The sequence below is a fragment of the Rattus norvegicus genome, assembly GCF_036323735.1.
Source record: "Rattus norvegicus strain BN/NHsdMcwi chromosome Y unlocalized genomic scaffold, GRCr8 chrY_unlocalized_1, whole genome shotgun sequence".
Lineage (NCBI taxonomy): Eukaryota > Metazoa > Chordata > Mammalia > Rodentia > Muridae > Rattus > Rattus norvegicus.
This window is the reverse complement of record NW_026947367.1, coordinates 73540-145628: the sequence shown is the minus strand read 5'-3', so window position 1 is coordinate 145628 and position 72089 is coordinate 73540. Positions and strand designations below refer to the sequence as shown.

Genomic DNA, 72089 nt, shown 5'->3' with positions numbered 1-72089 from the left:
GGTTCCATTGTTTTTGGAGCATAGATATTTATGATTTCGAGTTTATCATGGTGGATTTTTCCTTTGATGAATATAAAGTGTCCTTCCTAATGCTTTTTGATGACTTTTGGTTGAAAGTCAATTTTATATAATATTATAATGGCTACTCCAGCTTGCTTCTTCAGATCATTTGCTTGAAAAGTTTTTTTTCCAGCATTTTACTCTGAGGTAGTGTCTGTCTTTGTCTCTGAAGTGTGTTTCCTCTAGTGCAAAACGCTGGGTCCTCATTACATAACCAGTGTGTCAATCTGTGTATATTTAGTGGGGAATTGAGTCCACTGTTGTTGAGAGATATTAAGGAATAGCGATGGTCACTTTATATTATTTTCACAATTGGAAGTTAGTTAATGTTTGTGTGCTTCCCTTCTCTTTATTTTGTTGTGAAAAGATTAATTTCTTGCTTTATCTATGATTTTACTTTCCTCCTTGTTTTGGGGTTTGCCAGTTAGTGTCCTTTGTAGGACTGGATTTGTAAAATATATTGTGTAAATTTTGTTTTGTCATAGAATATCTTGGTGTCTCCATCTATGTTAATTGATATTTTTGCTGGATACAGTGGTCTGGGATGGCATTTTTGTTCTCTTAGTGTCTGTATGACATCTATCCAGGATCTTCTGGCTTTCATAGTATCTGGTGAGAATTTTGGTTTAATTCTGATAGGTTTGCATTTATATGTTACTAGACCTTTTCCCGTACTGCTCTTAATATTTTTATTTGTTTTTCAATTTTGGTGTTTTGACTATTATGTGATGGGATGATTTCCTTTTCTGGTCCAATCTATTTGGAGTTCTGTAGGCTTTGTGTTTGTTTATGGGCATCTCTTCATTTAGATTAGGGAAGTTTTATTCTATAATTTTGATGAAAATATTACTGTCCCTTGATGTTGACAGTCTTCACTCTCTTCTATACCTGTTAAGCTTAGGTTTGATCTTCTCATTGTGTCCTGGATATCCTTTATGTTTGGGCTCACTGCTTTTCCATTTTCCATTATCTCTGACAGTTGTCTCAATGATTACTATGGAATATTCTGCTCCTTAGATGATATCTTCTATCTCCTTTATCCTGTTGGTGATTCTCACATATATGACTCCCAGTACCTCTCCTAGGTTTTCCATTTCCTGGGTTGTCTTCCTTGTGCTTTCTTTTTTGTTTATATTTCCATTTTTAACTCCTGGATGGCTTTGTTTATTTTCTTCTCCTGTTTTGCTGTTTTTCCAGTAGTTCTTTCAGGTAGTTTTGAGTTCCCTCTTTCAGGGATTCTACTTGTTTACTTCTGTATTTTCTGTTGTCCTGTATTTTCTTAAGGGAGTTACTTATGACCTTCTTAACACCCTCCATTGTCATGATAAAATGTGAATTTAAATCTAGATCTTGCTTTTCTGGTGTGTTTAGATATCCAGTATTTGATTTGATGGGAGAATTGGGTTCTGTTGAGCCCAAGTAGTCTTGATTTCTGTTGTTTGTTTCCTGTGCTTTCCTCTGGCCATCAGGTTGTCTCTGGAGTTAGCTTGCTTGCTCTTTCTGACAGTGGCTTGACTGTCCTGTAGGCTCCTGTGTCAGGGCTGCTGTAGACCTGTTTTCCTGTTTTCTTTTCCCAGTTAAGGGAACAGAGTTTTCTGCTCTCAGGCATGTAGTTGCTCCTGTCCACTGACTTTCAGCTGTCCCTGTGGGCAGGAACCAGATGGTACTTCCCATACTTCTCCTAGGTACCTCTGTGGGGGGAGGGTGCACAGATGGTACAAGGTGTTTTCCTCTTGAGTCAGGAATTTGGGCAGAGAGTAGTCTCCTCTGGTTTCCCAGGAGTGTCTACTTCTCTGAAGGTCTAGTTTCCCCACGCTCAGGATTTGGGTACAAGGAGCTTTTTGACCAGTTCTGTTCAGATCCAGGCACAGTCTGGAACATGGTGCTCCTGTAGCTTTATTCCTCCTATATTCCTATGTCCAGAGGAACTATGCAGTTTTGTCTAAGACCAGAGATGTGGGCAATGGGGGGTAGAAGTGGCAGTCTCTGTGCCTTGTACACTCAGTATTGCCCACACTCCTGGGTGATCAGCTCTCTCTCCCTCAGTGTCTAGGTGCAGGGAGCTCTAGGTCGGGAATAGCGAGGTTCAGGAACCAGCTAGAAACTGATAGTGCCTGGTCCCAGAGGAGTTCTGCCTTTGCATGTCCTGAGTCCTCCAGTCAGGTCACATCCAGCAGAAAAGTTGGATTCACCTCTTTTCTCAGGCCTTAAGGCGATCGTTGTGCTCACTTTCACCTTTCCATGAAAGCTGCAACCAGAAATATCCTGTCCCTTCTGCTGCTAGGTCCCTATGCACAGGAGGACCAGATGGAGGTAGGTGTTTTTTTTTTTCCTGAGTCAGGAACGTGACCAGAGTTCTCATGGGTGTCAACCACTCTGACGTCTAAAACTTCCCCATCCCACATGAGATTAGGGTGTAGTTTGGACCAGTTTAGATCCAGGTGCAGTTTGGACTGCAGGGCTCCTGCAGCTTGACTGTTCCTATATTCATGTGCCCAGAGGCCCTACGCAGTTTCCTCTTGTGGTAGGGATGTGGGCACAGGTGGGAAGATGTGGCAGTCTTTCCCTCACTGAGGTCCCAGTATTGCCCATTCTTCTGGGTGTGCAGCTCTCTGTCCCACAGAGTTTTCAAAGGAGTTTCAAATGTTCGTTCCCTATACTACAGGTCTCTAATATTGACAAATTTTCCTCCAAATCGTTAGTGAAGACACCTCTGGTCAAGGGGAGGTACAAAATGCCCCATCAGACAAAGAGGGCTGCAAAAGTTCTTATCATAAAGGTAGTATCAGTGATTTCTCATATTCCACAAATGTATTAAGTCCTGCCCCATCTCCACACAAGACTTTAAAACCTTTGCCAGCTTCCAAAGCAGGGCAGAGAGCTATGTCCACTCACAAAAACAGTCAAAGATCTGCCCCATTTCCACCAACGTGTCTTATGATATCTGCTTCATTTAAATTCGTTTGAAACCTGATTCTGCTGACAAAGAGGATGTCAGAACTTCCCTATAAAACCACGAGGACCTTCAAAGTCCTCCACTATTAAAATATGAGCTTAAATCATCACTTACAGTCCAAGGGAAACAAAATACAGTCACATCTCCAAGTGAACCTCATAACACACATAATTGCCAAAGCAGAGGTAAAATTTTCTGCATGTACACCATTAGATTAAGGACCATTAAGAGTTTCAGAAGGGACTCTTGAGAGTTCCCCACCCATTCAAGATTTGTTAGAAAATTCTGAGTCCACCCAAGGGACTCTTGTGCCTTCTGCAGATATAAAATGTGATCTACCACCCTCAACATCTCCCCCAGTACTTCCAATGTTTCTATACAACAGAGAATTATTCAAATACCTTCTTCCACTGAAAAGGACCCTCCTGAGTTGTCATCAGGCCCAAATGAGCCAAGATTTTCATAACACAATGTCAATGATCCATGTAGACTCCATAATTATACAATGTTCAGAGAAGATAAAACATCCCCAACCTCCTCAGGCGACTCTAGGTCATTCTGCCCTGAAAGGAGATGCTACAAAATTTTCCATATATACATCAGAGATGCTAGAATTTTCCAAAACTGAGCAGGATTCTCTGAGTAGTACTCTATCTCATAAAGAGACTGTGGGACAAGAAACTTCTCCAAAAGAAGTTCTACCCATAGCCTCAGCTTTAGAAATAACTTGTGGATGTGACACATGTACAAAAGATGTTCTAGGACATATTCTGTCTGTAGAGAAGGTTGTGGATCCAACCATATGTGAACGTGGAGTAGGGGAACATGATATGCAAACACCAGTGTCTGTACCATCCTCGACATCTAAGGAAAGGGATGCCTTGGATTCTGTTTTTGCAAAAGAATGCTTATGACCTCCACAAACTTCATAGGATGCTGCAGGAACTTCCTTATCTCCTCAAGATCAGACACCTTCCCCAACTACAGAAGAAGCTACACACTCTTTCTAATATGCACAAAGAGGTTCCAGGCCTTCTTTATACCCACAAGTGGACCCAGAACACCTACCAAATACCTCAAAGACTCTGCATTTTACCTCATCTTCTGAAGGGGCCTTGGAACCTGTTTTGCCTATCAAGCATTCAAGGGAACCTGACACTTTTATATGAAAGTCTGTTTCCAATTCTCCAGCAGAAGAAATTTTTCCTGGAACTTCCACAATTACACAACAATATCTCGAAACATCCTTATCTGCTCGTGAGGTTCTCAGATCTCTCAATATGTCCATGATCCTCTAGGAGAGGTCACATCTTCAGAGGTAGTTTCATACCTAACCCCATTCCGACGTCACAGTCAGGATTTCCACACATATAAATGGTACATTAAGACCTTCCTCATCTGAGAAGGATGTCTTAGGATCTACTGCATCTGAACAGCATTCTTTATAACTATCCCCATCTACCCAAGTACATTTATTTCACATGTCTACTCTGGGGAGAAACAGTCACTTTCTCCCTCTACCAAAGTGTACCACAGGCATCCAGTTTCTAAAAACAAAGGGTTAAGATTTGATCTTTCTGATGGAGTCTTTTGAAACTTCTCCTGTAAGGAAGACAGTTTCAATCTTCCCCCTCCTGCCAAAAGGAATCTTGTGCCATCTTCTGCTGCCTAAGAGACACCAAAAGCTACCAATACTCCCCAGGTGAGTCCCTCACCTTCTCCATCTGTTCAAAGGGCCTTTGACTTTTCCAAACTGACGAAGGAATTGCGGAAAGTTGCCAATCCCTACAAGGCAATGCCGGACATTCCATCTTGTCAAAAGATGCTCAAGTAACTCCTCTTTCTGCCAAAAAGGTGTGTTCACCGTGTGCCCTAGGGTTTCAGGATATTTCTTCACCCCTCTGTAGGGCTCCAGAAAGTGTTCTCCAGGCTCAAAGTGATTTGTCATTGTGCAAATTAGACTTCAAATATACAAAAGCTTTTTTTTTTATTTCCAAAGGTCTGAGGGAAAGTCCACAACGAAAAATATCATTTAGACGTTGTGCCATTAGCCCAAGTATATTAGAAAAATTCCATGTCTTCTATACATCTAAAAATCAATCTGACTCTAGCACTCTTCCTGGGAAACATTTACCATCAGCCATACAATCCCCAGGACCATCAAAATCTAAAAAGGGATATCTCGAAACTTTACCATATGCGAAAATATCTTAAGGATGTTCAGCATCTTCTCCAAGAGCTCGGTTCACCCTGAGAACAAAAAAACTAAAGCCATCTTCCCATGGTGTTTTCCGAAGAACCACATATTTCTTCTTTTCTTTTATACCAAGACAGAAGGCCAGGTTCCTTCTCCCCATCTCTGATCTCTTCATCCTATTTGTTCTCCCTCCCAGATGGCTCTTTACTCTGAATTAGAGGCCAATTAGTAAACCATAGATATATGGAAGGAATATCTGAGAGGCAGTTGCTGTCAAACAACACTTGTAATGTCACAGTAGAAGCTAGGGCTCTCCAGGATACAAGAGATATTTCATGGAGGGACTAATGATGATGTCACTGAGAATTGCCATAGCCTACCTCTAAAAAGATTTCCTTACATTGACCAGACTTGGAGGTGCCCTTTCCAGGAGTGTCTCCTGTAATACCGTAGAAACCTCTACAGGCTACATCTCTCTAAAGCTAGAGTCTTTTCCCTGTTTCATTAGTGATTATATGATCTGAATGAAGAAAGATAGTCAGGGGCTTTCCAAGGGTAGAAAAGATCTAAGAATATGGAAGGAAGGAAATTCTTCTGGAGATTAATTTCATTCCCAGGTCTAATTCTCTGACATAAAGTTCAATTCCCTAGGTTTTCTCTTTTTCCCAGGTGCCAGTATTTTCCCTACAGAATTTTAATTGACTGAATATTGTGCTACATTTTCTAATTGTAAATTCATTAACAGGGGACACTATATAGGTTTCTGCATGTGTACTCAAAAATTTCATTTTTCCAATTCATTTTTTGCAATTAATTTGGCAACAAATGGGGACCAGCTATACAGTGAGTATAAGAGTGGAAATATTGTGTACCTACTTCAAATGATCAACTCCCAAGTCCTTATTTTATCCATAAATTACTAGACATCAGTAAAGCAAAGGACAACATGGACTATAGAATATGGTTCTGAAGTTCTATTAGATAACAGTTCTCTAATATCTAACGTCCTGAGTTCCCAGGGAAAGGCTTTGAGGGTTTTGGATGTTTTAACATGATTCTTTCTCAGGCCAAACATCAGTTTCTGGGTGATGGGCAGCGAGAGGAATGGCTTGAGTTCCAGTGAAACCTCAACTTCAATAGGTTATAAGAATAGGATGGAGTCTATTTGGCATTGTCATGTAAGGATCCTATATTCTAGACCCAGTTACGCAGAATCCATGCAAATATTCCATCAAAATTCATAGTTTTAGGAGCCAACAAAAGTAAATATTAATGTATGCATATATATACATATACATATATATACATATGTATGCATATATATATATACATATACATATATATATACATATATATACATATATATGATATAGATATAGATAGATATAGATATAGATATATCAGGCACCAAACCTAGATAAGATTGTTGAAGCTAAGAAGAGAGTGCTGCCAGGAACTGGATACAGATCTTTCATGAGAGACACAGCTAGAGCATGTCAAATACAGAAGTGAATGATAGTGGCAAACCAGTGACCTGAAAACAGGTCTCTGGTTGGTAGATTTTGAGAAACGATTACAAGAGCTGAAGGGGCTTTTAGGCTGATAAGAAAAACAAAGCCAACGAACCACAGTTTTCTGGTACTATAGGAATACTCACAGATTGTACATGGATAGACCTATGGCTCCAACTGCGTATGTAGCAGAAAATGGCATTGTTGGGCACCAATAGATGGAGATGCCCTTGGTTCTCCCTAGTTTTTTCTGCTAGTTGAAGGGAATGTCCAGACACAGTAAGGGGGGTTTTATAATAAGGATAAGGGGATCGGTTAGAAATCTTATGGACAAGAAACTGGGAAAGAAAATAACATTTGAAATATAAATATAGGAATATCCAATTAAAAAAGCTATAAAATTTGTGAAAAATAAAACAAAGGAAATAAAGAAAAGAAAATTGGCACCTCACCAGACCTATTGAATAAGAAATCTAAAGAATCCCTTTCAGGGAATTTTAGTCAGAATAATACTGGTGGAAAGACTGAGATGATGAAATCCAAATTTGAAGCACTTCTCTTTCCAAGATATCAGTCTCAGATACAAACTGCAGTACAGGAAATCAAATCATGAAGGAATTCAAACTGAGCTGAGGACAGAGTACTTATCTTTCCCTTCTTCCTTAGCACCTTTCTATTCTGGGAAAAAGAGTCAAAGCCATAAGCTCTCAGGAAAACAACTGGGCACTTTCCAAAACCTGGCTTTTAGAAAAACAAAATTAATGATATAAACTCTCTGACTTCCGGGAACTATAACAAGCAGGGATGTCCAGATGTTTCTGGGAGTCCCTCAACTCTTTATTCCCATATGTTGACGGCTCAGATAACGGCTATCTCTTCAGCAAACTCACTCAAGCCCTAACCAGGACTCAGTAAGCTTTCCAATGGACCAAGTATTTCTTCATTTTTATAAAAATACAGAAGACCAGCTTCCTTCTCTCCATCTCTGATCCCTGTATCATCTTTCTTCTCCCTCCCAAATGGCTGTTTGCTCTGAATTAAAGGCCAAATATTAAACCCTAGATGTACTGCGGGAATATCTGAGAGGCAGTTGCTGTCAGTACAACAGTAGGAACAACCCAGAAGAAGCTAGGGCTTTCCAGAATTTTTCAGGCAGGGCATAATGATAATGTCACTGAGAACTGCCATGTACTACCTGCTAAATAGCTTTCCTTACATTGACCAGTTTCGAGGGTGTCCTTCACAGGAGTGTCTCCTGTAACACATTGGAAAACATTACGTTCTACATCTCTCTAAAGTTATGTTCTTCTCTTTCTTATATTAGTGGTTACCTGTTATGAATGGAGAAATTTAGTCAAGATCCAGGCATGGGTAAAAAAGGTCTAGGAACATGGAGTGCAGCAGAATCTTCTTGATAATAATTTTATTCCCAGGTCCATTCCTGTACATACACTTCAATTTCCTAGGTTTTCTCTGTTTCTCAAAGGCAAGTAATTTCCTTACAGAGCTTCAATTGAATGAATATTGTATTAATTTTTTTCTACATTACTTGAGAGGGGACATTTTATATATATTCCTGAATGTGTACTCAAAAATGCTGTTTTCCAATTCAATTTTTTGCAATGATATAGGCAAAAAAGGGGCCACAGCTATAGAGTAAATATAAAAGTGTAAATATTGTGTACCTTCTTCAAAACTCCCATATTCTCATTTTATCCAAAAATTACAAGACATCATTAAAGTAAAGGACAGCATGAACTATAGAATGTGGTTCTCTAGTCCCATTAGATATCAGTTCTCTAATACCTACCTTCCAGTGTTCCAAGGAAGAGATTTGAGGGGTTTGGACCTTTTAACATGATTCTTTCTTCAGGCGAAAATAAGATTCAGGAGGATGTGCAGGATTAGGAATGCCTTGAGGTCCAGTGAAACCTCAGCTTCATTAGGTTTATAAGAACAGGAGAGATTCTATTTGGCACTGTCATTTGTGGATTCCACATTCTTGACCTTGTTTCCCAAAATACATGTTAAAATTCTATCTATCCTCATAGCTGTGGGTAACACACACACACACACACACACACACACACACACACACTATATATATATATATATATATATATATATATATATATATATATAGAGAGAGAGAGAGAGAGAGAGAGAGAGAAACATATCAGCCCCCAAAACTAGACAAGATTAATGAAGTTTATAATTGCACGATTAGAAGAAACAGATACAAGTCTTTCCTGAGAGACACAGCTAGAGTATGTCAAATACAGAAGTGAATGGTAGTGGCAAACCAGTGAACTGAAAACAGATCTCTTATTGGTAGATTTTGAGAAAGAATGACAAGAGCTGAAGGAGCTTTCAATCCGATAAGAAAAACAATGCCAACGAACCAGTTCCCTGGTACTATACGAATATTCAAAGATTGTACATAGATAGACCTATGGCTACAGCTGCATATGTAGCAGAGAATGGACTTGTTGGGCACCAAAGGAAGGACATGCCCTTGGTCTAAACTAGGTTTTATTACCAATATAAGGGAATGTCAAAGGGCAGTAAGGGGGATTATACAAGAAAGGTAAACGGACAGGTTAGGGATCTTATGGGCAGGAAACTGGGAAAGGCAAAAATATTTGAAATGAAAATATGGAAAAATCAAATTAAAAAAGCAAAACCATTGCTAAAAAATAAAATAAAAATTAAATAAGTTAAAAATAAGAAAACACCCAGCTAATCACACATATTGACTGAGAAATCTAAAGGGTCACTATCAGGCAAAGGGAGTCAGAGTAATTCTAGGGAAAAGAATGATATGATGGACTAGAAACACATCTCCTCCCAAATACCAGTATCAGGCACAAACTGCAATATAGCTTTCCAAATAATAGAGGATTTTACTCTGAGGTGAGGACACCATACTTGTCTTTCACTTCTTCCTTAGGACCTTTTTCTTCTGGGCCAAAAATAAAAGCCATGAGCTCTAAGGAAAAGAACAGTGTTCTTCCAAACACCTGGCCTTTGAAATAAAGTTATTAATGATATAAACTGTATGACTTACAAGAACAACTAGAAGCAGGGAAGTCCAGATGCTGTTGACAGGCTCTGAGCTCCTGATCCCATGTACCTAATCAAATCCTACCAAGGACTGTGAGATTTATAGGGTCGACATATTTCTTCCTTTTTAATATACCAAGACAGAAGGCCATCTTCGAACTCCCCATCTCTGAAATTTTCATTCTCTTTGTTCTCACTCCCTAATTGATATTTCCTCTGAACTAGAGTTCGATTAGTAAACCCTATAGGTACTGAAGTCATTCCTGAGAGGCATTTGCAGACACGAAAACACTTGTGACATCACAGGAGAAGCTAGGGATCTCCAGGATACAAGAGATATTTCATGGAGGGACTAATGATGATGTCTCTGAGAACTGTCATGGCCTACCTGCAAACAGCTTTCCTTACATTGACCAGTTTCGAGAGTGCCTTTTCCGGTATGACTCCTGTGACACAGGAGAAACCTTTAGGTACTCCATCTATGTAAAGCTAGAGACTTCTCTTTGCTTCAAGAGAGGCTACATGCTCTAAAAGAGAAAGTAAGTAAAGCACTTGGCATGAGTAGAAAAGATCTAGGAACATACACTTCAATTTACTAGGTTATCTCTGTTTCCGAAAGGTCAGTATTTTCCCTACAGACCTTTAATTGATTGAATATTGCATTTCATTTTCGTATTGTACTTTCCTTTATAGGAGACTATATATATATATATATATATATATATATATATATATATATTCCTGATTGTGTATTCAAAAATTCTGTTTTGCAATTCCAGTGTTTGCAATGAATTAGCAACAAAGCGTGCCCTGCTATAGAATGAATATAAAAGTGTAAATATTGTGTACCTAATTCAAATGATAAACTCCCAAATCCTTAATTTATCCAAAATTTATGAGACATCAATAAAGCAAAGAACATCATGGAGTATAGAATGCGGATCTCTAGTCGTATTAGATATCAGTTCTATAATATTTACCTTCTGGTGTTCCCAAGGCCATATTTAAGGATTTTGTAGGTTTTACCATGATTCTTTCTTCTGGCCAAACACAAGAATCAGGAGGATGGGCAGGAAGAGGACTGGGTTGATGTACAGAGAGACTTAAACTTCAATAGATTCACAATAACGGGAGCGAGTCTGATTGGCATTTGCCTTTGGTGATTTTACATTTTTGACCTAGTTGCACAGAATCCATCCTAAAATTCCACATAACCACATAGCTGTAAATAGCCACTAAATATATACATATACATATATAGATATGCATATACATATACATATGCATATATAGATATAGATATACATATAGATATACATATAGATATAGACATAGGTAGATAGACATAGAGGTAGAAATAGATAGATAGATAGATAGATAGATAGATAGATAGATAGATAGATAGATAGATAGATCTGCCACAAAACTACATAAGATTGATGATGCTAAGAAGTGCATGCTGCCAGGAAACGGATATGGATCTTTCCTGAGCGAACCAGGTAGAGCATGCCGATTACAGAAGTGAGATGTTTTTGGCAAACCACTGGAATGCAAACGAACCTCAGGTTAGTAAATTTGGAGAAAGGATTACCAGGATTGAATGGGCTTTCAAGCCCATAAGAACCACAATGCAAATGACCTATAGCTTTCTGGTACTAAACCAATATTCAAAGACTGTACATGGACACAACTATGGCTCCAACTGCATATGTAGCAGAGAATGGCCTTGTTGGACCTCAATGGGAGGAGATGCTCTTAGGCCTAGCAAAGGTTGAACCCCCAGTGTAGGGGAATGTCAAGGGGTTCTGGGAAAGGGAGTGGTTAGTGAGGGGGAATACCTATATAGAAGAACTGTTGGGGGAAGGGATAGGTGTCTTATGACTGGAAAGCTGGGAACGGGAGTGGTTAGTGAGGGGGAATACCTATATAGAAGAACTGTTGGGGGAAGGGATAGGTGTCTTATGACTGGAAAGCTGGGAAAGTGAATAATATTTGAAATGTAAACAAAAATATCCAATTTTTATAAAAGGAAAATTAAAAGTTTAATAAGGTGATGTGCCAAAGTGAAGAACCTCAATTCCACTTGAGATCGAGAAGAAATGAACGACAGAAGTGAAAAGTGAGGGACCTGGGTAAGAAAGGAGACAGGAAGTGAAAGAGGGGAACATGGTCAGGTATTGGTGAGGAGTAGGACAGTAGCCCTGAGGGCCAGTAGAATGAATGGAAACAGGCAACCTCAGGAGCTAAAATGTTGGAGGTAGGGACTGGCTCTAGAATATTCCAGAGAACTGAGAGGTAAGAGACTATCAGGACATAGTGAAATGTCCAGGAGTGGGTAGACGGAACTTGTAGAGACTATCTCCATGAGGAAGAGAGAGCACCAAGTGAGGGATAAGGTTGCCATCCACAAATCAAAACTCTGAGCCATATTTGCTGCTGTCTATAAGAACTTCAGGGACAAGACAGGGGAAGAACCTGAGTAAAAGAAATTCCAGTGAGCCGCCATATCTGGGAACCTGATTAAGTAGAGGCCCCCAAGGTCTGACACTATTATTCATGCTTTGTCATGTTCACAAAATGGACCTGACATGACTGCCTTCTGAAAGACCCAACACCCAGCTTAAAGAGTCAGATGCAGACAATTACACTCAGGCAATGAACAGAAGCTTCTAAGCCCTGTGGTCGAACTAGGGGAAAGTGGAAGAAGTTGAGGAGGGGAGAAACCCTGCAGGAGGACCAGCAGTGTTAACTGAACAAGACGCCAGTGTTTTTTTAAGACACTAAGATATCAATGCGGCATCATGCACAAGCTAGTATGAGGCCTCTAAGCCTGGAGTGTTGGTTCTAGACACAACAACAGAAAATGCACTTAACCATCAAGAGACTTGAGTCCCCAGAGAGTGGAGAGGTCTGGTAGACTAGGGGTGCAGTGGGAGACAGCTTCATTAAGATGGGCATGAGGGGAGTAGCTAAGGGATGTAGAACAGTAAGAGTATGGGCTTGGAGAGGGATGAAATCTGGATTGTAAAATTCTATTAAATAAAATTTAAAAAAAGAAAATATAAACTAAAATAAACACTTTCTTCCCCAACTTTCCTGTTTTCCCTTTTGGTCCTGGTATTTCACAACAGTAATAGAAACTCTGGCTATGACATGGTATTATGAACAAATGTGTGCAAATGATAATTAGAGAAGGAAAACATCTCTGTGGACTCAAGTTGCTTGATCTGATTCAAAATTCCTTATTCATACGTAGCAACAAATAGGGAATTTCTAAGACTAAATTTATTATCATGACATAGTGAACACTTTTTAATCCAACCCTTATGGGATCTGTGATATCCAGAAACAAATCAAGAGACTGGGAATATTAAAAGGGAAGAATCTTGTTTAAACATTCATGGAAGAAATGAAATTCATATCTATATATCCATATTCTCTTTTATTCCTTCCAAAGTAATAATAGATTAATTAATAAGACTCTATATCTAGAGAGAAAGTTTGAATTTAATGTGAACTTAACTCCAAAGATATTACTATTTGTATAGGAGTATTTTGTTTACTACATTTATTATAAAAAGTATTTGTGTAAGAGTGTCAATTGGAATTGCTTGGAAAAGTTTCTATAGCTTGCAGATGTAGTTTATATCATTGTTTCTTCTACATCTACTGATCGAAATGACAATACTTAGATTAATTTTGAAACACATGGTTAAAATTCCAATAACCAAACGAAACGATTATTGAAGAACCGCAACAATTATCTTTCTCACTACCTATGGATTTTGTACATTGGTATTGGCATTTGGAAAAAGAAAGCAAAATTCATTTTTGAATATCACAAATTAACATAAGTACTTTAGGAAAAAGTCATTCTACTCTTTTTTTCTCTCATTTTTTATCCCCCTCCCCCCTCCCCTAAATAAGGGTGTTCCGGTCCCAATCCTCCCCCCATTTCTGCCCTCCCACCAACAATCATGTTCACTGGGGGTTTAGTCTGAGCAGGACCCGGGGCTTCCCCTTCCACTGGTGCTCTTACTAGGATATTCATTTTTACCTATGAGGTCAGAGTCCAGGGTCTTTAGGTAGTGGATTAGTCCCTGGAAGCTCTGGTTGCTTGGCATTGTTGTACATATGGGGTCTCGAGCCCCTTCAAGCTCTTCCAGTTCTTTCTCTAGTTCCTTCAACGGGGGTCCTATTCTCAGTTCAGTGATTTGCTGCTGGCATGCACATCTGTATTTGATGTATTCTGGCTGTATCTCTCAGGAGAGATCTACATCCGGCTCCTGTCAGCCTGCACTTCTTTGCTTCATCCATCTTGTCTAATTGGATGGCTGAATATGTATGGCCACATGTGGGGCAGATTCTAAATGGGTGTTCCTTCAGTCTCTGTTTTAATCTTTGCCTCTCTATTTCCTGAAAAGTGTATTCTTGTTCCACTTTTAAAGAAGAAGTGAAGCATTCACATTTTGATCATCCGTCTTCTGTTTCATTTGTCTAGGCATCTAGGGTAATTCAAGTATTTGGGCTAATAGCCACTTATCAATCAGTGCATACCATGTGTGTTTTTTTGTGATTAGGTTACCTCACTCAGGATGATATTTTCTAATTCCAACCATTTGATTCGAATTTCATAAAGAAATTGTTTTTCATAGCGGAGTAATATTTCATTGTGTAGATGTACCATATTTTCTGTATCCTTTCCTCTGTTGAAGGGTATCAGGGTTCTTTCCACCTTCTGGCTATTATAAATAAGGCTGTGATGAACATAGTGGAGCACGTGTCTTTTTTATATGTTGGGGCATCTTTTAGGCATATGCCCAAGAGAGGTATAGGTGGATCCTCAGGCAGTCCAATTTCCTGAGGAACCCCCAGACGGATTTTCAGAATGGTTGTACCAGTCTGCAATCCCACCAACAATGAAGGAGTTTTCCTCTTTCTCCGCATCCTTGCCAGCATCTGCTGTCACCTGTGTTTTTGATCTTAGCCTTTCTCACTGGTCTGAGGTGAAATATCAGGGTTGTTTTGATTTGCATTTCCCTTATGACTTAAGATGTTGAACATTTCTTTAGGTGTTTCTCACCCATTCGGCATTCCTCAGCTGTGAATTATTTGTTTAGCTCTGAACCCATTTTTTAATAGGGTTATTTGTCGCCCTGAAGTCTAACTTCTTGAGTTCTTTGTATATTTTGGATATAAGACCTCTTTCTGTTGTAGGAATGGTAAAGATCTTTTCCCAATCAGTTGGTTGCCATTTTGTCATAACCACAGTGTCCTTTCCCTTACAGAAGCTTTGCAGTTTTATGATATCCCATTTGTCGATTCTTGATCTTAGAGCATAAGCCACTGGTGTTTTGTTCAGGAATTTTGTTCCAGTGCCCATGTGTTCCAGATGATTCCCTAGTTTTTTTCTTTTAGTTTGAGTGTATCTGGTTTGAAGTGGAGGTCCTTGATCCGCTTGGACTTATCCTTTGTACAGGGTGATAAACATGGATAGATATGCATTCTTCTACATGTTGACCTTCAGGTGAACCAGCACCATTTGCTGAAAATGCTATCTTTTTTGCATTTGATGGTTTTGTCTCCTTTTTCAAAAATCAAGTGCCCAGAGGTGTGTAGGTTCATTTCTGGGTCATCAATTCTGTTCCATTGGTCTATTTTTCTGTCTCTGTACCAATACCATGCAGTTTTTATCACTATTACTCTGTAATACTGCTTGAGTTCAGGGATCGTGATTCCCCCTGAAGTCCTTTTATTGTTGAGAATAGTTTTAGCTATCCTGGGTTTTTTGTTATTCCAGATGAATTTGCAAATTGTTCTGTCTAACTCTTTGAAGAATTGGATTGGAATTTTGATGGGGATTGCATTGAATCTGTAGATTGCTTTTGGTAGAATGGCCATTTTTACTATATTAATCCTGCCAATCCATGAGCATGGAAGATCTTTCCATCTTCTGAGGTCTTCTTCAATTTCTTTCTTCAGAGTCTTGAAGTTCTTATTGTACAAATCTTTTACTTGCTTGGTTAAAGTCACACCGAGGTACTTTATATTATTTGGGTCTATTATGAAGGGTGTCGTTTCCCTAATTTCTTTCTCAGCTTTTTTCTCTTTTGTGTAGAGGAAGGCTACTGATTTATTTGAGTAAATTTCATACCCAGCCACTTTGCTGAAGTTGTCTATCAGCTTTAGTAGTTCTCTGGTGAAATTTTGGGATCACTTAAATATACTATCATATCTTCTGCAAATAGTTATATTTTGACTTCTTTTTTCCAAACTGTATCCCCTTGACCTCCTTTTGTTGTCTGATTGCTCTGGCTAGAACTTCGAGAACTATATTGAATAAGTAGGGAGAGAGTGGGCAGCCTTGTCTAGTCCCTGATTTTAGTGGGATTGCTTCAAGTTTCTCTCCATTTAGTTTAATTTTAGCAACTGGTTTGCTGTATATGACTTTTACCATGTTTAGGTATGGGCCTTGAATTCCTATTCTTTCCAGGACTTTTATCATGAAGGGGTGTTGAATTGTGTCAAATGCGTTCTCAGCACCTAATGAAATGATCATGTGGTTTTGTTCTGTCAGTTTCTTTATATAATGGTCACGTCGATGGTTTTCCATATATTAAACCATCCCTGCATGCCTGGGATGAAACCTACTTGATCATGGTGGATGATTGTTTTTATGTGCTCTTGGATTCGGTTTGCCAGAATTTTATTGAGTATTTTTCCGTCGATATTCATAAGGGAATTTGGTCTGAAGTTCTCTTTCTTTGTTGGGTCCTTGTGTGGTTTAGGTATAAGAGTAATTGTGGCTTCATAGAAGGAATTCGGTAGTGCTCCATCTTTTTCAATTTTGTGGAATAGTTTGGATAATATTGGTATGAGGTCTTCTATGAAGGTTTGATAGAATTCTGCACTAAACCTCTCTGGACCTGGAATCTTTTTGGTTGGAAGACGTTTAATGACTGCTTCTATTTCCTTAGGAGTTATGGGGTTGTTTAACTAGTTTATCTGTTCCTGATCTACCTTCGTTACCTGATATCTGTCTAGTAAATTGTCCATTTCCTGCAGATTTTCAAGTTTTGTTGAATATAGACTTTTATAGAAAGATCTTATGATTTTTTGAATTTCCTCTGAATCTGTAGTTGTGTCTCCCTTTTCATTTCTGATTTTGTTAATTTGGACACACACTCTGTGTCCTCTCATTCGTCTGGCTAATGGTTTATCTATGTTATTGATTTTCTCAAAGAATCAACTTTTGGTTCTTTTGATTCTTTCTATGATCCTTTTTGTTTCTATTTGGTTGATTTCAGCTCTGACTTTTATTATTTCCTGCCTTCTACTCCTCCTGGTTGTATTTGGTTCTTTTTGTTCTAGAGTTTTAGGTGTGTTGTCAAGCAGGTGACATATGCTCTTTCCTCTTTCGTTCTGCAGGCACTTAGCGCTATGAGTCATTCTACTCTTACTGAAGGATGTATTTATTAAATGCAAAATTAGTTTTAACAGAACTTAAAAGGACAGTTTTGTTTTATTTTTTTAACTGTCCTATAAGAAATAAACTGTAGTTTGGTCATTTTGCTTATTAATGTACCAAGGAGTAATAATGTAAGGATATAATTCTGTGACATAGAAATTTTGCATACACAATAGCCATCCCATCAAATCATTCTTGTTATATTTGATTTTGCATTCCATTGCAATTCAAAATAAGTATCTTATATTTTCTGGCACTTTAGCAATAGGGTATTCTCATTTCTCAAATAACATGCTTTTACATTTTTATCTCAAAATATTTAGAAACAAATTAGGAAAAATAAATGTACTACAGAGTTTCCTTTATGCCTGTACTTAATATCAAAATATATCCTGTAAATTTTAGCTAATTTTGCAGTTCCATTCACCATGATACATTAGATTTATTCTGGCTCTACATGTTTGACAGATTCAGCCGCACAAAAATGGTTGTCGTTATCACAGAACAGACAAAAATGTTGGCAACTAAGAAGGTTGCAATAAAAAACAGTCAATTAGAATTAAAGGGGTAAATAATGAAGAAGATCAATGCATGCTGGCTGGAAAACAGTACCGACCAACAAAACTGCACACGTATGAGCTTTAAATTTTAAGTAAAATATATTGTATGGAAATATGAACCCGTTCTAAAATGATAATCCTTATATCCTATTAGAATATCTAAAATATTTATATTATTCTTTTGAATGTATAAGGTTATTTTAAGTTTTATAGTGAGTCTTTTCTTAGAGGCACTTGTCTCTTTACATTCTTGTTTGCTTTACGATTAGAGAGTGGAGAGCCTGGATTCCATCCCTCCACTATACCACAGCACTTTTAACAATTTTTAAATGAATTCATTTCCTAATTTTATACTAAGTGTGAAAGTCATACACACAGATAGTACTGCTTCATATAAAGAATTATATTCATAGTATTGCATTCAATCAATTAATAACTTTATATTTTCACAGTTTAAAAGGATGTTTGTATGTGTCTGAAAATACATGGAAGATACCTGTATCCCAACACTGACCCAATACTCTCTATTGCTGTCTTATCCCATAAAAACCTTTTTGAGAGTATATCAAGCTATGTTGAAAAATATGCCAATGATTCTTCAACCAATAAATCTAATAAAAACAGCTGTCTATTTTTCTTTCCAATGATTCTGTGTGTTCATATAAGAAAATGGAACTATTATTTCAATTGCATTTCTCTAAAAACATGAAATACTACAGTCTGCTGACCCTTGCCTTTCATATATAACAAAGATTCTTGAATCTTTTAAGTTAAACCAGCATCTAGAAGCTCTCTCATTTCTTTGAGGTAAGTCTCCTGCTCCTTTCTCACTCATTTCCTTCTTTTCTTATTGGATATTGTCTGTATTTACATTTCAAATGTTATACCCTTTCCTGTTTCCCCTCTCTCCCATCGACCCTTTCCATGTTTCTGTGAGTTTTCTACGATTACTGCCTGCCCACTCACACCTCAACACTCTGGCATTCCCTACACTAGAGAAACCAGACTTCATAGGACCAAGTCCTTTCATCCTATTCATTCCAGAAAATGCCATGCTCTTCTATATATGAGGCTGAAGCCATGGATACCTCCATGTGTACTCTTTGATTGGTATTTAATCCCTCACTTCCTTCTTCATTCACTGGACAAAAGCTTATTATGATTCACTGCTGTCAGTGCTGTCCTTGCAGTAGGGAAAACAATGGTCAGTGATCCTGGACCTCAGTAAGCTGAATGTTCAGACAAATGCATGAACACATGTAACCAGAGCTTGGTTCCCACTAAAAAAAAGCATGCAAATATTTTCCAAATGTTGTGTAATGAACACTTGCCGTGGGGTTCAATGCTGTTTCAAAATACTATTGCCAGTATTACTTGGTGGCCATCTCCATGAGTGAGTGGGTCATCATTTATTTGAGATTATTTATTTAGTGTTGACTATTGAGAGCCTCAGACAAATTTCTTCCAGCAGATCTTTACACACACGCATGGTTCCTTATTTGTTTTTTGTTTTCTTTGGTTTGGTTTTGTATCAATATATATAGAGCACAAAACTTAGCACTCTATCATTTTTGTACAGTACTCAGCATCTCTGGTGTGTGCCTGTCACACCCTCTCTGACCCAGATCTTTTTGAATTTATGGAGCTGAGATGCCATGCATTTTACACATAGTAACCATCTTCCTTCTCTCTCCTCCCAGACCCCAAATCTCCTGCTTCTTACCACTGTTGATAAATACTTTATATACACTGATATATGCAGGACCAGAAAATACCTGTCTTTTTTGCTATTAACTTGGCATCCTCAGGCTCCTTCCATGCAGCATATGTCAAATGCCTGAGTTATATTACACCCCAAGGAGAGCCTAAAGCTGATAACTCTACAAACTAAAACTTTATTTTTTTCCAAATATCACTATTTGTTGATGACTCTTAAAATCTTTAACCTCCCTGTAGCCCTCCAGGCACCAGCGTAAAAGAAAGGATGGGGGCATTGTGGAGTGGGGGTGGTGTCCCTCTTTAGAAAGGTTCATTGGAGCAACTCCCATCTGTGTTCTCTGGAAACCAGAATTTCAGTTCTCAAGTTGGAATAGGCAGCTTGTTCCATTAGCAAACATTTCATGAATACACTAGTAGTTCTGGTCTGTAGACTTGTCATAACAAACAGGAAAGAGCAGCAGTGGCACAATCTAGTATAACAGCCAGGCTTCTGTCAGTAACCTGGACAGAGAGACATTCTATGTTGTGGTTCTCTCAGGGAATTGAAGATCAACAGAGACTCAAGATGCAAAAACATTGTTCCTGCTGCTTTATTTGTTTGTCATAGTCTGTATTGCCAGATTTCCCTTGGAAATATATAAGGTGTTTGAAACGTTTGCTGCTACAAATATATTACTGTTGCTGAGTAATCCTGTACATCATTTTCTCCTCAGAGGGATAGAGACTATTCCAATCCTTTATAGCTATTGCCACTAATGGTGAAATGGGTAATCCAATATGTGATCAGAGGAGATGCTTTGACCATGTTTCCAAAATAAGAAGTTTAAAAACCTGTGAGCTTTAATGGTACTGCAAACTCTTAAAACCACCTCAATAGCAGTTACTTATTCTTACTCTTGTATGTAATAAAATAAAGTTAGTTAAAAAAAGGTGAAAACAAGGTGTTTTTGAAAGTGTAAGCCTGATGGTGCCTTTGATCAAAATGATAATTATCAAAACTCTGATTTCAAGCAAGTTTATAAACTAATGTTTGCAAGATGTGAAGCGCCTATTTTATTATTCCTATTATGTTTGGCTAAAGGCACATGGCATCTAGTTGTAGGGATAAGGAATCACTTATTTTTGGAGAAAGTGTATGAGTGAGTTAGAGAAGTAAAGGACATCATTTCAATCCCCAAGTACATAGAAGTCGGATTGGTAGAACCATCATCATGTTAAACAAGCAGAAATGAGTACTAAGACAGAGCCATTTAGCAATAACATCATTTTTCTCTTATTTGGCTAAACCATATACATCATGCCTAGGGAAATTCTTTTAAAGCAAGGATTTTGCTTTTTAAAAGCATGTATGTATGTATGTATGTATGTATGTATGTATGTATGTATGTGTATGTCTATATGTGTATGAGTACATAAGGACATATGTTTATATCTTGTACATATATTTATATTTGTATATGTATATATGTATATATTTGTATATATGTGTATGTGGCCACATGTATATATGTGTGTGTGTCTGTGTGTATGTATATATATATATGTTTATATATGTGTGTACATATATATATGTGTCTGTACGTGTATATATGTAACATACAAATGCACTCTATTTTCTAATTTTATGAAACAATTCTGATGTATACATTAGTACTCAAGAATTTTAAAAGCTGCTTTATAAATTTTGATTCAGGTTAAATTTCAGTTCAGAAAACAGATTCAATAAAGATAATTAATTTTTATGCTATCAAATTTCTCAACTATTTCATAAAAACACAAATATTTACTTTAGTTATGTGACTGTATACGTTTTAGCATGAAACATAACTAATTAGCTTTTCCAGCATGTGATATAATTAGAGGATAATACTAGACCTATGTGAGGGAGAAAATATATCAAAGTACTGCAATATGTGATAGATCAGAGTGATAGATAGATAGATACATACATACATACATACATTCATACATACATTCATACATACATACATACATGCATATTTACACTGATTAAAGATCACAGATGATATTGTCTACTTTCCTGTCCATCTCCGCTAACCTCTACCCCTCACCTTTTATAGTGATTGTCCCCTCCACATTGATATCCCCTTACTTAATGTCCCAGACAAATAAATATCCAAACTTTTAAAATTGGTTAGAGTGCTAAACCAAGAATTCTCAACTGAGGTACCTCAATAGCTGAGAAAAACATCAAGAAATGTTCAACATCCATACTTATCTGAAAAAGGCAAATCAAAATGAACCAGAGATTCTACATTACACCAATCTCAATGACTAAGATAAAAAACTGATGCAGTAGCAGAGTAAGCTAGGATGTAGACAAATGGAACACTCCCTCACTGCTGGTGTTATTAGTACCTGTAGAGCCACTTTGGATATCAATATGGACGTTCAGAGAAAATTGCAAATAGCTTTACCTGAAGACACAGCTTTACCACTCACTTCAACACATATACTCAACCTTGATCCACATACAAAAAGGACATGAGGTTGAACAGGTTCACAACAGCCTTACTTACAATAGTCGAATGCTGGGCGCAAGCGTGATTTACCTCAACTCCACTGAGGAATAAATAGAGAAAGTGTGCTATATTTAAACAAAGGAACACTACTAAGGTATTAAAAATGAGGACACCAAGAACTTTGTAGGCAAAGGGATGGTGCTGGAAATTAGTGAAGTAACAGAGATCAAAAAGGACATAACATGGGATGAACTTAGTGACAAATGGATGTTAGCCTTAAAGCTCAGAACTCCCATTATTGAGAGCATTTATCACATGAAAGGTAACATGTTACGAGGCCAGATTGCGAATCCTTGCAAACAACTTAGAATGGAGAACAAAATAATCATGGAAGGCAGAGGGACGGAGGGACTTATTTAGAGGTAGAGAATGATGGACAAAGTGGGGGGAGTTGCAACAATGAAAAGAGACAGGAGAGAATTCCAGAGGAAAAGTGTAATAAATGACAACAAACATCAGTGGTTGGTGGTGAACTTGGGTTTCCCCAGGAAAGTCCCAGGTGCCAGGGATGCAAGAGGTTCTGATAAACCTAATGGGATGATGGTAGTTGAAATACCAAGCAGCAAAGAGATAGAACCATTAGAGACTGCCTCCTGTAGCTAGACATGCCCACCAGTGAAGGAATGGTGCTTCCCACACAATTCAAAATCTTTATCCTATATACATCCAAGGTCTAAAAAAAGACAAATACAAAAACAGAGCAAAAACTGAAGGAAAGGCCCTTCAGAGACACACCACCATAAGAAACATTTCTTCCACAGACTCTAAATCCTTGCCCTATTCCTGATTTCAAATGTGCTTACAGATAAGACCCTAATATGTTTGCCCTCTGAGGGGCTCTGCCATCACCTGACTGTGACAGATGCAGAAACACCTAAGCATTTGACAGCACCTGACAGCCACAAAAGAAGAGTTAGTGGAATGCCTTAAGTATCTGGAGGGGATTGCAACCCAATTTGAAGAATAACAGTATCAACTAAATATAACCTTCAGACCCTCAGGAAATTTTCCACATCCTAGAGTATGCTTTGCCCAGTCGAAGACTTCTGCTACACAAATAGCAGAGTACATGGTGAAGACAACTGCCTCATCTGCCATATGTGTGAAGGGAGGCAATTGGTCCTGTGGAGACTTCATATCCCAGAGAAGGGGATGTTAGAGGACTAAAGCGGAAGTGCGCATGTAGATGGGGAGCACCATATTAGAAAAATGAGGAACAGAATAGCTTAGGCGATTCAAGAAAGAAAGACCAGTTTGGGAAATGACATTTGAAATGTAAGAAAATAAATAGATTATTTTACATATATAATGTATATAATTAATATTTTTTAACAGCAGAGATATTCCCATCTGTCTCCTTAAGGACTGTATATTTCACTATCTGTACTATAGCTTTATTGAAAGTTGAAATCCATAAGTACTGTGAGTTTCTTATTATTGAAATTTCACATAGAAACACCCAATCAATGTTTTATCTTCTGTCCTTATAGCTTTAAATCTTTAGTTTGACAAAAAACATAATTAAATAAAAAAATAGTTTTTATTTCTGTTGCATATGGTTTTCATTCAATGCCTCAAACGTCTCCCAATTTAACTGTACATCTCTACATTCCATCCATTGTCATACTCTTCCCACTCTCTTCACATTTGACATTCCTGTTCCTGACAGTGTTCCTCTGCAATCCATAAGTACATTTGTACATCACAAAGTGAGGATAGTCTGGACCACATCCCTTGACTTTTACACTAAACTAATCAAACTGATACAGTGTGGAGAATTAATATTCAGATTAAAGTGAAAATATATCCCATTTTTCTCTTAGGTCCAGATTATCTCATCTATGATGACTTTCACATGATCCATTCATTATCCTGAAAATTACATGCTTTCCTTTTCCAATCTGTAAAAGCACCACATTTTCTTTATGCATTCATTTGTTAAAAAACAACGTGAATATTTCTAAATATTCAAGAGTCTCTATACTAGCATGAATCAACATTTGGATATATTTTCCTCGCGTTATATCTTTAGGTGCATACATTTCCATGTTTCTGAAGAAACATCATACTGATTTCCAAAGTTGATGTTGAAGTTTGCATTCCCACCAGAAGAATATCAATGTTCCCCTCTCCCCATAACACAGCAAACATAAGTTGACTCATGTGTTATAAAACTAAAATTTCTGAAAGGGAGTAAAAAAATCTCAGAATAATTTTGATTTGCATTTCTGTATTGTATAAGGATGATAAATATTTCACTTTCGATTCTTAGTCACTTGAGTTTCTTCACTTTTGAATATTTTGCTTAGACATGTAGCCAAATTTAATTATGTTTTCTTGATATATAGTGTTTTAGTTTTTTCTATTATTATTATTTATAGAAGCCTGCTTTTGAACATGTACATGGAAATAATGCTTACTATTTTTCAAAATAGCCACTTTAAACTTATTAAGATCAAATTACATAATGCACATATTCAACTCACAGAATTGGCAGATCTGTTTTAACCAAGCGAAATCATAAGGTCGCTTCATGAAGTATCCCTATATAATAAAATATTTTCTATGTACATAACATTGAGGAATAGAGTTCATATATTTTATTCTTTGAGAATTTCCGCCAATGAATTTTGATGATAATCTTTCCATTTATTTTACCCACTCACTCTATTTCTTTGAATCCTAAATTTGTATATCTTCTACATTAAAGTACTGATTAATAACTCTATTATAAACCCTTACAAATAATTTTTCAACCCTCCAACTGAAGATACTTACTGTCCATAGTATGTCAGTTATGTACAGCAGTTTTTAGGCCTTTTCACTGCATTCTTGACTGTTGACTGGCTTGAAGCTTTGCAGGAAACCACAGCTGCTATGTGACATGAGGGCAGCACCTCTTGTATCAAGAAGACGCTTTATGTCTGATCCCATCCACAATTTTGGGGACCTATAGTCTCTTTGCATCTTGTTTCAGGATGGCTTTTTAGCCTTGGGGAAGGGGTATAGCATGTATATCCAACTCATCATGGCTGAAATCAATAAAATGTAGACAAATGTAGACAATATAATGAATGAAAGGAAGGGGTCACTCTTGGAAAGTATTAACAGGATCGTCATAACCTCTGGCCATGTTAGGTAATGAAAGGTTTGAATTAATAAAATGAAAGAGAAAATCGGAAACATGGAGAAAACACAGATTATTTATATTTACAGTCCAAAATCTAGAATTTTTTTAAAGCATTCGGATTTACTGTGGGGAGCGGGTATAGCGGCAATCCCAAAATGGAGCCCGGGACTGCTGCCGCGTCTCATTAATAGAACCTGAAATTAAGCCATTCCCCATCGTGAGAGCTGCGCAGGCACACCATGACGATATATCAGGCCATGTGACGTGGACCTAGGAATGGAGGTCACGCAGACTGGACGGTTGAAGTGGTTGAGGGAGGATATAAGGGAGTGGGCTCGGGGGCTGGATGGAGGCATTGTTCCTGCTTGCAGACAAAAGGGTTCCTGAAAAAACTGCTTTGAGAAGAATGTGTGGTGTCTCTCCTTTCCTGCTGGTCGGGATTGGAAGTGACAGTAAATACTAGATGTATTTATATACCAATATTAAATCAGCTCATTTTGCATAATTTAAAAAGCTCTATACTAAACAATTACAAAGAATCAGGTTTTTAATTTCTCCCACCTGAAATATCATAGGACCACATGTATTCAGTTGAAAAGAAATGAATATACATTTAAATAGCATTTAAAGTGTCTAAGACTATTCAATAAAGTAGACAAAAGGATTGAATACATTAAAATTGTATTTTGAATCTATTATTATCTAACAATGACAGACAAAATAAGGAGAGAGAATGAGACATGGGGACAATGAGGCAAAAGTGAAGGTAATGAGAGAGGGAGAAAGAGTTACAAACGACTGACACAAAGAGAGGAAGAGAGAGAATTACACACTTATTTACACATATACACACATATTCTCAATAAAATACTTGTGAACAGATTCAAGTCAACATTAAAAATAATCTTCTACCAGATAAGCTTTCTTCAAATCCCAACATAAAAGTTTGATTCGTCCTGGGGAAGCTGTAGATATGGAGGATATAGTTCAACATAATAAAGGCAAGGTACAAGAAGCCCAGCACAAGCATCGTGCTAAAGAGAGAAAAATTCAAAGCAGTTCCACTACAAGCAGGAAGAAGACAAGAATATACACTGGTTTCACAACTATGTATTACAGTATGTGTAATTTTAGCTAGAGCAATATGACAACCGAAGAAGATCCAGGGAATACAAATGAAAAATGAAGAAATGAAAATGTTCTCATTTGCAGATGTCATGATACCATTTTAAAAACTCTAAAAATGTGTCAGTCTCTTAAGACTGAAAAATACGGTCATAAAAGCAGAATATCATACGAACACACAACATTCCTTAGCCTCCTTTATGCCAATCCAAACCATACTGTGAGGAAATATGGGTGAAATTCCCCTCACAATACTCTGAAAATATAAAAAAAAATATTGTGGATGAAAGTATTTAAAATGCAAAGACCACTATGAATTAGCTAGACGTGATCCTGAATAGAGACAATTTTTCTTTAAAAGATTAAGTTTCTTAAAGTTGAAAATGCATTCATGAAATAGTAGAATTCAAAGTGAACACTCAAAACACGTTATCTTTTTGTTTTCCAATTTCAAACTATGGGCGAGTCATCAGGGAAATATTCCACTTATACACTCTTAAAATATATATCAAATACCATGAATTCGCATTGTTAGAAAGAACACTCTGAGTTAGAAGACATATGAAGTAACCATGATACATCCAGATTATACATAAGAACGTTCTAGCTGATGTTCTGAAGGACCTTAAAGCCTTGAATGAACCAAATCTTTTATAGTTTTAAGGATAACTAGATAGTATAATAATGTCAATTTTTGATTCATTAATAAAGTTAATGCAATAAATATTGATTAGAATATTTTACTACAACAAATCACCCACTTTTATGAAAATCAAAAATTTGACTATACTATTTCTATGGGACATAAGATAACTTAAAATGACAAAGTGCTAACATGTTTAGGGAGATAATTTTAAAGAGAAAAAATGTGGGAGGAAAAATATGAGATTAAAAGTAAGTTACATACACAGTGTGATTTTGTTGGCAGAGTGAATATGTCAAAAGTTTGGAGTGACTTGGATTTATTTATTAATTTAAAAGGGTAGGTTACATGCCAGCAGGAGGATGGACTATCGGATCAGATCTCAAGAAAATGCCAAATGTTCCAGTTAGTACGACTATGTTATAGTAAACATAAAAATGCCAGTGTGGGAAATTGAAGGTTTAATTCACCTCACAAGTTCCAGTTCATAATCAATGGAATCCAAGAAAAGAACACAAGGCAGCAGCATGAAAATAAAGAGGAACTCTGCTTACTAATCTGCTCAGCTACCTTTTCTCTGTAACCTCCTCAGCTTACTAGTGCTGTTACCATCCACAGTGGGCTAAGTCACCTTACATAAACTAACCATCAAGAAAATGCAAAATACTGATGCCCGCAAGCCATTCTTATGGAGTCAGTTGCTCAATAATGCATCATTTAGACAGTCACAATAAGCAATCACAGCAAGCCATAAAAGCAAAATAGAAAACTTAGCCAATGAAAGATAAGAGTACCCCTTCATGAATGGAATTTGAGGTCAAAAGTGAAGTTCTATGTGAGGAAGAACTTAGAAGGAATTATGCCAGAAATCACACTTTATTTAAAATAAAAAGTGAAAAAAAGACAAAGCCACAATTAAAATATTGTTATGTTTGACACTTTGAAACCTCTTCTGGATTGCAGGGTAGAGTCAGGACTTGGTTTTTGGCTGGCAGCACAATTGATAGTCCAGTATTTTGGTGGAGGATTTTCCATCAGAAGCCTTAGCTTTACCACAGAGGCTAGATCCAAGTTAAAAATCATAGTCAGTCAACAGTTTGCCAGATCTTGTGCTCCAAAGAAAGGAGCAGTTCATTTAGTGATGATTTGGTGATGACTCTAATTCATTTCAGAGTCATAGATATTGCCGGCATATAGAAAACCACAAGACCCATTGTCAAACACCAATATTCTCTGCATTGCCCACAGTCACCATAGTAATATCAGTGTTGAGCTCTACAGTATGATTTTTTTTTCTCTTTCCTGTTGTTGCAGCTTATAAACCTTGTTTCTTTGACCCACAGAGAAGTTTCAAATAAAATAATGACAAACTTTTGCATTGAAAGCTATTGGTGACTTGTAGTTGTAGTTAAAAATGAGGACCTCAAGCAATCTTCACTCGGTCCTCTTCTTTTAGGATTGGGTTGATTAGCTATTTCTTTTGCTTTTGGTTTCATTTTGGTGATTTTTTGTTTTATTTTGTTTTCTTTTTCTTTTTGTTCTTTTCTACATGCAGAGATCAAGAGTGGTTAGAAGAATTTCAAGTACAAATTCAGATGGCTGGAAAGAGACCAGTCTTTCTAACAGGTCCACATTGTTTGCTGTACTAGGGATTTTTCTCTTGCCTTTAATGTTGCCCATTTCCACTTTTTGGATCCTTTTATCCTGGCATAATTAATACTACATGTATATTATAATTATTTAAATTTCAACTCTGAATCAAAGTGCTCTATCTCCCTCCCAAAACCAGAGACATGGATTGAGTCTTGTTTGCTATCATTTTGATTCTTAGATCGGGAATCATCCTGCGAACACTGAAGGTCCTGTTCCCAAATTGATTCTGTATAGTTCAATAAAGATGCTCTTGGCCAATCAGTTGTGTGGATTTCTACCAACAGGCTAGTATACACAAGGGTGGAGAAAGGATTTAGGGTGGAGCAAGAGTTACCAGTCATGTGAGATCTAGTATGGAGTGGCCATTGGTGCAGCAGGCAGGATGTTAGAAACACAGTAAGATGAGTGCATATTTGGGGTGCTGAGCTATGACTAATATCAATTGACAAATTGAGTTAGGGCAGATTTAGAGGTGTTGAGAAGGGGGTAAAAAGTACAGCTTGCTATTTGGTAGAGGCTTAAAAATACCTGACAATAGAGCTAAAGCACATCAAAAGTTCCTAAGCATATGTGGCTTTCAAGTGCATTGTAAGGGAACTTGAACAGCTCTGGTAGCTTGGAATTCCTGGAGCTTAAAGTGAGGCAGTAGGAACAACCTTCTGCAGAGTATTATGAGAGCAATCCATGACCATAAGGAGCATGTGCAAAGTCATCTTGACCATGAGAGTTAGACTGTCCCACATGTATCTTTTGATTATAACCATTTCTTCTTTGTGATCTTTTAGTGTTCCATTTGCTTAAAACTATTACTGAAAAGGGTAAAATGATTCTAAAGGCTACTCTTCATTGTCAACTATTCATTGGAGATTAATTAAACCCCAACGATAGAGGGAATATGTGAAGAATTTCTGCATAACATAAGGTCAATGTCAAATGAACTTCTTATATGTATCTTTGTGGTAGGATGTTTCAACTTTAACCTAGATCTTTATCAAGAAATATTCTTTCTATTATTTTTTCAGGCATCTGCAGATACATCCTTTTGAGGAATGAATTCTTCTTACTGGAGACTATAGAGGGGACCTGCATTTCAGTGATAATTAAACGTCACTTCAAGACATCAAAGCAAAATATCAAAGTGAGAATGGAATAAATTTATTAAGACAGTGTTTTGCAAACAACTTCTTTCACAAACATCTTTGGCAGGAGAATTCTGAAATTTTGCATTTCCTATTTGACTTTGCTGGTACTCTGACAGAATCAACTCTCAATTGTTTGGGACTTTACGGGGAATTAAACACTACAAACAGAGATGAATGCATCATATGCTCTGCCGTCTGTGTTAATATGGCTTCAGTGAAGAACAACTATGCTACAGCTATTCTTCTGTTTTTTCAAATATTATCCTCATACAAAGTGTGGAATCTAAGGGTTGCTGGATGGATAGGTCGAGAACACTGGCTGAGAGCTACAAATGCAGAAGTGGGATGGTACATGCTTGGGGCGTAAAAAGCCTGTGTGTAGATCATAAACAACTTCAAAATATTCATTGCTTTAATAATTACTTGGAAGTGGACTTCTGTAAAATGACTTCAGCAGACCAGCATGGTAGAGAAACAGTAACTGATTCCCTGGAGATTTAAATGCACTGGATTGTGAAACATGGACTTAGAGGTAGAGACAAGTCAGTGAATAAGACTGGATTATCAAACCTCTGTTGTCTCTTAAGTTTCCCTGCCCCACGGTTTGAGGCCTACAGCAACAGATTTTTTGGAATGAGGAACAGAATGAAAGCCAATTTGTTGAAAATCCCAGTCATAAGAAAATACTGACATCATCTGTGACAAACATCAAGTCTCAGCATGGCTTCAGCATGTCTGAATGTCTGCTGTCAGCATGGGCTTTTACTGCCATCCCTTTAATAAATGCAGAGCTCCAATCTGCTTCAGCCACATCATCATCTCTTCATTCTGTTGCAGGTAGATTAGATCACTGTGTCTGCCTATGCAGTCTTTCTCTACATATAAGGACCCAAGGAACAATTCTCACTCCAGGGAGCTGTTGAAAGTAATCTTGAATTGCATTGGTGTTGTTAGTAGATGTAATGTCTTCAAATCCCAGAAGACCATGTTTGCAAAGGAGTTGATTGAGGAAGTCTTGGGTATTTCAGTATTAGGGGCAGGTTGGATCGATGAACAGGACCGCCTTCCCAGACTAGATCTTGCAGTTCACATACACGTGAGCCATGCTGACAGGGTGCAGCTTCCAAGAAAAGAATGTTCAGTTGAAGATATTGGTCTGTTTGAGAATGGCAATGTATTTTCCAATGTATTCTAAACCATGCATTCTATTTGAATCCCCGTAGAAAACATGGAAGAAAGAAGCCTTTACTTTTTCATTTTTGCACTCACAGTGATACCAAATCCTCATAGACATTAGAACCTGCATACTGAATATTTATCCATATGTCAATGACCAGATAAGACATCTTGCCTTTTGGACTAATAAACTAATGGATTCTAGGACTTTAAAAATAGTCAGTCATTGTTAAATTATGTGTTCCATAGTCTGTGATCATTGTGACTAGTCCAATTTCTCTGTACAGAGAGATTCATCCTTTACTGTCTGTTGGGGAACACCAACTACTACACCAGATATCTAGAGAAGACCTTTTATGGCATTTTGTCTCTAGTAAGAGTTTCAGGTCAGTTACAAATTTCCAATGGCCACATTACCTTAGTCGGATTTTCATATGATGCTTTGATACAGTCCTTCTTTTTTTCTATAGTTCTTGGCAACATAATTAAAATAGCAATTCTAACCTATTAAAGAAATGCACAGTAATCAATTTGCATGAATGCAGCAGAGAGGATTATAGGATAAACAAGAATTGGAAAGCAAGATATCCTTCCTTCCTAGGACCAAGACCAGGAAATCTTAACTACATAAAAATCTGAGACAAGTTGTCTGAAGTTTGTTCTTTTCTTCAATCATGGGGATCCTAGTGAAGGAGCTCAAGTCTGAAGAGTTGGCAAAAATTACCCTCATTGCTGATCCAGGTCAACTGCTGAATACCTCATTCATGGACCTGAAGAAACTCTGTATCCATCCTTCTATAATGTGTATATATCAATGTATCATTCATAGAATGGACACTTTACTGTTGGTTTGAAAGCAACAATTTGTCCCTGGAGAGACACAGATTTCTTCTTTCGCACATTATTTGACAGGCTGATGGTGGGTCTCATAAGTTCATTCCGGGATTTGCTTTACAATAATCATTCAGTTATCTGGAAGAAACACTTTTTAATGTAGTGAGATCTACTAGAACAATATCAACCATCATCTTCCATTCCCAGTTTAATGCTGAATCATTCTCCACTAATTGTCTGTGGTCTCTGATGACAGCAGCATCTCCACAGACTAGTCTGAATATTGCTCTTAGCACTGCATTTAGGATACATCAATGTGATTTCCTTACCACTTTCATTCCCAGGAGAGTTTTTCAATTCATTTCATCTGATGCGTCTAATCTACATTGTCAGCCAGGATGAGTTTTGAGAGTTTTTCTAAAAAAATAAAGAAAAAATGGAAGAAATGAAAGAAAGGAATCCGGCAAGTATATCTCACCAATTGACTCAGAAATCTAAAGTGTTAGTCAGTGGAAATACTAGTGGAAAGTCTGAGATCATGAAGTCTCAACTAGAAGCACTTCTCTCTCCAAGATATTAGTGTAAGAGAGAAACTGCACTATTGGTATCCAAAGCATGGAGAAGTTTACTCTGAGCAGAGGACACAATACTTGCCTTTTATTTCTTACTTAGGGCCTTTTTATAATTGACAAAAAGAATAAATGCAATGAGCTCTCAGTAAAACATCTGTTACCTTCAAAATTCTTGGCATTTGGAATAAAGAAATGAATGATATAAAAACTCTGACTTCCAGGAGCCATAAGAACTGCGAAGTCCAGATGTTTCTGAGAGGCTCGCAGCTCTAGATTCCCATATGCAGAAGGCTCAGAACAAGTCTATCTCTTCAGTGATCCAACTCAACTCCTACAAGGACTCACTGAGCTTTCCGAAGTACCATGTATTTCATCCTTTTTTTATAACAAGACAGAAGACCACCTTCCTTCTTCCCATCTCTGATCTCATCATCCTCTTCCTTCTCACTCCACAATGACTGTTTACTCTCGATTAGAGTTAAATTAGTAAACACTAGAGATACTGAAGGGATATCTGAAGGGAGTTGCAGTCACGACAACACTTGTGACATCACAGAAGAAGCTAGTCCTCTCCAGGTTTCAATAGATGTTTCAGGGAGGGCCTACTGTTTATGTCATTGTGATGTGCCATGGCTTACCTGTTAAACATCTTTCCTTACATTGACCAGATTCAAGGGTGCCCATTCCACGTATGTCTCATGTGACACAGTAGAAACCTTTATGTACTCCATCTCTCTAAAGCTAGAGACTTCTCCTTGCTTTATTAGCAGTTACAAACTTGGGATGGAGAAAGGTAGTCAGTGGCTTGGCATGGGTAGAAAAGATTTTGGAACATCTAGTGTAGAAGATTCTTCTAGATAATATTATTTTTCTCAGGTTCATTCCTGAGATATAGAGTTCAATTTTCTTGGTTATCTATGTATCACAAAGGCCAGTATTTTCCCTACAGACCTTTAATTAAATGAATATTGTATATCACTTTCTTATTGTACTTTCCTTGACAGGGGACTTCATAAATATTCCTGAATGTGTACTGAAAAATTCTTTTTTCCTATTCCATTATCTGCAACAAAGTGATTTTGGCAACAAAGTGTGCCCAGCTATAGAGTGAGCATAACAGTGTGAGTACTGTGTACTCACTTCAATTAATAAACTCCTAAAAGCTTCTTTTATGTAAAAATTACCAGGCATCAGAAAAGCAAAGGGCAACATGGACTACAGAATTCGGTTCTCTAGTCCCATTTGATATCAAACCTGCACTACCTATCTTCCTGTGTTCCCATGGCCAGAATTAAGGGTTTTGGATGTTTTATCATTATTCGTCCTTAAGTAGCAACCTTAGATACAGGAGGATAGGCAGGGAGAAGAATGACATGTTTATCAGTCAAACCTCAAACTCAATATGTTCATAATACAGGAGGGAGTCTATTTGACATTGTCATTTCTGAATTCTACATTCTTGACCTAGTTTGGCAGATTCTATGTTAATATTCCACTGAACCACCTAGCTGTAGGAGCCACCAAAAGTGTGTATATATATATATACACACAAACACACACATCTGGCACCAAAATGATATAAAATTGATGAACCTAAGAACTGCAATCGGCCAGGAATCATATATAGACATTTCCTGAGAGACACTGCTAGAGTATGTGAAATACAGAGGTAAATGATAGTGGCAAACCCATGAACTGAAAATGGACTTCTTGTTGGTAAATGTTGAGAAAGGATTACAAGATCTGAATGGGGCTTTAATCCCCACAAGGACAATGCCAATACACGAAACCATTCTGGTACTAAATCAATATTCAAAGACTGCTCATGGGCAGACCAATGTCTCCAACTGCAAATGTAGCAGAAGATGGCCTTCGTGACACCAATGAAAAAAGAGGCCCTTGGTCCTCCCTAGATTTGATTCCCAGTTCAATGGACTGTCAAGAGGCAGTAAGGGGGGTTATTGAAAAAGGGGAGGGGGGCAGGTTAGGGCTCTTATGGACAGGAAACTGAGAAAGGAAATTACATTTGAAATGTAAATATAGAAGTATCCAATTAGAAACGCAATAAAAATTCCTAAAGAAATGATAGAGTTAAAAGAAAAGAAAAATGTCAATGAATCACACATATTGACACAGAAATCTAAAGGGTAACTGTCAGGGAATGGTAATCAGAGAAATACTAGTGGAAAGACTGAGATGATGATGTCTGAACTAGATGCACATCTCTGTCCCAGATATCTGTGTCAGAAACAAAGTGCACTATAGGAATCCAAATCAAGGAGGAGTTTACCTTGAGATGACATGACGATACAATACTTGTTGTCCCTCCTTCCTCAGGACTATTTTTCCTGGGGAAAAAGAATGAAAGCCATTAGCTCTCAGAAAAACAACTGTAAACTTCCGAATACCTGACTTTTGGAATAAAGAAATTAATGATAAACAACCTCTGACTTCCAGGAACCATAACAAGCAATGAAATCCAGATGCTACCGAGAGGCTCCCACCTCCTGATTCCCATATGGGGAAGGCTCAGATCAAGGCTATGTGTTCAGTGAACCCTCACAACCCCTACACAGCACTCCTTGTGCTTTCCCATGTACCACATATTTCTTTCTTTTTTAAACTAAAACTTCATAGGCCAACTTCCTTCTCCCCATCTCTGATATCTACATCTTCTTTGATCTTCCTCACAAATAGCTGTTTACACTGAAATAAAGGCCAATTAATAAACCCTAGAGGTACTGAATGAATGTCTGAGAGGCAGTTGCAGTCTGGAAAACACTGTGACATCACAGGAGAAGCTAGGGATCTCCAGTATACAAGAGATTTTTCAGGGCCAGCCTAATGATGATGTCACTGAGAACTGCCATGGCCTACCTGCTAAAGAGCTTTCTTTATATTGACCAGATTCTAAGGTGACCTTTCCAGGTGTGTCTCCTTTGACACAGTGGACACATTTATGTAGAACATCACTCTAAAGCTAGACAGTTCTCTTTGCTTTATTAGTGGTTACATGCTCTAAATGGAGAAAGTTATTACGGGTTTCGCATATGTAGAAAAGATCTAGGAACATGGGATGTAGGACAATCTTCTGGATTATAATTTTATTCCCAGTTCCATTCCTGTGACAAACAGTTCAATTTCCTAAGTTCTATCTGTTTCCCAAAGGCCATTGTTTCCCTACAGATATTTAATTGAGTGGATTTTGTATTTCATTTTCTAATTGTTCATTCCTTGATAGGGCACATTATAGATATTCCTGAATATGTACTCAAAAATTCTGTTTTGCAATTCTAGTTTTTTGCAATGATTTTCGCAACAAAGCTGCTCAAGCTAAAGAGTGAATGTAATAGTGTAAATATTGTGTTCCTACTTCAAGTGATAAACTCCCAAATTTTTATTTTATGCAAAAATTACCTGACATCAGTAAATCAAAGGACAGCATGGACTCTAGCATGCGGTTCTGTAGTCCCATTAGGTATCATTTCTGGAATATCTACCTTCCTGTATTCCAAGGGTGAGACTTCAGGCTTCTGGATATTTTACCATGATTCTTTATTCAGGCCATACAAAAGATACAGGATGATGGGAAGGGAGAGGAATGCCTTGAGGCCCAGTAAAAGCTCAACTTCGATAGGCGCATAAGAACAGGAGGGAGTATATTTGGTATTGGCATTTGTGGATTCTCCATTCTTGACCTAGGACCTCAGAATCCATGTTAAAATTTCAACTAACTTCATAGATGTATAAGTCATCAAATATATGTACATATATATAAAAATAGATATAGATAAATAGATATAGATATATAGAGATAGAGAAGAGATAGAGCTAGAGACAGAGGCAGAGATAGATAGATAAATATATGCATAGATAGATAGATAGATAGATAGATAGATAGATAGATAGATAGATAGATAGATAGATAGATAGATGTATGGATAGATGGATAGATAGATAAATAGATCAGACACCAAAACTAGATACGATTCAGATTAATAAAGCTAAGAAGTGCATGCTGCCAGTAACAGGTTATAGATCTTCCCTGAGAGACACAATTAGAGCATGTCAGTTACCGAATTGAATGCTAGTGGCAAACCAGAGAATTGTAAAGGGACCTCTTGTTGATAAATTTTCAGAAAAGATTACAAGAGCTGAAGAGGCTATCAACCCCATCAGAACAATGAACAAGAACTTTCTGGTACTATACAGATAATCAAAGACTGTACATGGACAGACCTATTGCTCCAACTGCATATGTAGCAGAGGATGGCATTGGTGGACACCAAAGGAAAGAGAGGACCTTGGTCCTCCCTAGGTTTGACTCCCAGTTCAAGGATATGTCAAGGGAGAGTAAGGGTGGTTTAAATGTCAAGGAATGGAAACATTTAGGTCTCTTATGGAGAGGAAACTGGGAAAGGAAATAACATTTAAATGTAGATATAGAAATATCCAAAAAATATTAAAATTAGCTTAAATTAAAAAAAAATTATGAAAGAGATAAAAGTAAATAAAACTGCAAGGTAATCAGACATATTGATTCAGAAATCTAGAGGGACACTCTTAGGGAATGGTAGTCAGCATAACAGTAGTGGAAAGACTGATATGATTAAGTCTGAACTAGAAGCATTTCTCCCTCCCAGATATCAGTGTCAGACACAAACTACAGTGTAGAAATCATGTACACGAAGGAGTTTACTCTGAGCTGAGGATACAATACTTGTCTTTCCCTTCCTCCTCAGGACTTTTTCCTTCTGGAAGAAAAAATAGAAGCCATGTGCTCTCAAAAAAAAAAAAAAAAAAAAAAAAAAAAAAAAAAAAAAGCTGTGCCCATCCCAACACCTGACTTTTGGAATAATGAAATTAATGATAAAAAAAAACCTCTGACTTTCAGGAACCATAACAAGCAAGGAAATCCAGTTGCTACTAAGAGGCTCCCACTTCCTGAATCCCATATGTGGAAGGCTCATGTGTTCAGTGAACCCTCAAAAACCCTACACGGCACTCACTGCACTTTCCCATGTACCACATATTTTTTTCATTTTTTTCAAACTAAAACAGAGAGCCAACTTTCTTCTACTCATTTTTGTTATATACATCCTCTTTGTTCTCTTTCCCAAATGGCTGTTTGCACTGAAATAGAGGCCACTTAGTAATCCCTAGAGGTACTGCAGGAATATATGTGATGCAGTTTTTTGTGACAATACAAAATTAGGGCTCTCCAGGGTACAAGAAATTTTTCAGGGAGGGTCAAATGATGATGTCAGTGAGAACTGCCATGGCCTACCTCCTAAATAGCTTTCCTTACATTGACCAGATTCGAGTTTGCCTTTTCCAGGAATGTCTACTGTGACACATTGGTAACATTTATGTACTACATCTCTCTACAGCTGGAAACTTCTCTTTGCTTCATCAATGGTTACAGGCTCTACATGGAGAAACTCAGTTAGGGGCTTGTATTGAGTAGAAAAGATCTAGGAACATGGGATGTAGGAGATTCTTTTGGATAATAATTCTATTCCCAGTTCCATTCCTCTGACAAACAGATCAATTTCCTATTTTTTCCCTGTTTCCCACATGCCATTTTTTCTTTACAGATGTTTAATTAAGTGAATATTGTATTTCATTTTCTAATTGTTCATTCCTTGAAAGGGGTCTTTATAGATATTCCTGAATGTGTACTCAAGTATTCTGTTTTCAAATTCCAGTTTTTTGGCAATGATTTTGTCAACAAACGTGGCTAAGCTATGAAGTGAATTTAACAGTGTAAATATTGTGTACCTACTTAAAATGATAAACTCCCAAATTTTTATTTTATGCAAAGAAATAACTGCCTGAGTAAATCAAAGGACAGCGTGGACTATGTAGTCCCATTAGATATGATCTCTGTAATATCAACCTTGTCGTGTTCCAAGGGTGAGATTTCAGGGTTTTGGATGTTTTAAAATGATTCTTTCTTCACGCCAAAGATAAGATACAGGAGGATTGACAGGGAGGGAAGAACTAGAGGTCCAATGAAACCTCAACTTCATTAGGGTCATAAGAATAGGAGCGAGTCTATTTGGCATTGCCGTTTGTGGATTCTACCTTCTTGACATACCTGCTCAGAATCCATGTTAAAATTGCACGTAATCTCATAGTTGTAGGAACCACCGATATATATATATATATATATATATATATATATATATATATATATATATATATATATATATATATATATATAATCAGCCACCAAAAATAGATAACTAGATAAGATTGATGAACCTAAGAAGCACATTCTGTCAGGAACCAGATATAGATCTTCCCTAAGTGACACAAAAAGAGCATGTCAAATACAGAAGTGAATGTGTTGTTGCAAAAATATAAAAATAAAAAAGTTGTCTTATATCCCGCTATCTCGGGCACTGTAGTTTCCCAAGTCTCTGCTAGATATCTTGGTTGAATACATCACCACTCCTCAGCTGCCCAGTGTCTCTTATTGCCACACATGTTTTTACACTCAAAACCTCACATGAAAGAACACACAACACAATAATCTTTGACCCAATTGATAAGATATAGTAGCCCACATAAGCATACAAAGCCTGGTACGATCCATACCTTAGGGACAATAATAACAACCAGTAAATACACAGAGCAGTATCTTAAATTCACCTGCCATGGCTTCTCACCCTCTCCTCTTCCTGTCTCTCCTTTTTCCTCTAGTCTCTTCTACTTCCTTCAAACTTCATTCCTGCCCATACTTCCTTCTCTTCCAATGATAGGCCTGCTTCTATCCTGTACCTGCCCCTCACCTGTACTTCACAAATTTAATGTGAAAGCTGTTCTGTAGAATTCACCTGAGTTCTGAGTACAGGACAAGGCAGCTGTCCTTGGAGCAGTGGATTAGCATCAAAATACAGATAACTTTAGTGTAAACAACGTTTCCCCCTTTTTGTCCAGTTAAACAGACTTTTCATTTATATATATCAATTGAGTAAGTTTATTACTATTCTACAATTTATAAAGCATTTGATATACTCAAAACCCAGTATGTCACTATATCAGTTAGAAAGAGCATTTAGTTCTTCATTCCAGCTTCAGAAAGGCTTAAAATCTATATTATGTCTTGGCTAGCTTGTATACTATCTGATAACTATCCAGTAAAATATGTATATTCAGAGTTATACAGCCTGATAAGCAATGAGGCTATAGTCAGTCTCCTACCCCGTCAGAAATCTGAGAGTGACCAAATATCTATACACATAGGATGTCTTAGAGGGCTTCTAGAACTGAGAGGTTGTAGAGACAAATCTCCAATAGCACAATCCCCTGTTAGCAACATGTGAGCTTAAGTCTTCAGCCTTCTGACACAAGATCAACTGACAGCCTATTGAAAGGCAGACTTGGAAGGGCTGATTACCCTGTATTGGCAGGGTTTATCCCTCAAATCCTCTGCATAATTTGTCCTTTTCTGGATAGTATTAATCTGCATATGAAACAGGCATTTTTTTCCAGTGACTGCCTAGCCACAAAGTATTGCCTCATTTGGAGGTAGAGATGTTCAAATTCTTCATTAAATATGCCAAAGAGGAACAGTTAGGAGAAGATAGGACTCAACAAAAGATACATAATAACTTTAAATCTCAAATTTTGTGGATTTCTTACATTTTTGAAAAGCATCTATCTATCTAAGACAATCTGGACTGTTGTCTTTATATCTTAATTTTTTCTTGATAGTACTCTTACAAAGTCAGATGCATGACTTTAATATTTCAATCTTAACTCACAGGTTTAATCAACTCAGAAGTGTGTAATGACAAAAATAATAGAACTGGCTCTTGTAATTTTAATTTTTTTTCCAATTATTTCTATACACAAACAAAGATAAGATTAAGCTTAGTTACCAAACACGATTATGACTGTATAACTAAATCTAGCTTATTCCTCCCTGCTAAATTTCAACCAATTTTCAATTCTTTATAAAAACATCTTTAGAATAACCACTTCCAGCCCCACCCCACAAATTCCAGGTAATTGAGACAACGGATCCACCAGAACTTCTTCAAGTTGTACATGGGCGTTGAGATATCCTTAGGTGTAGGGGGTAGGAAAAATGAAACAAATGCGATAGCCGGTATGTCCTGACTGGACCCAGCTGAAATTCACTGAAACCAGGATTCCAAGTAGGTACACTCTACAAAATACAACTCTCAGGAAAAAGGTTAAGAATCGATATATCTTTTGTTTGATTCTCATGAATATATATTTGATAGCCGTCTACTGATATCAAACCTGATCAGTATGACTCTGTGAGGTTTCCAGAATCCTAATCACAATTTTTAAAAACACAAGGACAAAATCTTTCTTCCAAAATACTCTGTTTCTTAATCTGAAACCAGAGAAGCTTGTATCTTGCACTCTCTCCCAGAGTAATAATATAAGCATAAAACTCAAAGTCGCACCCATCCTGAAGATTAAACAATTTTTAAAAAAGGAATTCAAGTATAAAATGAGCCTGATATAACTCAGTACTTGGTGATATCAGGAAATAAACCCAAAGTTCCCATGGAGCCCATGTTAAGAGAATTTGAACTTGCTATTGTCGTAAATATCAAAAGTAACCACAAATCATCGCTAAGCGTCATCAACGAGCCATATAGTGGGATAATTCATAAAACTAATCGAATACCTTCTATCAATTCTAATATCAATAAGAAAACTTCAAACCAGGACTTTTGCCCAAAATAGCTCAGTCTGTTAAGCTCTCTACCTGAAGCCACAGATTTTTCTTTATCGTTAATAACTTCTACAATATATGTCTGCATTCACTTTCCCTGTTGTTACAGACATTTCATCAAAACTCTCTACTTGGTAGTGCCTAATTTTTCCCTAAGTCTGAGCAGTAGATGAAAATCCCCACCTGATTCAGGTAATCTCTCTACTCTCTTCTTTCTTAAATAAAACTTAATCACTTGTTAATAATACCTTAATAGAAGAAGTATCTTGTGTAACTAGGATTTCCACACAAAATTCCCCTGTGGAGCCTATGTTAAAAAGAAAATGTGTATCCTGAAAGACTTACTAAACAACTCTCATTAAAAAGCAGCTTTAATCTCTTAACTCTCTGAACTGCCATTACTTATCACACAGCAGGGGACCAACAGCCTGTCAGCCCTTGCTGCTTCCCCATTTTTGTTTTATATTCTGCTCTTAAGTTATCAAGAATTAATATGGCACAGGTGTCCTCTTACTTAGAAAATAAAAAGGTTCTCTCAACTTTTTGATGACTAGTGGATTCTTGCCCATCACCTTGTTTTGCCATCTGTTGCTGTAAAAAAAAAAAAAGAAAACTTGTCTTTTACCATGCTATCACTAGCACCGTAGTGTCCTAATATAATAGGTAGATATCTTGGTGAAAACACATCCCTACTCCCTGTCAGCCCAGTGTCCCTTGCCGCCACACACTTTCCTATACTCAATCCCTCACATAGAAAACACACATCACAAAAATTTTGACCCAATTGCTAAGATATAATTGCGCACTCAAATATACAAAGCCCTTTACCATCCATCCCTTAGGAACATTAATAATAACCTGTAAATACACAGATCATAATTGTAACCTCACCTGCCATGACTTCTCACCCTCTCCTCTTCCTATCTCCCCTTTTTCCTCCAGTCTCCTCCACTTTCTTCAAACATCTCTCTCACCCATTCTTCCTTCTCCTCCAATGACCTCCTTCTTTACATGGTAAAGAAAAGTTCTTTACATAGTACAAGTAAAGAAAACAAATTACTCCCAAAGCATCCTTCTATCATGTACCTGCCCCACACCTGTACTTTTCAAATTCAATAGGGAGGTGATTTTGGTGAAGTCACCTGAGTTCTGAGTACATGAGTAGGCAGCTGTCCTTGGGGCAGTGGAATTAGCATCAAAATACAGATAACTTCAGGGCAAACCACAGCAAATAGCTTTGATATCCTAGTGAAATCTTTCAAGCCAAGTAAAACTGCAAATGTGATAATGTTCTAGTTTCTTCTCATGCTTGATGCTGAAAAGAGTGATAGTGTATGAGAAGAAATATTACATAGTACACATAAAATAAACAAATTACTCCCAAGGCCAACAAGGCTCATAAGTAAGCAATTTGTTATAGAGTAACAAAGAGTAAGCAAAGTAGTTTTCTCATTCGGTTTCCCTTCACTGTAGGCAGCATTTTGAATTTACAGAGAAATGGTTGATATTGTATCATTTATCTTTAAAAGAACTCTAATAAGAATCTTTTAAAAAGCACAAATCTAAATATGTGTATAAAAATGTCATATCTACTTTAAATGATCAGAATGCACACCTGTGATTGTCAATCCTTATTAAATCCTATCAGGAACTGAGGCTAAACCTGGGACAGAAATCAGTCCTCAACATCCAGCATGTGTGACAGTCACACCATTAGCCTGTGCCACCATTGTTCTTGATCCCTGGCCTTAAAAAGTCCCAGCCTTCCAAACCTCAAATTGTTCCCTAATTTTTTTTTTACATCAGAGGCAGTAGTTAAAACATGTTAGCCAGCCTAACAAACAATTTTATTTTTCCAAATGCTTTTTAAGGGTGCTGGTCGTCACTAATTATTCTACATTTCCTTTGGTGATGGTGGAAGCATTGGTCTTCCGCAGAGGAAATTCCTAAAAGACCTCGACCACTATTATTGCAAATGCCAATGATGTTGCTCCCTGAGTGGTGGTAAGCTCCAGGAGGATTTTTTTGTACTTCTTAGAATTAGAGAGATATGAGGGGAACAACCGAGCGAAATGCTGCATGAAGTTCTCAGTACAGTTGGTCCTTGGGGCTATGACTCACCAAAGAGCAATGAGGCTGTTCTAAAGAGTGGGCCATACCCCAGGATTTTTAAAATGTTGTGCCATTCCTCCTTCACAGCACTTGGCAATACTCCATGTCAGAACCAAATTTGAACCATGCTTTTACCCTGGATAGAATTTCAAATACTATACTGAATAGGGAGAGTGGGCAGCCTTACCTTGTCCTTCACTTTAATGAATTGTTTTAAGTTTCTTTATATTTAGCTTGATGGTCATTACAGGTTTCCTCTCCCTTGCTTTTACTATGTTTCTCCATAGGACTTGTATCCCTTATCACTCACACTCTTTTATCATGAAGTGGGGCTGGAATTGCTTTTTCTGCATCTAATGAGATTATCATGTAATTTTTCCTTCAGTTTCACTTATAGTGGATTATACTGATGGATTTTCAGAATTTGAACCATCCCAACCTCCGACTAGAAATTAAAAATTACACAGCATAACCTACGGAAGTACTCGCCTGCATACTCTAACAATCCCCCCACCCCCGAAAAAAACAAAAACAACATGCAAACAAAAAAAAATCATTCACCCTACAGAACAGATTTTATACTAACATACACACTCAAACATCCCACCCAAAAAAAACAAAAAAAAAAAAAAACAAAAAACCAAAATACATGCAAGCAAGAAAACCCTGCACCCACAACATCAAAATAGCATGAAGTTAATATCACTGGTCATTAATACCGTTAAGCATTAGTGGCCTCTATTCAACAACAAAAGGACAGAGGTTAAAATAGTGGATGTAAAAACAGGATGTGTCATTCTGTTGCATTCAAGAAGCACAATCCAGCAATTGAGATAGACATAACCTTAGACTAAGGTGTTGGAACATGTTTTCCAAGAAATAAAACAAGAAACAAGATGGTGTAGCCATTCTAACATCCAGCAATCAGACTTCCAAACAAAAGTAATCAAAAGAGAAGGGGAAGGACACTTCATATTTATTAGAGGAAAAACCCGCCAAAATGGCATCTCAATTCTGGATGTCTATATCCCAAAGACAAAAGTAGCAACATTGGTGAGAGAAATATTGCTGAAGCTTAAATATCACATCGAACCTCACACATTAATAGTGGGGGATATCAATGTCCCATCTCACCAAGGGCAGGTCATTGAGACAGAAACTAAAAATAAAACAATAAAAATAGAATATATAACTGCCAATGGTTTCAATTAATCTGACCTCATTCATATCTACAGAATATTTCACATGAACACAAAAGTACACACTTTCTTTTCTGTACCTCATGGAACATTATCCTGAACTGATCATGTTCACCCTCAATAAACAAGTCACAACAGACACAGAAAGACTGTGCTAACCATTGGATCTTCTCAGATCACCATGGATTTAAACTGGACTTCAACAATAACAAAAAGTCTATAAACTCATGGATATTCAATAGCTTGCAACTGAAGAACCACAAGTTCAGAGAAGACTTGAAAAAAAAAGTTCCTAGAATTCAATGATAATGATGGCATATCGTCTCCAAACTTAAGGTACATAAGGAAAGCAGTGTAAGAGGAACGTGCACATGCAGCACAGAGCAATTTTATAAAGAAACTGGAGAGACCCCATACTAGCAGTTTCCCAGCACACATGAAATCTCTAGAATAAAAAGAAGCAAACACATATTAAAGGAGGGGACAGAAAGAAATGATCAGACTCAGGGTGAGAGTTATCCACCAGAAACAAAAAGAATACAAATATTAACAAAAACAAGAGCTAGTTCCTTGGGAAAATCAACCAGACAGACAAACCCTTAAATAGATAATGTAATACGAGGTAAGACAGCATCCAAATAACAAAATCAGAAATGAACAGGGAGACACATCGATAGACAAAGATGAAAGTCACAGAATCCTTAGGTCTCACTTCAAAAACCTGCTTTCTACAAAATTAGATTCTCTGAATTAAATGGATGTTTGTGTAGATGGATAACACTGACCACAGGTAAACTAAAGTAAGATAAACTATTTAAATAGCTGTACAACCCCTAAAAAGACACAAACAGTAATTGAAAGTTTAACCACTGAAAAATTCTCAGGGCCAGTTTCATTGAGTGCAGACTTCTACCAGATTTTCAAAGAATTCTCAACCTACTCCAAAACACAGAAACAGAAGGAAAATCACCAAACAGATTCCACGACACCACTGTCGCCCTGACACCGAAATCACAAAAGGACTCAACAAAGAAAGAATTTCAGACGAATTTTCTTTACAGACAATGGTGGAAAAAATACTAGGTAAAATGCTCAAAAACAAAATGAAAAGCATTTCAAACTGCCATTCAGTGCAATCATGTAAGCTTTCTCCTGAGGATGCAGGAGTGGATCAATCTATGAAAACCCATTAAAGTGATCCACCATATTAACAAACTTAATTGAAAAAAAAAATTGTGCCCTCTGCACTTCAAATTTACGTGGGAGCTCCCCTTGGATTTAACTTTTTGGTAGTTGCATATAATAATATATATTTTTTTAATAAAATACATATATATTTTAATAAAGTAACATTAAATTGTTATATCCTAACATCATAATATATAACTAGTATTAATATACTATGTTAATATTAACATGTATTTATACATTAAATTATTATATTAATAAGGTAAATATAATTAATATTAATATATTATGTTACTATATTAAATTAATATATATTGATATAATAATGTAACTGATATATTACATTAATATATCAAAAATAATATATTAATTATTAACATATTTAATATGATTTATTAATATTCACTATTACTCAATGGTGTGAAGGAGCAGAATTAAAGAAAGAAGGAAAAAATGCAAGATTATCTCTTAAATGCTGAAAATGCTTTTGACAAAATCCATCGTCGTTCCATATTTAAGGTCTCAAGGAGACCAGGGATGTCAGGCACATACCTAATGTAATAAAATACTAAAATAAATACAAAAAAATATTACATAAAATGCAATATAGCAAGCCAACAGTTAATATCTAAATAAGGGGTAGGGAAGCAAAAGGCAATTCTACTAAATTGGAGAATGAGAACAGACTGCACACCTCGCAGCATCCTTTCAGTAAAGTCCTTAAATTCCTGCTAGAGCAATAAGACAACCAAAGGAGGTCAAGGGGGTGATATCGCAAAAGGAGAACTCAGTGTATCACCATTCACACATCATATAATAGTGAACATATGTGATGCAAAAGTTTTACCAGAAATGACCTACATATGAAAAACACCTTCAGCCAAGTGGATGGATGAAAAATTAAATGAAAATAATATGCCATGCAAATGACAGAGAGGCTGAGAAGAAATTATGGAAGACATGCCAATCACAATGGATATATATATATATATATATATATATATATATTATGAAATATAAATTAACTCTTACCTAGCACATCAGAAGCATATCTGGTGTGAACTCCAAGTCTCTGAAAAGAGACACTGAGGAAGGTAGCAGAAGACAGAAAGACCTCCCATACTCACAGACGGGTAGGATTAAGAGAGTTAAAGAGGCCATCTTAATTTTGGGTGTAGATTCAAAGTTCCTATCTTGCAGTCAGGATGACATGGTTGCCAAGGTGCATGCAGGAGAAGAGGCAATCTTGCAGTCACATGTGGAGTCAAAGATGACATCATCTTGCTGTTTGGGTGTCACATGGTTGCTCATTGTGCACATGTGACATCATTGGCTGTGGAAGCAGGGTCAACCTGAAACATCTCTGGCTTTCTACCATGCAGATGGTGTTACAATTTCTAAATCACATCAATCACCAAAAATAACCAGGGTAAAAACCTGTGACAGAGGGATGGCAGCCATTACTGGGGAAGGAAATGGCTTTGATGTCCCTAAGAAAAAACTGCTCATGCCATGGCCATTCAGGCAAAGCAAGCATAATGGGATGAGGAGATCTAGATTTAGAGACTGAATGTTTAATGTTTTCTTGGGAAATTTTAGCCTACTCACGACGGTTCACTGTTATCAGAAAATTTTTAAAGTGGAATAATATGCAGGTATGAGCAATAAGGACATTGTGAAGCTGCGGTTAACTAAGTGGAACAAGTTGAGAAACCTGAAACTCCTCTGGGTGAGATCATTGAAAACCTTGAGAAAAAGGAACACTGGGCATGGATCACTGAAGAAACAGATATCCACAGAAAATACAAGAGACATGACTGAGGAAGAAACAGCTGTATCTACTGGACTATGGAGCAATGGTTAGAGCCCCTACAAGGGGTGATCTCTATTAACAGAAAATTTGATTCAGAAATACTGATGAGGAAAGCTTGTTGGAATTTCCAAACCCAATGACCCATAAAGAAAACACACAACTTGGTTATTATAATTATAATCTATAAACGTGTATTGGGTAGATCTAACGTTATCATAACTTATACTCCAACCATAAAACCCCTGCTACATGTGCATTCTTCAGGCCACATGGATTGTTTCCATCATTACTTCCTCCTCTTTTTCTTCAGTCCTCTCCCTTCCCCTCTTACCCTCTTCTGCCTCTCTACCTAACCCCACTGTCATACCTCCGGTACCAACTTTCCCCTCCGGCTATCAGTAATAGGCTCTAGCATTTACTGACCGGTTAAAATGGGAAGAAGTTTCATATGTGATCACCAGTGTCCATGATAGAGGGCTAGTTGGTGGGGGGAGACCTCCTTTGAGGAAGCAAATAAATATCAGGATACAAATTGCATTTGCTTGGGAAGAGCAAATCTGTATAATGCTATCAATATCTGTCCAGTGGATTGTGAGAAAATGGGGAATATTCTTCCTAAAGACCCAGCTATACTACACCTGGTCTTATATCTGAAAAGACCTCTGCCATGCAGAGAGTACATGTGCTCCATCATATTCCTAGTGGATCTCTTCATAATGAACAGAAAATAGAAATAAGCCAGATGCCCCTCAACCAAACAGTGGCTACAGATAATTTAGTTCATTTACACTATGAAATACTATACACATATGAAAAATAAGGACCCCAGCTCTGAAAAAAAGAAAAAAAAAGAAAGAAAAATAAGGACATTGAGAAGCTGCGGTCAAGAAGATGGAGTGAGAAAGTATTGTCCTGAATGAAGTAATTGAGACCCAAAATAACATGTATATATTCACTTAAAAGAGGGTATTAGCCATTAAGTACAGAATTCACACACTAAGTTCTATGGAACCAAAGAGGATAAACAATAAGAATGGGCCAAGAAAAATGTTTGAATTTCACTCAGAAGGAGGAACAAAGTAATGAGAAGAGGCAGTTGGAAGGAAAGGATTTGGTGACTGAGGGGATGGGAAGGTAAATAGGGTTTGAGAATCATTTCTTGGGAGAGACGAGCAAGAGGGACAGAGCGCCAAGAGAATAAACTGAAATCAGTGACTGTCCAGGGTTGGTACTATCTCTATGATTTGCCAGCAATCTGGGATGGGTGAGGATACCCTGGCGTCCATGAGGGTGACTTTAGCTGAGACTCGTAACAGTGGGGATACGGACACCGAAATGGTCAATTTCTGTAGCCACAGAGGAGCCAAGGTGGAAGGATAAGGAACCAAACACATCCCCAAAATTTTGACCCAGAAATTGCCCCCTCTATAAGAGACACACGGAGAGAGATGGAAGAGGAAATGAGGAAATGGCCAAAGGAAAAGTGGCCGGATGTGAGACTTATCCTATGGGCAGACGGCAAACACTGACATTATTAATGTTCCTTTCTTATGTTTGCAGACGGCAGTGTAGCATTATTGTCCTCTGCAAGGCTCCAACGAGCAGCCGACTGATACAGATGCACAGGCACAGGGCTTGATATCAGACAGTGCTCAGTGAGTCTCTCTAAAGAGCTGAGGGAAGGACTGAGAGAGGTAGAGGAGCACAATGGTTCTCACATGAGTTCAGTAAACCCGTCGCCTGTCTGTGGATCCTGTTCTCCTACCCGGGCTGCGTTTTCAGGACCTAGTGGGAGACGATGAGTCTAGTCCTGCAGAGATTTTATGTGCCAGGAGACGGGGTGTACCCAGAAGGGTCCTCTACTCAATAAGAGTAGAAGGGGAGAGGATAGGAGGAAGAACTGTACATGGTGGGTGCCTGGAGGAGTCTGGTGACAGGGTAGAATTCAGAATGTTACCTGGTGAATATATACAACCATTCTAACAAGGGGCCAAGGCATGACATCATGGGGGTGGGGCATGACATCATAGGGGTGGGGGAATGACATCATAGTGGTCGAGGCATGATATCCTGAAGCCAAAGAGAAAATAGATGAAACTAGAAAAAAAAAAATCAGCCCAAGAGGGAAATGAGACCTAGAGACAAAAACATGGCAGGCGTTTACCTATGCATGGTATCGGCTGTGAGATAAATCATATTCCATCTACAATCCACAAATGCAGAGAGGACAAAGGGAAGGAGAAGGCACCTTGAGAAGAAAAGCATCGACCTATCTGAAAGGAAAAACTGGAACAGATTCTGTGAGTGAGTGAGTGCGACTGAGGACAGGAGCAGAAGTTCAGAGGGGAAGATGGAGGGATAGCGGGGTGTAGAGAGAACCGGCCAGAAATAGAGGACATACGGGTTAATGCAGAAACTCGATGGAAGCACTGGTTAATTCATGATGTCTAGAGGGCCACGTTCCTGAGGATTTATTCTGACAGAGAATGCATAACATGAACCTGCAATCCTTTGAAATCGAGCAAGTAGGACCTCAGGGTTGGGTATGGGGCACATTCAGTGGAGTCGATTTCTGAGTAGGTAAAATGGAGATCACTGAACAACAGACCGATGCTGGGTCAGAGATTATAAAGATATAGCAATAGAGGACTTCCTGGTACCTTAAGCCTGCAACTGATGTAAGTGCACACAACAACCCCTTCCTGCTCTCCAAGGTTCGTTTAGCCCTTTTGACCCTGAGTAAATTATATGCACACAACCATAGCGTGTCCCTGAATACCTTCTAACAGAGCTGTGACACTGAAATCCTTGGAAGACACCAAAATTCACTTGCACGCAGACCAATATTCTGCTGACTAACTGTTTCCTGGGTCCACTTCATCCTTTCACACGTTTTATGCACCTGGACACTCTAGGTAGGAGACAAGAGATGAGTGTGTGTGTGTGTGAGTGTGTGTGTGTGTGTGTGTATGTGTGTGTGTGTACATAAGTGTGTTTGTGTGTGTGTGTGTGTGTCTGTCTGTGTCTGTGTGTGTATCTGTATATTGGTTATCATCTCTGTGTCTGTGCTTCTGTATATTTGTGTGTATACGTGTGTGTGTCTGTGTGTTTGTGTCTGTGTATGTGTGTCTGTGTCTGTGTGTTTGTCTGTTACTGTCAGTCTCTCTGTGTGAATGTCTGTTTGTCTAACTGTCTATGTCTCTTTCTGTGTGTCTCTGTGTATCTGTGTGTGTGTACATGCATATGTGTCTGTGTGTGTGTTTGTGTGTTTGTGTATATGTTGTGTGTGTTAGCCATGCATAAGCTAACTATCCTCACACAGAATGTCTGGATTGCTTTTCTTTATAGAATGTTGGCGAATCTTTCTCTTGTCCTAAAAGACCACTCTGGTTCTCAACTCTCTCTGTGAAGCCATGACAGTTTGAGTGATTTTCATGTGAGAGGAGTCTGTCCTATTGAAAATTGCTTTTCTGGATACAATATCACTTAAAAAAAACACATCTCATTATTTATTTTCCTTATAACGTGATCCCTCGAGGGGATTTTTCCATCATCATTATCATCATCATCATCATCATCATCATCATCCTCATCATCATCATCATCATCACTAATATTATTATTACAGGACTATTCCATTATATTGTTATCTGTGTTGTTACCAGTGTGCTAAAGTTCATTGATGGCAGAAAGAAAGATTTTGTTTCATGTGGGTCATGGACAGCCACGATTTTGTTCTTGGAACTGAAAGATTTATTTGCATGCTCCCATGAGTAAATACATGCAAGTACAGAAAGTTCCTTGGTCTTCTACATGAGAGTGACATCCTCACATAGTCCTCAGATCTACATGAGAAACAGAGAATTTAGATGGGCAATGAAAAGTATGGTGATCAAAAACCAAGTTGGGGAGAAATAAGACAGTTTTCCACAATGTTTCAGGCTTTGGGGATTGGTAGACATTACACAACCATCTTATTATTCATAGCAGAAATAGTCAAAATTAATAAAGGCAGAAATTTTAACAACATATTTATGCTGGCTAATTTAAATTCCCATATTTCATCTGTGGAACATTATATATTCTCTTTCAGGTTCTTCTTGAAATTATTTGAAGAAGTGAAAACTGGTATGTGTTTATCTGTTCACATTCATAAAGCATCACCGTTGCTCTAGTGATGAACAGACTGCACAACTGTCAAGAGACAGACTGACTTTCTTGCCAAAGAAAAAAATCTTCACCTTCATGGAGGCAGTTTCCTTCTTAGGTGCAGAAGTTTAAAATCCCCTGAGAATGCTTCCTACAGGTACCATTTCCTGTATATTGTAATATCCTAGAAAATGGGTTTCTTTTTGCATTTTATTTCAAGTGTTAAGATCTACAAACAAGTTTTGAGTGCATGTACTATTTGTAGATGTTGTCTTTTTTCTTTCCTATAGATGGATTCTGGTTTGTGGACTTTCAGGCATTTTCTGATCCATCTCTCACAGCAGGGGCTGCAAATGAGATGAGACTTCATCAGGAATAAAGGAAAGAAGAAAGGTAAGGTAATAGATGATGCCCTTATGTATTTAACCCCTCTGTGTCTGAGATGGCTGTTGTCATCAACCTGTATATCTAAACTTTAACTTTGAAACAAAGTACACTCACATGAGTTTAAGCCTTTGTACTTTTCATTGTGTAAATATATGCAATAAAGAGAGCTTTCAAAGTAATAAAGTTGTGTGATGTGTGTTACTCATTTAACAGATGCCCTTGTATAACTTAAAAGAATATATAAATGCTTTTCCTTCATGTTGAAGGTAGTGAAGACAGTGTCTCTTCTAAAAGTATATGTAGGAATTTTGACAACTATTAAATTAAATATGTTCATATCTTGACAAAACATCAACCACAATTGCTTATGGGATACTTCCTATACTTTCTCAGTGTTTTTTCCTAAATATTGACTTTAAAATGCAGTTAGCAGAATTGATATTGAGGAAGATGGAGGGAGAGAGGAAACTGAATGAGAGGGGAGGTTGGGAAGGGAGTGGCCTTTGCAGGAATTAGGTATAGGGAAAGCAGGGAAATGAGAATGGAAGATAACCTCATACTAATACTGTCCAAACTCTTCCACAAAATTGAAACAGATGGAGCACAACCACATTCCTTATATGAATCCACAATTACTCTTATACCTAGCCCACACAAAGACTCAGCACAGAAAGAGGACTTCAGACCAATTTCCCTTAGGGATATTGATGAAAAAATTCTCAATAAAATTCTTGCAATCCGAATATTACAACACATCAAAAAAATCATCCATCATGATCAAGTAGACTTGAACCAAGGGATGGAAGGATGGTTTAATATAGGAAAATTCATAAATGTAATCCATCATGTAAACAAACTCAAAGATAAGGAGCACAAGGTCATTTCATTAGATGGTGAGAAAGCATTTGACAAAATTCAACAACCCATGCGAATAAAAGTCCTGGCAAAATCACGAACTGAAGGCTCATATCAAAATAGAGTGTAAGAAATATACAGGAAACCTGTAGCTAACATCAAACTAAATGGAAAGAAACTTGAAGCAATCCCACTAAAATCAGGGACTAGACAAGGCTGCCCACTCTCTCCCTACTCATTCAAAACAGGACTCCATGTTATAGTCAGAGAAACCAGACCACAAGGGGGTCAAACTGACACAAATTGGAAGGGAAGATATCAAAATATCACCATTTGCAGATGATATGATAGTATATACTTAAGTGACCCAAAAGTACCACCAGAGAACTTCTTAACCTGATAAATAACTTCATCAAAGTGTCAGGGTATAAAATTAACTCAAACTTACCAGTAGCCTTCCTCTCCTCAATGGATAAACAGGCTGAGAAAGAAAATATTGAAATCACACACTTCACAATAGTCCCAAATAATATAAAATATCTTGGTTTAAGTTTATTCAAGCAAGTGAATGATCTGTATGACAAAAGATCAAGCATCTGAAGAAAGAAATTGATTACTATCTCAGAAGATAGAAAGAGCTTACATGCTCATGGATTGACAGGATTAATATAGTAAAGATGACCATTTTGCCATTCAATTTAATTTTACACATTCAATGCAATCTCCATCAAAATTCCTACTCACTTCTTTAATAGAGATAAAAAGAGAAATTTCCAAATTTATTTAGAATAAGAAAAAACTAGAAGAGATTAAACTATCCTCCACAAGAAAAGAACTTCTGGGGGAATCATCACCCCTGAACTCAAGCAGTATTACAGAGCAATAGTGATAAATACTGCATGGTATTGGTAAAGACACAGATGGATAGACCAGTGGAATAGAAGTGAAGACACAGAAATGAACCCACACACCTATCATTTGATATTTGGAAATATTTGATATTTGATATTTGATATTTGATATTTAAAAACCATTCAAAGGCAGAAACATAGCATTTTTCAAAAATAATTCTGGTTCAACTGGAAATCAGCATGAAGAAGAATGCAAATTATCTCATTTTTATAACCATGTACAAAGCCTAAGTCAAAGTGAATCAAGGACCTACACATCAAACCAGAGGGAGAGGAGAAGGAGGAGAAGAAGAAGAAGAAGAAGAAGAAGAAGAAGAAGAAGAAGAAGAAGAAGAAGAAGAAGAAGAAGAAGAAGAAGAAGAAGAAGAAGAAGAAGAAGAAGAAGGAGAAGAAGAAGAAGAAGAAGAAGAAGAAGAAGAAGAAGAAGAAGAAGAAGAAGAAGAGGAGGAGGAGGAGGAGGAAGGAGAACAGGAAGAAGAAGAGATTGAGGAGGAGGAAGAAGAGTAGGAAGAAGCAGAAGAGGAAGAAGAAGGAGGAGGAACAGGAGGAAGACAAGGAGGAGGAGATGGAGGAGGAGGAGACGAAGATGAAGAAGAAGGAGAAGAAGAAGAAGAAGAAGAAGAAGAAGAAGAAGAAGAAGAAGAAGAAGAAGAAGAAGAAGAAGAAGAAGAAGAAGAAGAGAAAGAAGGAATTTAAACAGAAAGAGAACTAAACTTCCATTCTTCCCCATTCCCTCTCTTCCTCAGCTGTTGTTTAGGCAGTTGTGTTAGTGAGACGTTAACAGTGTAATTTCTGGTGTTACTTTGAGACACCAACTCATAGTAAATTTTAGTCTCTTAAAATCTTCTTGCATGAAGTAAGACACCCATGGCTACATCATTCTCTATTCTCCAGCACTTCACTTAGTTCCTTTGAATAGGCAGTGTCAATATTATATAGGGTCTTTTCAGATAGATGTAAGTATTTTGAGTTCTGGAGGGCCACAATTGTATCATGCTCAGTGGACAGTACCTCACAGATCTCCTTACCTATTAATAAGCCCTTGAAAGTACCCAAGGCCTGCATATCACCTTATCTCTAATTTGGAAGTTATCTCCATTGGATAATCATGTGAAAATGAAAACTTAGTTTTCTCCAAGGGAATATCACTGGGTACACAAACTAATTTTAAGGGTAGACTGCGTATAAAGCACTAAGGGAACTGAACATCATCTTTGGAGGATCCTTGTCTCATAATGGGTCAGGACTTTTTCTTCAGAATGTCTTTTTCATTTTGTTTTATGTTTATTTATCTATTAATTTTTGCTCTGTATGTTTTGTGTATATATTTTTCCTGGTTTTATGTTTCCATGGAATTCCAGAGTGTGTGAATGGAAGTCTGGGTCAGCGTGTCTGTATCTGATTCTTGAACCTTGTTTTGGCTCTTTTCTATATGCTTGTTTTGTTCTACTCCTATTCATTAACTTTAATTTTATTTTTATCCCTTAGATGATGGTTTGTTTTGAGAGTCAGAAGGATGTAGATACAGATGACAGGAGAGGAATAGAAGGGGGGAATAGAGGGTAGAGTAATCATAATTCAAATATATTGCATGAAAAAGTCTAATTTTAAGAAAAGAATTTTAAAAACATACTTTCTGGGGCCTGTCTACCCCTTTTCTCAAAATACTTACTAGTTTCATATAAAAAGTTAATGAAAATATTTTAAATCTTTTCCAAGGCAAAGAAAATTGTTTGTTTACATCTGATCTGGAACTGCCACTATGGGAGTGAAGCTTCTGTAGAGTTGCAATAATGCAGTAGGAGAGTCTATAAATGCTTTCAGAGAAATCAATCCACTGAGGTTCAGCGGGAGTTTCACATGATTGATGTTACAAATTTTCAATGGGAAGATATACATTTTTGATACTTCAGTTTTCATGAAATTCTTCAAGATCAAATTACAAGTAGTATGGAATACAATCATAATAGGTTTGTTCCTTTGAAAATTTCAAAATTACCCCAAATAATACTTAAATATCATTAATAAATCAGAACATATTGTATCCTAAACCCATATAAACATGACAATTATGAAATAGAAGTAGATGCGTATTAGTGGATAAAAGCTGTTTCTGGAGAGGCACTATTTTATGTCTGTGATAATTTCACTTCATTGGTAGATGGGTTAAATCAAAGTCTGATAATGAAGACCTTGCTGTAAAAGACCATTCTCTCACTAAGGGACTCTAAAACCCTGTTGTATAGAGTGCTAGCATTTCAATGTATCTCTTAATGACACTCCATTGGTTAGATGTGCCATATTTCCTGTATTCATTCCTCTGTGGAAGATCATCTGGGTTCTTTCAGCTTCTGGCTATTATAAATAAGGCTACTATGAACATAGTGGTGCTCATGTCTTTGTTATATATTGGGGCATCTTTTGGGTATATGCCCAAGATAGGTGTAGCTGTGTCTTCAGATAACTCAATGTCCAATTTTCTGAGGAACCTCTACACTGATTTCCAGAATGGTTATATCAGTCTGCAATCCCACCAACAATGGAGGAGTGTTCCTCTTTCTCCACATCCTCTCCAGCATTTGCTCTCACCTGAGTTTTTGATCTTAGACATTCTCATTGGTGTGAGGTGGAATATCAGGGTTGTTTTGATTTGCATTTCCCTTATGACTATAGTTGTTGAATATTTCTTTAGGTATTTCTCTGCCAATTGATAATCTTCAGCTGTGAATTCTCTGTTTTGCTTTGAACCCCATTTTTCAAATGGTTATTTGTCTCCCTGTAGTCTCACTTCATGTGTTCTTTGTATATTTTGGATATAAGCTGTCTATCAGTTGTAGGATTGGTAAAGATCTTTTTTCCAATCTATTGGTTTCCATTTTGTCCTAACAACAGTGTCCTGTACCTTACAGAATTTTTTCAGTTTTTTTAAGATCACATTTGTTGATTCTTCATCTTAGAACATGAGCCTTTGGTGTTTTGTTCAGAAAATTTTCTCCAGTGCCCATGTGTTTGAGATGTTTCCACACTTTGTCTTCTATTTGTTGGAGAGTATCTGGTTTGAAGTGGAGGTCCTTGATCCAGTTGTACTTATGCTTTCTACAGGGCAGTAAGAATGGATCGATCTGCATTCTTTTACATACTGACCCACAGTTGAACCAGCACCACATGCTGAAAATGCTGTCTTTTTTTCCATTGGATGGTTTTGACTTCTTTCTCAAAAATTAAGTGACCATGGTTGTAGGCGTCCATTTCTGGGTCTTCAATTCTATTCGACTGGTTTATTTGCCTGCCTCTGTCACAACGCCATACAGTTTTTTTTATTTTTATCACTGTTGCCCTGTAATACTGCTTGAGTTTAGGGATAGTGATTCCCATGGAAGTCCTTTTATTGTTGAGGACAGTTTTAGTTATTCTGTGTTTTTTTTTTATTCCAGATGAATTAATGAATGTTCTGTCTAAATCTTTGACGAATTGGATTGGAATTTTGATGGGGATTGGAATGAATATGTAGGTTGCGTTTGATATAATGGCCATTTTTACTGTATTAATCCTGCCAGTCCATGAACATGGGAGATCTTTCCATCTTCTGAAATCTCCTTCACTTTCTTCAGAGACTTGAGGTTCTGCTCATATGCTCATATTTTTTACTTACTTGGATAATGTCACCCCAAGACATTTTATATTATTTGGTGCTATTGTGAAGGGTGTCATATCCCTACTTTCTTTCTCTGCTTGTTTAGCTTTGTGCAGAGTTATTTTTATACTCAGCCACTTTGCTGAAATTGTTCATCAGGCTTAGTAATTCTCTTGTGGAATGTTTGAGGTCACTAAGTATACAATCATATCAACTACAAACAGTACTATTTTAACTTCTTCTTTTCCAATCTATATCCCTTTGACCTCCTTCAGTGTCTGCTTGCTCTGACTAAGATGTCTAGAACTATATTGAATAAGTTGTGAGAGAGTGGGCACCCTTGTTCAGTCCCTGATTTCAGTGTGATTGCTTTAAGTTTCTCTCCACTTAGTTTAATGTTAGTTACGGATTTGCTGTATATGTTTAGGTGTGGGCCTTAAATTCCTGTGCTTTCCAGGACTTTTTTCATGAAGTGATGTTGAATTTTGTCAAAATCTTTCTCAGCATCTAATGAAAGGATCATGTGGTTTTTATCTTGGAGTTTATATAGTGAATTATGTTGTTTGTTTTCTGTATATTAAAGTATCCCTGCAAGCCTGGGATGAATCCTACTTAAACATAGTAGATGATTGTTTAAAGTGTTGTATGAATATGTTTGCAATAATTTCATTGAGTATTTTTGTGTTGATATTGATAAGAGAAATTGGTCTGAGTTATCTTTCTTTGTTGAGTCTTTCTTTGTTTTTGTTATAAGAGTAATTGTGACTTCATGAAAGCAATTTGGTAGTACTCCATCTGTTTTAATTTTATGGAATAGTTTGGACAGTATTGTTATGAATTTTTCAATGAATTTTGGATGGATTTCTGCACTAAACCCATCTGATCCTGGACTCTTTTTGGGTGGGAGAGTTTTGATGATTGCTTGTATTCCTTTGGGAGTTATGGGTTGTTTAAATGGTTTATCTTTTCCTGATTTAGGTTTGGTATCTTGTATTTGTCTGGAAAATTGTCTTTTTTTTCCAGATTTTCAAGTTTTTTGAACCTAGGCTTTTGTAGTACAGTAATTTTTTTTAATTTCCTCTGATTCTGCTGTTCTGTCTCCCTTTTTAATATTTGATTTTGTTAATTTGGACACACTCTCTGTATCCTCTGCTTAGTCTAGCTATGGGTTAATATTTCCTGTTGATTTTTTCAGAGAATCAGGTATTGGTTCTGTTGATTCTTTGTGTGGTCCCTTTTTTTCTACTTGGTTGATTACAGCCCTGAGTTTGATTATTTTCTGCCTTCTACTACTCCTGCATGTATTTGCTTCTTTTTGTTCTAGAGCTTTTAGGTGTGCTGTCAAGCTGCTGATGTATGCTCTCTCCTGTTTCTTTCTGCAGGCACTCAGAGCTATGAGTTTTCCTCTTAGCACAGCTTTCATTGTGTTCCAAGAGTTTGGGTGTGTTGTACCTTCATTTTCATTGAATTCTAAGAAGTCTTTAATTTCTTCCTTTATTTCTTCCTTGACCAAGTTATCATTGAGTAAAAAAAAATTGTTCAACTTCCATGTATATGTGGGCGTTCTTTCCTAATTTTTATTGAAGAACAGCCTTAGCCCATGGTGGTCTGATAGGATGCGTTGGATTATTTCTATCTTTCTGTATGCTTTGAGGCCTGCTTTTTGACTGATTATATGATTAATGTTGGAGAAAGTGCCAGGAGGCTGTGAGAAGAAGGTTTATCTTTCTGTTTTAGGATAGAATGTTCTGTAAATATCTGTTAAGTTCATTTGGTTTATACCTTCTGCTAGTCTGTCTATATCTCTGTTTAATTTCTGATTCTGTGATCTGTCCAGTGATGAGAATGGGGTGTTGTAATCTTATACTATTATTTTTTTGCGGTGCAATATGTGCTTTGATCTTTAGTAAGGTTTCTTATGTGTATGTAGGAGCCCTCGTAATTGGAGCATAGACATTTATGATTTTGAGTTAATCTTGGTGGATTTTTCCCTTGACGAATATGAAGTGTCCTTCCTTATGCTTTTTGATGACTTTTGGTTGAAAGTCGATTTTATATATTCTTCAGACCATTTGCTTGGAAAATTGTTTTCCAGCCTTTTACTCTGAGGTAGTGTCTGTCTTTGTCTCTGAAGTGTGTTTCCTGTAGTGCAAAATGCTGGGTCCTCATTACATATTGTGTGTCAATCTGTGTATTTTTAGTGAGGAATGAGTCTATTGATGTTGGAGATATTAAGGAATAGTGATGGTCACATTCTGTTATTTTCATAATTGGAGGTTAGTTTATGTTTGTGTGCTTCTCTTCTCTATGTGTTGTTGTGAAAAGATTAATTTCTTGCTTTATCTATGGTTTTACTTGAATCCTTGAGTTCGGTCTTGCCAGTTAGTGTCCTTTGTAAGACTAGATATGTAGAAAGGTATTGTGTAAATTTCGTTTAGTCATGGGATATCTTGGATTCTCCGTCTTTGTTAATTGAGAGTTTTGATGGATACAGTACCCTGGGATGGTGTTTTTATTCTCTTAGTGTCTGTATGACATCTGTCTATGATCTTCTGACTTTCATAGTATCTGGAAAGAATTCTGATTTAATTATGATAGCTTTGTCTTTATATATTACTTGACCTTTTTCCTTACAGTTTTTAACATTTTTATTTGTTTTGTGCATTTGGTGTTTTGACTATTATGTGATGGGAGGATATCCTTTTCTGGTCCAATCTATTTGGAGTTCTGTAGGCTTTGTGTATGTTTATGGGCATCTCTTTCTTTAGATTAGGGAAGTTTTACTCTATAATTTTGTTGAAGATATTACTGTCCCTTGACGTTGACAGTCTTCACTTTCTTCTATACCTGTTAAGACTAGGTTTGATCTTCTCATTGTGTCCTGGATATCCTTTATGTTTTGAGCTAGGTCTTTTCTGTTTTACATTATGTTTGACAGTTGTGTGATTCTTCTGCTCCTTAGATTATGTCTTCTATGTCTTTTATCCTGTGGGTGATTCTCACTTCTATGACTCCTGGTCTCTGTCCTAGGTTTTCCATTTCCAGGGTTATCTTCCTTGTGCTTACTTTATTGTTTCTATTTCCATTTTTAACTCCTGGGTGGTTTTGTTTATTTCCTTCTCCCGTTATGCTGTTTTTCAAGTAGTTCTTTAAGGTAGTTTTGTGTTCCCTCTTTCTTGCATTATATTTGTTTACTTCAGTTTTTTCTATTGTCCTGCATTTTCTTAAGGGAGTTATTATTCTTAACATCCTCCATCGTCATGATAAATGTGAAATTAAATTTAGATCTTCCTTTTCTGGTGTGTTTAGATATCCAGTGTTTGTTTTGATGGGAGAATTGGGTTCTGTTGAGCCCAAGTAGTCTTGGTTTCTGTTGTTTGTGTTCCTATGCTTTCTTGTGGCCATCAGGTGGTCTCTGGAATTAGCTTGTCTTGCTCTTTCTGACAGTGGCTTGACCGTCCTGTAGGCTCGTGTGTCAGGGCTGCTGTAGACCTGTTTTCCTGTTTTCTTTTACCCAGTTAAGGGAACAGAGTATTCTGCTCTCAGGCACGTAGTTGCTCCTGTCCACTTACTTTCAGCTGTCCCTGTGGGCGGGAACAAGAAGGAACTTCCCATACTTCTCCTAGGTCCCTCTGTGGGGGGAGGGGGCACAGATGGTACAAGGTGTTTTCCTCTTGAGTCAGGAATCTGGGCAGAGAGTAGTCTCCTCTGATTTCCCAGGAGTGTCTGCTTCTCTGAGGCTCTAGTTACCCCACCATCATGATTTGGGTACAGGGAGCTGTTTGACAAGATCAGTTCCGATCCAGGCACAGTCTGGAACATGGTGCTCCAGTAGATTTACTCCTCCTCTATTCCAGAGTCACTATGCAATTTTGTCTTGGGCCAGAGATGTGGGCAATTGTGGGCAGAAGTGGTAGTCTGTGTGCATTGTATGCTCAGTATTGCCCACAGTCCTGGGTGATCAGCTCTCTCTCCCACAGTTTCTAGGAGAAGGGAGCTTTGTGCTGGAATCAGCAAGGTTCAGGAGCCAGCTAGAAACTGGAAATGCCTGATCCCAGAGGAGTTCTGCCTTTGCATGTCCTGAGTCAACCAGTGAGCTCGCTTCAAGCAGAAAAGTTGGAATCACCTCTTCTCTCAGGCCTGAACTCACTTGTTGGGCTGACTTTCAGCTTTCCATAAGGGCTGCAACCAGAAGTGTCTTGACCCTACTGCTCCTACGTTCCTATGCACAGGAGGCCCAGTTGGAGCTGTGTGTTTTTTTCTTGAGTCAGGAATTTGAGCAGAGTTCTCATGGGTTTCTGCCCCTCTGACAGTGTAATACTTCCCCACCCCTCATGACATTTGGGTGTAGAATACTGTTTGGACAAGTTCAGATTCAGCTGCAGTTTGGACTGCAGGGCTCCTGCAGATTGACTGCTCCTATATTCATGTGTCCAGTGGCACTATGCAGTTTCCTCTTGGGCTAGGGATCTGAGCACATGTGGGAAGAAGTAGCAGGGTCTCCTCGCTGAGGTCTCAGTATTGCACACTCTTCTGGGTGTTCAGCTCTTGTCCCACAGACTTTCCAAAGGATTTCAAATGTTCACTCCCTATCTTACAGGTCCTCAGTCTTTCCAGTTCTCCTCCAAATTTTGTTGGAGAAGACGCCTCTGGTTAAGGGGAGGTACAACAGGCCCAATCAGAAAAAAAAAAGGGCTGGAAATCTTCTTCTCTTAAAGGTAATCTCAGTGATTTCTCATATTCCACAAGTGGAATAAGTCCTGCCCCTTCTCCAGAAGAGACTTTAATACCTTTGCCAGCTGCCAAAGCAGGGCAGAGAGCTCTGTCCATTCACAAAGACAGTCAAAGATGTGCCCTATCTCCACCAACGTGCTTATGAAATCTGCTTCGGGTAAAATGAGTTTGAAACCTGATTCTGCTGACAAAGCGGATTGCAGAACTACCCTATTAAGCCAAGAGGACATTCAAAGTCCTCCACTATTAAAAATGCGCTTAAATCATCACTTATGATCCAAGGCGTACAAAATACAGTTACAAATACCCAAGTGAACCTCATAACACACATACCAGCCCAAGAAGAGACAAAATTTTCTGCATGTACACCATTAGATCAAGGACCATTGACAGTTTCAGAAGGGGCTCTTGAGAGTTCCACACCCACGCAAGATGTGGTAGAAATTTCTGAATCCACCGATGGAACTCCTGTGCCTTCTGCACATAAAAAATATGTTCTAGCAGCCTCACCATATCCCCCAGTACTTCAAATGTCCCTATATAATAGAGAATTATTCAAATATCCTCTACCACTGAAGGGACCCTCCTGACATCCCATTAGGCCCAAAAAAGCCAAGTTTATCAAAACACACTGTCAATGAGCTATGCAGACTCCATATTTATACAATGTGCAGAGAAGATAAAATATCCCCTACCTCCTCAGGGGACTCTAAGTCGTTCTGTACTGAAAGCAGAGGCGCCAAAATTTTCCAAATATACATCAGAGATGCTAGAACTTCCCAAAACTGAGCAGTATTCTCTGAGTATTACTCTATCTCAAAAAGAGACTGTGGGACAAGAAACTTCTACAAAAGGAGGTCTACCCATAGCCACATCTTTAGAAATGTCTTGTGGATGTGACACATATACAAAAGATATTCAAGGACAGATTCCATCTGTAGAGAAGGTTATGGACCCAACCATATGTGAACCATGAAATGCGAACACCAGAGTCTGTAGCATCCTCGACAACTGAGGAAAGGGATTCCTTGTATTCCATTAGTGTAAAAGAATGAATACGACCTCCACAAATTCCACAGTAGGCTATAGGAACTTCCTTATCTCCTCAAAATCAGCCATCTTCCCCAACTACAGAAGATGCTACACACTCTTCCAAATATTCAGAAAAGATTGCCATTCCTTCTTTATACCCACAAGCAGACCCAGAACATCTTCCAAATACCTCAAAAGCTCTGGATTTTACCTCATCTTCTGAAGGGGCTTTAGAGCCTGTTTTGCCTCTCAAGCAGGCTAGGGAACCTGACACTTCTATAGGAAAGTCGGTTTCCACTTCTCCAGCAGAAGAAATTTCTCTTGGAACTTCCACAGTTACAAAACAATATCTAGAATATGTCTATGATGCTCAGGGAGAGGTCACATTTTCATAGGTAGCTCTAATACATACCCTCCATTCTGATATCACAGTAAGGATTCTACACGTATACACGGTACATTAAGACCTTCCTCATCTGAGAAGGATGTCTTAGGATCTACTGCATCTGAACAGCATGTTATAGAACTATCCCCATATACCTAAGTAGATTTATTTAACATGTCCACTCTGGGGATAAAGAGGCGACATTCTCCCTCTACCAAAGTGGACCACAGGCATCCAGTTTCTATAAAAAAAAAAAGGTTAAGATTTGATCATTCTGATGTAGTCTTGAGAAATTTCCTCTAAAGAAGATAGTTTCAAACATCCCCCTTCTGCCAAAAGGGATCTTGTGCCATCTTCTGCAGCCAAAGAGACAGCAAAAGCTACATCTTCTCCTCAGGTGAGTCCTAACCTTCTCCATCTGTCCAAAGGGCCATGGAATTTCCAAAAAATATGAAGGAAGTTTGCAAAGATGCCATTCCTTGAAAGGTCTTGCTGGACATTCCATATTGTCCCAAGATGCTCAAGTAACTCCTCCTTCTACAAAAAAGGCATGTTCACCGTCTACCCTAGGGTTTAAGAGAATTTCTTCACCCCTCTCTATGGCTCCAGAAAGTGTTCTCCATGCTCAAAGTGGTTTGTCATTGTGCAAATTAGACTTAAAACATATAAAACCTTTTTTTTTATATTACCAAAGGTCTGAGGGAAAGTCCACATCGAAAAAAAAAAATCATTTAGACCTTGTGCCATTAGTCCAAGTATATCAGAAAAATTCCATGTCTTTTAAAGCACCTAAAAATCTATCTTGCTCTAGCACTCGTCCTAGAAAACAATTACCTTTAGTCATACAATCCCTAGGATCATTGAAATACAAAAAGGGGTGTCTAGAAACTTTACTATCTGCCAAAAGGTCTTTAGGATGTTCACCAACTTCTCCAAGAGCTCGGTTAACCCATAGAAGAACAAAAGAACTAAAGCCATCTGCTCAGGGTGTTTTCCAAAAACCACTTATTTCTTCTTTACTTTTATACCAAGACAAGAGGCCAGCTTCCTCATCCCCATCTCTGATCCCTTCTTCCTATTTGTTCTCTCTCCCAAATCGCTCTTTACTCTGAATTAGATGCCAATTACTAAACCATAGACATATGGAAGGAGGTAGTTGCTGTCAAAACAAAACTTGTGATATCACAGAAGAAGCTACGGCTCTCCAGGACACAATTGAATTTTCAAGGAGGGCCTAATGATGATGGAACTGCCATAGCCTACCTGCTCAAGAGCTTCCTTGCATTGACCAGATTTGGTTGTGCACTTTCCAGTAGTGTCTCCTGTGACACAGTAGAAATATTTACATGCTACATCTCTGTACAGCTAGAGATTTCTCTCTGCTTTATTAGTGATTACATGCTCTGAATGAAGAAAGTTAGTCAGGGGCTTGTCATGGGTAGAAAAGATCTAGGAACACAGAAGGAAAGATATTCTTCTCGAGATTAATTTTATTCTCCGGTCAAATCCTGTGACATAAAGTTCAATCCCCTAGGTTTTCCCTGTTTCGCTGGTGCCAGTATTTTCCCTACAGAACTTTAATTGAGTGAATATTGTTTTATATTTTCTGATTGTAAATTCATTTACAGGGGACATTATATATGTTCCTGCATGTGTACTCAAAATTTCATTTTTTTAATTCCATTTTTTGCAATGAATTTGGTATCAAACTTGGCTCAGCTATAGAGTGAATATAAGAGTGGAAATATTGTGTACCTACTTCTAATGATCAACTCCCAAATCCATATTTTATCCATTAATTACAAGACATCAGTAAAGCAAAGGACAACATGGAGTATAGAATGTGGTTCTGAAGTTCTATTAGATATCAGTCCTCTAATATCTACCTTCTTGTGTTCCCAGGGATAGGCTTGAGGGTTTTGGATGTTTTACCATGATTCTTTCTTCAGGCCACACATCAGTTTCTGAGTGATGGGCAGTGATAGGAATGGCTTGTGGTCCAATGAAACCTCAAATTCAATAGGTTATAAAAAACAGGAGGGAGTCTATTTGCAATTGTCACTTGTGGATCCTATAGTCTTCACCTTGTTATGCAGAATCCATCCAAATATTAAACCAAAATTCCTAGTTGTAGGATCCACCAAAATTGTATATATATATATATATATATATATATATATATATATATATATATATATATGTGTGTATGTATGTATATAAATGTATATATATGTATATATGTATATATGTATATATATGTATATATGTGTGTATGTATTCACTTATATATATATGTATGTATGTATTCACTTATATATATATGTATGTATGTATATATATATGTGTATATATATACATATACATACATACATATATATATATATATATATATATATATATATATATATATATATATATATATCAGGCACAAAAACTAGGTAAGATTGATGAAGATAAAATTGCATTCTGCCAATAAATGGTTTTAGATCTTTCATGAGAGACACAGCTAGAGCATGTCAAATACAGAAGTGATTGCTAGTGGCAAACCAGAGAACTGAATACAGACCCCTTGTTTGTAGATGTTGAGAAAGGATTACAAGAGCTGAATGGGCTTTCAACCCCCATAAGAACAACAAGTTCAATTAACCAGGGCTTTCTGGTATTAAACCAATATTCCATGACTGTTTATGTACAGACCTGTGGCTCCAACTGCATATGTGGCATAGTATGGCGATGTTGATCATCAATGGAAGGAGAAGCCCTTGGTTCTCCCTAGTTAAAGGGAATGTCAAAGCACAGTAAAGGTTATAGATAAGGATAAGGGGACCAGCTAGGAATATTAAGGACAGGAAACTGGGAAAGGAAATAACATTTGAAATGTAAATATAGAAATATCCAATTAAAAAAGGTATATACGGGGCTGGGGATTTAGCTCAGTGGTAGAGCGCTTACCTAGGAAGCGCAAGGCCCTGGGTTCGGTCCCCAGCTCCGAAAAAAAGAACCAAAAAAAAAAAAGGTATAAAATTTGCTAAAAAAAAAAGGAAAAAAAAACAAAAGATAATTAGCAGCTAATCAGACCTATTGAGTCAGTAATCCAAAGGGTTCCTGTCAGGGATTTATAGTCAGAATAATACTAGTGGAAAGATTGAGATGATGAAGATTAAATTTGGAGCACTTCTCTCTCCCAAATACCAGTATCAGACACTTACTGCTCTATAAGTATCCAAATAATTGAGGAGTTTACTCTGAGCTGAGGAAAGTATACTTATTTTTCACTTCTTCCTTAGGACCATTTTCTTCTGGGCAATAAGAACAAAAATCCATGAGCTCTAAGGAAAAGAACAGTGTCCTTCCAAACACCTGGCTTTTGGGAGAAAGAAATTAATGATATAAACTCTCTGACTTCCAGGAACCATTAGAAGCAGGGAAGTCCAGATTCTTCTGAGAGGCTCCCAGCTCCTGATCCCATGTGTGGAAGGATCAGATCAATTCTATCTCTTCAACTTACATATTCCACTCCTACCAAGGCTTCAGTGAGATTTCTCAGGGATGATGTATTTCTTCCTTCTTTTATACCAAGACAGAAGACCAGCTTCGTTCTCCCCATCTCTGATTTCTTCATCGTCTTTGTTCTCCCTCCCTAATGACTGTTTCCCCTGAATTTGAGGCCAATTAGTAAAACCTATAGGTACTGAAGTAATATCTGAGAGGCATTTGCAGTCAGGACAACACTTATTACATCACAGAAGAAGCTAGTGCTCTCAAGGATACAAGAGATTTTTCAGGGAGAGCCTAATGATATTGTCACTGAGAACTGCCATGGCCTGACTCTAAACAGCTTTCCTTACATTAACCAGGTTTGAGGGTGCCAATTTAGGTATGTCTCCTGTGACACAGTGGAAACTTTCGTTCTCCATCTCTCTAAAGCTAGTGACTTCTGAATGGAGAAAATGAGTCAGGGGCATGGCATGGATAGAAATTATTTAGGAACTTGGAGTGGAGGAGATTCTTCTGGATAATATTTTTATTCCCAGGTCAATTCCTGTGACATACAGTTCAATTTTCTAGGTTTTCTTAATTTTATAAAGGCCAGTACTTTACCTACACACCTTTCATTGAATGAATATTGTATTTCACTTTCCTATTGTACATTCCTTCATAGGGGACATTATAAATATTCCTGAATATGTACTCAAAAATTCTGTTTTCAAATTCCATTCTCTGCTATGATTTTGGAAACAAAGTGGGCCCATCTATAGACTGAGAATAACAGTGTAAATATGGTGTACCTACTTCAATTATAAATTCCCAAATCCTTATGTTATTCAAAAATTACCAACATCAATAAAGCAAAGGACCACATGGAGTATACAATTCTTTTCTCTATTCACATTTGATATCTGTACTACATTATCTACTTCCTGTGTTCCCATGGCCAGACTTGAAGGTTTTAGATGTGTTGCCATGATTCTTCCTTAATGTCATATATAAGAAACAGGAGCATGGGCAGGGGGAAGAAAGAATTGAGGAACAGTGAAACCTCAACTCAACACCTTCATAAGTACAGGAGGGAGTCTCTTTGATATACTCATTTGCAAACTCTACATTCTTGACCTAGTTGTGCAGAATCCATGTAATCATTCCACCTAACCTAATAGGTGTAGGAAGCACCTAAAGTATATATATATATATATATATATATATATATATATATATATATATATATTCAACCACCAAAACTGGATAACATTGATGAAGCTAAGAAATGCATTCTGCCAGGAAACAGATATAGATATTTCCTGAGATACAAAGCTAGAGCATGTCAAATACAAATGTGAATGTCAATGGCAAACCAGTAAACTGGAAATGGAGTTCCAGTTGTAGATTCTGAGAAAGGATAATAAGAGCTGAAAAGGCTTTCAACCCTTAAGAACAAAAATGCCAATGAACCAGATCTTTCTGGTACGAGACCAATATTCAAAGGTGGAAAATGGAAAGACCTAAGGCTCCAACTGCATTTGTAGTAGAGGATGGCCTTGTTGGGCACCAAAGGAAGGTTAAGCCCTTGGTCCTCCCTTGGTTTGACTTGCATTTAAAGGGAATGTGAAGGGACAGTAATGGGATGGTTTATAGAAGAAGTGGAGAGGGACCTGTTAGGGATCGTACGGGAGGAAATTCTAAAAGGAAACAGTATTTTAAATATAAATATATAAATATACATTTTAAAAAAAGAAATAAAATTTGTAAAAAATAAAAGATATAAGAAATAAAAGAAAAGAAAACTACCAGCTAGTTACAGCTATTGACTCAGAAATCTAATGCGTCACTATCAGGTAATGACAGTCATAGAAATAATAGTTGAAGGACTGAGATGATGATGTTTAAAATAGAAGCTCTTCTCTATCCCAGATATCAGGGTCAGGCACAAACTGCACTATAGGAATCTAAAGCATGGAGGAGTTTACACAGAGCTAGGGTTATAAAACTTGTCCTTCCCGTGTTCTTTAAGTCCCTTTTCTTCTTGTCAAAAAGAATAAAGGCCATGCACTCTCAGGAAAACAACTGTGCCCTTTCCATCCCTTGGCTTTTGGAATAAAGAAATGAATGATATAAACTCTCTGACTTCCAGGAACCATAAGAACAGGTAAGTCCAGATGATTTTGAGAGGCTCCCATGTCCTCATTCCCATATGTGGAAAGCTGAGATGAAGGGTGTCTCTTCAGGGAACCCATTAAACACCTACCCCGGACTCACTGAGCTCTCAAATGGACCAGGTAATTCTTCCTTTTTGATACCAAAACAGAAGGGAAGCTTTCTTTGAACATCTCTGATTTCTTCATCCTCTTTGTTCTCCCTTCAAAAATGTCTGTTTATTCTGAATTAAAGGCCAATTAGTAAGCTCTAGGGGTACTGAAGAAATATCTGAGAGGCAGATGCTAACAGGACAACACTTGTGACCTCACAAAAGTAGCTAGGGCTCTCTAGGTTACAAGAGACTTTTCAGAGAGGGCCTAATGATAATGTCTCTTAGAACGCCCATGGCCTACATGCTGAACAGCTTTCCTTACATTGACCAGTTTCAAGAGTGCCTTTTCCAGGAGAGTCTCTTGTGTCACAGTGGAAACATTTACGTACTCCATCTCTCTATAAAGTAGGGGCATGTCACGGGTAGAAAAGATTTAGGAAGATGGAGTGGAGATGATTCTTCTAGATAATATTTATACTCCCAGGATTATTCCTGTGACATACAGTACAATTTTCTAGGTTTTCTCTGTTTCGCAACGGGCAGTATTTTCCCTATAGACCTTTAATTTATTGAATATTGTATTACAATTGTGATCATATTCTAGTTTTCTTCTCTTGCTTAGTGATGAAAAAAGTGATACCCAGTACTGTATTAGAACAAACATTATATAGTACACCTAAAGAAAACAAATTGCTCCCAAGGTCAACGTAACTTCATAAGTAAGCAATTTGAATTCACAGAGAAATGGTAAAGTATTGTATTATTTATCCTTAAAAGGATACTTGTAAGAATCTTTTAGAAACAGAAATCTAAACATCTGTATAAAAATGTTATATCTGCTTTAAATGATCAGAATGCACATCTGTGATTGGCAAACCTTATTAAATCCTATCAGGAAGCTGAGGGTAAAACTGGTTCAGAAAGCAGTCATCAACAGTCCAGCATTTGTGACAGTCATACCATTAGCCTGTGCCGCCATAGTTCTTGATCCCTGACCTTAAAAGATCCCAGCCTTTCCGAACTGCAAATTGTTCCATACATTGTTTTTTATATCAGAGTCAGTAGGGAAATGATCTTAGCCAGCTTCACAAACAATTTTATTTTTCCAAAAGCTTTTAATGGGTTGTGGTCCTCGCTAATCATTCTACATTTCCTCGGGCAATGATAGAAGCAATGATCTACCCCAGAGGCAATTGCTAAAAGACCTGTATCACTCTTATTGCAAATGCCAATGGCACTGCCCTCTGAGTGGTAGAAAGCTCCATGAGGATTTTCATGCACTTCTTAGATTAAGAGAGGATGAGTGCAATAACTGAGCACCATTCTGCCTGAAATCCTCGTGGGGTTCATGACTCACCAAGGTCCAACGAGACTGTGCTGAAGAGTGGGCCATACCCCAGGATTTCTACAGCTCTGTGCCATTCCTCCTTCACAGGCCTTGGCAATACTCCATTTCAGAACCAAATTTGAACTATGCTTTTACCCTAGATATAATTTCAAATACTATACTAATTAGGGAGAGTGTGCAGCCTTACATTGTCCTTGACTTTAATGGAATTGCTTTACATTTCTTTCCATTTAGGTTGATGCTGGGTACCGGCCTGCTGTCCATTGCCTCTATTATGTTTCTGCATAGGACTCGTATCCCTGATTGCTCTCACCCTTTTAACATGAAGGTGGGTTGGAATATTTTTGCAAGCTTTTTAAATATCTAATGAGATTATCATGTGATTTTTCTCTTTCAGTTTCATTATATAGTGAATTATATTGATGGATTTTCAGAAATTGAAACATCTCTGCCTCCCCCTAGAAATTAATAATTACACAGCATAACCTACAGAAAGGATCTCACATTCACATGCATACTCCAATAGCTCCCCAAAAACACAAAAAAATACAAACAAAAAAAATCATGCACCCTACTGAACAGATGTAATACTCACATACATACTCAAACATCCTAATCGAAAACACAAAAACCAAAAAAACATGCAAGCAAAAAAAAAAAAAAAAAAAAAAAAAAAAACCCTGCTCCCGCAACATCTCATTAATACCTTTAAGCATTAATGTCCTCTACTCAACAGTAAAAGGACACAGGCTAACACAATGGATTTAAAATCAGGATCTATCCTTCTGTTGCACTCAAGAAACACAATCCAGCAACCAAGATAGACACAACCTCAGACCAAGGGGTTGGAAAAGATTTCCAACCTAATGGACACAAGAAACAAGATGGTGTAGCCATTCTAACATCCAGCAAATCAGACTTTCTACCAAAAGTAATCAAAAGAGACGGGGAATGATACTTCATATGCATCAGAGGAAAAATCCACCAAAATGACATCTCAATTCTGGATGTCTATAGGCCAAAGACAAAAAGCAGAAATATTGGTGAGAGAAATATTGCTAAAGCGTAAATATCACATCGAACCTCACACATTAATAGTGGGTGACATCAATGTCCCATCTCACCAAAGGCAGGCCATTGAGACAGAAATTAAAAAAATAAATAAATAAATGATTTAACAAACACGGGGTTCAATAAAATTGACCTCACTGATATCTACAGAATAGTTCACACAAACACAAAAGTACACACTCTCTTTTCAGTACCTCATGGAACCTTATCCTAAAATGAACATGTTCTCCCACTCTAAAGAAGCCACAAGGATACAGAAATACTGCACTAACCATTGGATCTTCTCAGATCACCATGGATTAAAACTGGACTTCAACAATAAGAAAAAGTGTATAAACTCATTGAAATTCAATAGCTGGCAACTTAAGATCCACCAGTTCACGGAAGAGATGAAAAACAAAAAGTGCTCCTAGAATTTAATGAAAATGAAGGCACAACTTCTCCAAACTTA

General features: G+C 37.5%; 1 long non-coding RNA gene across 5 annotated transcripts; it reads right to left on the bottom strand.

Moving 5' to 3' along the window:
* Nucleotides 1-27838: 27838 nt before the first annotated feature.
* Nucleotides 27839-69396, bottom strand: LOC134484552 (uncharacterized). Of its 5 annotated transcripts, none has more exons than XR_010061996.1 (3): nucleotides 69217-69396; nucleotides 34643-34700; nucleotides 27839-32197 (listed from the first exon to the last, which is right to left on the bottom strand). It is a non-coding gene; the product is annotated as an uncharacterized LOC134484552 (long non-coding RNA). The 5 variants fall into 5 exon arrangements; XR_010061997.1 differs by lacking the exon at nucleotides 69217-69396 and adding an exon at nucleotides 66982-67529; XR_010061998.1 differs by lacking the exons at nucleotides 34643-34700; nucleotides 69217-69396 and adding an exon at nucleotides 32698-32851.
* Nucleotides 69397-72089: the final 2693 nt, after the last annotated feature.